This window comes from Hyaena hyaena, unplaced genomic scaffold (assembly GCF_003009895.1).
Source record: "Hyaena hyaena isolate Hyena2069 unplaced genomic scaffold, ASM300989v1 scaffold_60, whole genome shotgun sequence".
Lineage (NCBI taxonomy): Eukaryota > Metazoa > Chordata > Mammalia > Carnivora > Hyaenidae > Hyaena > Hyaena hyaena.
Window position 1 is genome coordinate 3641856 of NW_024080692.1, and position 71701 is coordinate 3713556.

The following is a 71701-nucleotide window of genomic DNA, read 5'->3' on the forward strand; positions in this document are numbered from 1 at the left end:
TTCCTATTATTTTGTGACTTGAAAGGAAGGGAGTAATCTCTTCGGTGGCAGGGTGTGGTCCCTTTAACAGAGCGCTGAAAGCAAGTTCAACGCAAATGCCCAATGCTGGCAGATTGCACAATTCTCCGGTTATTTTTATGATGGGCAGTGTTTTTTGTTTTTTGTTTTTTTTTTTACTCTCCTTTCCTCCCTTTTGAGTTGGCTAATGATTTCCAATGAATAGACTCTACCTGGTGCAATCCAGGTAGCCCAAGCTGTACACAAAGTGTCAATGAAGAGGGCTGTGTGGACGCTCGTTATGCTACTGGTCTGCCAGAAGAGTGAGGGTGGAAGAGGAAAGGTTGGAGTGTTCGCTTGCAATTTGTACTCTTGGCTTGGAAGAAGGTCACCAGCTCGGCAAGGAGAATATAAAAATACACAATAAGGTCACCACAATTTCTGAAGCTTGAAGCATCATCTATTAGGGAATCAAAACATGTGTAGACACATCATGAAGGTGTTTAATGTTCTTCTACGTGACCGGGTACAGCGTTTCCCCATACGGCTTGGACAGGCTGTTGCATGTTGGGCAGGCATACTTCATGTATGTCTAGCGCCCTGCACTCCGTGGGCTGTTCCATTCACCACCAGCGCTGTTTTCTCTGTGATACCGCCAGGCAGAACGTGTCTGAAGTCATTGCTGAATCTCACAGACATGGTGCCCTCTCCACATACTTCATCCATCCCAGTGGCTAACGACGTGAAGACTGTCCTTGAGAATATGGATTGTGCATCCTAGAAGGCAGTCAGATTCCTTCTTCATATTCGGCCCATGGTGGTTCAAAGTTCCCAGTTTCCTCTTGGGAAGCTGAGTGCAGGGGTCACGGGGGACGATTGAGTCCAGTAAATGACTTCCAAGAGAAGCTTTGGCATTTAAACTCTAGGGTTTGGGGCGCCTGGGTGGCTCAGTCGGTTAAGTGTCTGACTCTCGATTTTGGCTCAGGTCATGATCTCATGGTTCATGGCGTTGAGCCCTGAGTCAGGCTCTGTGCCGGCAGTGTGGAGCCTGCTTGGGATTCTCTATCTCCCTCTCTCTCTGCCTCTCCCCTTGCTCATGCAAGCTCTCTCTCTCTCAAAAATCAAATAAACACTGAGGGGCGCCTGAGTGGCTCAGTCGGTTAAGCATCCGACTTCGGCTCCGGCCATGATCTCACAGTTTGTGGGTTTGAGCCCCGCATCGGGCTCTGTGCTGACAGCTCAGAGCCTGGAGCCTGCTTCCGAGTCTGTGTCTCCCTCTCTCTGCTCCTCCCTTGCTCATGTTCTGTCTCTGTCTCAAAAATGAATAAATGTAAAAAAAAAACCCACAACTCTACTTTTCATTTTTAAAAAATATTACATGCTCATGCTAAAACAAAAATAACTAGCATATGATGAAGAGTAAGGCTCCGTCAGCACGCTGACCCCTCCCCCTCCTGCCAGTTCCCTTCTCCAGAGGCAATTAGTATGACCATTTTTTTGTGTGTCCTTCCCAACAGAGTCTATGTACATAAGAGGAGCTTTGATTTTTTTTTTTGAAATGCACTTTTATACGTTCGGCTGAAACGCTTGGTAAGAGAGCTTTTCCAAATAACTCTCCATGGTAACATAACTTTGGAACACACACACTCACACGGACATCCACATGTACACACAGAGTCGTCCTCTTAAGCATAAAATGGAGGGGAGATGATGCAACAGAGTGACTAGAAGGTATATTCCAGTAAACGGCAGCGGTGAGTGGCTTCTCAGAGAGTTCCAGACAGCTTTTTGTACAGAAATAGCCCCGTGAGAACACCCAGCCTACTCAGACGGCAGAACAAATCCTAGGATCTTGCCTTTGTGCAACCTTCCCCTTCAAGCTCAAGTCCAAACACATCAGATCTTGGCAGGGCTGCTTGAGTTCATTGGCCGACAGACAGACTCTAGTACCTCAGGCTCTCCGTGCTTTTCCCTCCGAAGCTGTAGATTCATACGGATTGGATTGCACCCGATCTTCCCCCACCTCCAACACACACACGCTGAAAGCCCCCCAAGTTTCTCTCCATCATGCAGTTGAATCAAAACCCGACTCACTCACACTCCAAAGGAAAGGAAAAAGCACCAGCAAGTATAAAGCGGAGATATATGTGTGCATGTTTGGCGGAAATAGGCAAACTCATTCTCTCTATGAGGCCATTCTGAAACTCAGTCAGGCTCGGTGTTGCTCAAATTGGGAAGGTGTGTTTGGCTTCAGGATAGAGGTGGCTGGATGGGAGGGATACAGAGTAACTTGATTCGTTGTCATTCTGGTGACTTTCCATAACTGACATGGGAACGGGGATGCTGGAGGACTAGATTTTACCTAAGTACTGATACAGAATAAACGAGCTGTCATAATTTTTAGTAAAGTCAGCCGATCTACAGGAGCCTGAGTAAAAATCTCTCATCGAAAGCCAACATTCTAGAATAGGAACATGGAGAGCCTAGGTGGCTCAGCCAGTTAAGAGTCGGACTCTTACCTTCAGCTCAGGTTGTGATCTCATGGTTTGTGAGTTCAAGCCCCGCGTCGGGCTCTGGGCTGACCGAATGGAGCCTGCCTGGGATTCTCTCTCTCCCTCCCTCTCTCTCTCTCTGTTCCTCCCCCACTCTCTCTCTCTCAAAATAAATCAGTAAACCTTAATAAAATAAAATCCACATGGAAGCCAATAGAAAAGGAACACTTCCATCGTATAGCAGATACACTTAGGAGTGTAGTCTCACTCCTGGTGAAGGAAATAGTGACTTTGTAGGTCTGGCTTGGAGGATGCTGGAAAGATCACACGTCAAGAAAGTACTGCTTCACCCGCTGGCTGCTGCCTGAAAATCCTTGCCTGGTTAAGAAAGCCTTAAATTCCTCAATAACAAAGAAAGTGTAATAAGCAAAGCCCCCTGAATAGAACAGCAATTATTATGATGCTCATTTCCTGAACTCTTATTGATGGCATATGCTTACATTCATACCTGAGACTTTTCATGAATGGTCTCTTTTAATCCCTGTGGTAGCTGATCTCCAGGACGACCCCTCAGTGATCTCGCCTCTACACATACACACCCCTGTGTGGCACCCTTCCCGTGAATCTGGGCTGGCTCTGGGCCTCACATGTAATCAGCAGAATTGACAGGGGGGTGGGGAAGCAGGTAAATCAGGAGGAGCCTCACAGCTCCTGCCTTGGTCTCTTGGATATTTTTTTTTTAATGTTTTATTTATTTCTAGGAGAGAGAGAGAGAGAGACAGCGTGAGCAGGGGAGGGTCAGAGAGAGAGGGAGTCACAGACTGAAACAGGCTCCAGGCTCTGAGCTGGCAGTCAGCACAGAGCCCTATGCGGGGCTCGAACCCACGAACCGCGAGATCATGACCTTAGCGACAGTCGGACGCTCAACCGACTAAGCCACCCAGGCGCCCCGATATTGACTGCATATTAACTACAAATCCTACTTTCCTATTTCTAGGATTCTTTACCTCCTTTTTGAATCTAATTTAGTTGCACTGACTTCAGATAGATCAGTTTTTAAACTCCTCGGCTTTTTTAGCTAATTAAAATTGTGTCTCCTTTTTTAAAAAANAGAGAGACAGCGTGAGCAGGGGAGGGTCAGAGAGAGAGGGAGTCACAGACTGAAACAGGCTCCAGGCTCTGAGCTGGCAGTCAGCACAGAGCCCGACGCGGGGCTCGAACCCACGAACCGCGAGATCATGACCTAAGCGAACTTCGGACGCTTAACCGACTAAGCCACCCAGGCGCCCCTGCCTTGGTCTCTTGGAATGGTCCTTCTGGGGAAAGTCAATTGCCATATGAGACACCCCAGTCTCCGGAAACTGCCATGCTGTGAGGAAGCCCAAGCAAGTCACGTGGAGTGGCTGAGTGGAGAAGGAGAGGCGGGCCAGCCCTGAGCGAGTCCCGCCATCTGCATTCCCGACAAGTGAACCAAGAAGCCATTTTCGTGCCAGCTCAACAGAGTCATCAGATGCTCGGACCCCCAGCCGACAACTGCATGAGTGTGCCTAAGTGCAAACTGCCCAGACGAGCCTGCTCAACCCACAGAACTGTCCCACATAATGATAAATTTGTGTTTTATACCGCTACATTTTAGAATGTTTTGTTATTCAGCAATAGATTAGTGAAACATGGACTCTCCGACATTCTGGGTATCACAGCTAATTCTCCAACACCCATTTTCCCCGCTTCCTTACTGTGCGATCTGGGGCACTTGACCCGAGTCTAGGGGTACCCCTGGTCAGACGACACTAGGGGTTTTCAAAGCGTGATCTAGAGGCTTCAGTGGCCCCCAGAACTTGTTAGAAAGGCAGATTCTCAGCCTCTTCTCTGGACCTACAATCAGAAATGCTGACACTCAGGCTCAGTTATCTGTTTTTATAAGTCCTTCTGGCAACCCTGAGGTCTGCTCACATTTGAGCGCTGCTATATACCAACCATGGTAATCCTGTCCGTGCCTTGCTAGTAACTGGTTTACAGAGCCAGGCCCAGGCATTCAGCACACAGCATTTCCTTCGTGTCAGTCATTGGTTCGTGGCCGAGGGGGTGTGTTCCCTCTGTCCTGGGGGTAGCCACTCTGTGAAAGGAGCCAGGTTTAAGATGTAGCTAACAGTGAGGATGGAAGGCAGAGGAGCAGAAAGAACCTGGGTCCCTGATGGCGGGGTTCAGCCAGCCTCTTGCACCTTTGAACTTTCCATTATTGGTGGGGGCTGGGGGCCAATCGATTTCCTTACTGGTTAAACCCATTTGGGTTGGCTTTTTGGTTACTTATAGCTGTAAGCACAGTGAATGGTAGGATCTGTAGTTAATGTGGGACAGGCAGGCCAATTTGCAAGAGCTCAGACCCTTAGGAAGCAGCAAAGCTGGGGATTGAACCCAGGTCTCTGGGCTGTCAAAGCCTATCCTCATAATGAAGCCACAGAAGGGTGAGATTTGCTCTCTTCCTGGGGGGAGAGGTTTCTGTGCTTATATTTGGGGGGCTGGGGCACTGAGAATGCACAAAGGCAGTGAGCATCTCACAGAAGAAAAGATACCAGGGAATGGGGAAAAGGTCCAGGGAGAGGGGAGGGAGGTTGCATCAAAGAGAATTCCTGCCGAATTCTACACAAGTGTGACCTATGCTCGGGTATTTCTTCATGTTCTTCAATTGAATGGTGTCCTTTCCCCTCTCCTCCCGCCGCCCCCCCCCCCCCCAAGAGATCGTCATGTTCTGTTGTTTTGCAAGGAAGACTCCCGGAGAGGGTAAGACAAGCATTCCTTTGGGGAGTAGGCTGATTGGTCCAAGTGGTTCTAAAAACTGCATCCGCCCACATCACGCTACTCCAAAGACAGTTTATAATCACAAAAGGAACAATCTGGAAGATTCCAGTTGTCAACACAGCTCAAACTAGCGGCAGACCTTGCAGAGAAGACACATGCCGCCCCCCAGATTTGGGAATTTTATGACCTCGGGGGACCCCAGGCTCTGTGCCCCCTGGGGGAGGAGGCCAACATTTCAGGGGTGGGGGGAAGCTCTGGCCTCTCTTCCCCTCCACGGCCATCCCCAGTCACAGTCAGCTTCATCCTCTCCCGCCTCACCCCTGCCTCTTCGGGTACCCCCTGCGAGAGCCAGGTGGCTGATCGTAACCTGTAATCTGAAGCCCCGTTCGGGGTCCCGAGGTGCCAGGGTGGCTGCAGCTGGTAAAGGACCCTTCCAGAGAAAACACGAAACAAGACTTGGGAGAAGGAAGACAAACAGCAAGGTGACAATTCTTTCCTCCAACAATCACCCCGAGTTTAAGGTACGGGCAGATCAGCCTTGATAAAAATTCCAGTGAATGTTCTCTTTGTTTGAAACAGATTGTTCTGGGAAACAGAGAGCAAGCATTTATCGAAGACACTGCTGTGTGCATGGCATTATTTCAGCACCGGGAAGGGACATCGGTTAGGGGACAGTCCTTCCAGGAATGCTTAGAAACAACTATAAATCCACATGGTCAATAAGCAGGAAACGCAGACGATAAGATGCACTGACTTACAAGACCGTTTCTAGGTATTGGGTGCTGATGTATAGAAATTTATCTAATCCTCATAATGACCCTGTCACCTACATACTATGATTAAACCTATTTTACCAATAAGGAAACTGAGGCACTGAGAGCTTGGGTCATTTTCCCAAGGTCAAGGGATTCAAACCGAAGCAGCCTGGCTCTGGAGGCTGGGCTTCTAACCTTGACACAGGAGGGAATAGGAAGGAGCACACAGAAGAACGGAGTCCATCCAGATGGCTTCCTGGAGGAGGTAAGTTTTCACAAAGAATGATGGAGATTTATGGCCGCGTTGGTGGTAAATGAGAATGAGCAAGATTTTAAAAATAAATAAATAAAAGGACAATTGGTTCCTTTCTTACTAACCCACGATACTTTCTTTTTTAATGTGTGTTTTGAGAGCGAGAAAGGGGCAGAGAGGATCGGAAGCTGGCTCTGCCTGACAGCAGAGAGCCGCATGCGGATGCGAACTCAATGAACTGCAAGATCATGACCTGAGCCGACGCCGGATGCTCAACCGACTGAGCCACCCAGGCGCCTCTTTTAAGGACTGTCACGGACACCCTTCCGTGGGAGGCCTCTTCCTTACCTTTCATCCTTCCGCAGGTGCCGGTCCTGGGGGCCCTGGGGGCCCAGAGCTCCGGGCTGCGGTCTGGGGAGGAAGACCGAGCCCCTAGCTCGCCCTCCCTATGTCACGGCCAAGGGGAGTGGAGCTGGGGGCTTGGGGCGCCCGCACCTGCGCGCTCGGGTCTCCCGCGAAGCCTGCACGCCTGGCACCCCCCGCCCCCCTTACGGCCGCAGGAGGGCAGGATAGGCCCGCGTGCAAGTCCGAGGAGACGGTCGCAGCTGGGGATGCGGGCTGCCTACCTGGGCCGGATTAGTTCAGGGTGGGGGGCGTGGGGAGAGCACCGTGGAGGTCCCGTTCCGGGAGTTCTCTGCGGAGCGGGGTGGTCTAGGCTCCCTGGACGCTAACCTCCGGGCCTGCCTGCCACTCGCAGCGCCCCCTTCTGGCCCCAGGCTGACTCACCCCCAAACCAAGAGGCCTGTGCTCAGGATGGGGGGTGGGGGAGCCCTGGGCCCGCCTGGGCTGCCCCAGGGGAGTGGGGATGAGAGGCCAGCCGGCCTGACCCCGCCCTGGGGGGGCTTGCTGTGCGGCTGGGGGTGGGGGTGGGGGCCAACACACTCACCACGGACAAGCTCGGCTCCTCCCTGGACCAGGAGGCGGCTCTGCCCCTCGCACAACACTGTAAGGAGAGGGTGCCCTAGGTTAGCTCCTTTAGTTATCACTGGACCTTAACGACGCACGTAATTTAGGATTTAATGTAACCAAAGCATCATTTTGGAAGACGGGTCAGGAGGCGTGCGGCGCGCAGGGAGGGCACTGACTTGGCCCCTGCGGGGTCTCCAGTAACCAGCTGTGTGACCCACGCGGCAGACTGCACAACTTTCTGGCTTTGGTTCTTCATCCGAAAATTGAAGGTGTAGAATGGGCATGTTTAAAAAAAAAGTTTTAATGAATTCACACAATTCACTGATTTAACGTGTGTCCTCTATATTCACAAGTTGTGTGGCCATCATCATAATCCATTTTTGGAACGTTTTCAGCACCCCGAAAAGAAACCTTGGACCCTTTGTGCTCACCACGCCTCAGCCTCAGGCAACTACCACCTGGTCTAGGCCCTGTCTCTATGGATTTGCTTATTCCAGTGAAGTTGAGTGTGTGTGTGCACACATTTTATACTTAATGTTTATTAATTTTTTTTAATGATTATTAACTTTTGAGAGAGACAGACCATGAACAGGGGAGGGTCAGAGAGAGAGGGAGACACAGAATCTGAAGCAGGCTCCAGGCTCTGAGCTGTCAGCACAAAGCCCGACGTGGGGCTTGAACTCATGAACTGTGAGATCATGACATGAGCTGAAGTTGGCACTTAATTGACTGAGCCACCCAGGCGCCCCAAAAATAAAATCTTAAAATGGGGCTCTTGACTAGCTCAGTCAGTTGAGTGTCTGACACTTGATTTCGGCTCACGGTTTAGGAGTTTGAGTCCCGCACTGGGTTCTGCACTGATGGTATAGAACCTGCTTGGGATTCTCTCTTTCCTTCTCTCTCTGCTCGCCCCCTGCCCCCCCATCTCTTTTAAAATAAATAAACCTAAAAAAAATCTTAAAAAAAGAAGAATGCAATGCCCTACTTAATGATCCACCAAAAAAGGGGTATTAAACTAAATAATAAGGGATTATTTAAAACCTAAACTTGGAATGAATCTAAGCCTTAGAGAGTGGCCTCCATGTCAACATCAACCCTTTCACATAAAACCCCCCAAATAAAATCATGACCATCCAGTCACTCTGGGATTTACGTGAAGGGCTGGTATAGTATAATACTTCACAACTTACGTTTATTTCCTCGAGATTCTCTATATTCCTGCTACAATCTCTTGGCTGTTCAAACGATTATTGTTTTTTGCTAAGACCCCACATCTTTCTCAATAAATTCATCTGTTTCAGGTGCCTGGGTGGCTCAGTGGGTTGAGCGTCCGGCTTCGGCTCAGGTCATGATCTCACTGCTCCATGAGTTCGAGCCCCGTGTCGTGCTCTGTGCTGACAGCTCAGAGCTTGGAGGCTGCTTAGGATTCTCTCTCGTCTCTCTGCCCCTCCCCTGCTTGTGCTCTGTCCCTGTCTCTGAAATATAAATTTACAAAAATTAAAAAAAATAAAACATTAAAAAATAACCTTGTCTGTCCTGACCCTCTGGGAGAGACGGTGAGGGAGCTGAGTAAGGGGAAGTCACGTGGCTTGGAGGGTGGAACAGGCAATGTTATACTACTTACTAGTAAGTGACTCCGGCTGTTGTTAGAACACATTTTCATCTTTTTGACCTCATCTGATCCTTTCCGAGTGTTTTCAGTCGGTAGGTCTCTATCCCTTTAAGTCAGAATGCTTGGGTCTGAATCCGGAGTCCCCATGTATTATCTGGGTGCCCGTGGGCATGTCACTTCGACCGTCTCTGCCTTGATTTCCTCATCTGTAAAGAAATCATTTTAGTGCTTACTTCATGGGGATGTGATGAAGATTAATGAGCACGGAGAGACTTGAGAAATGTGCCTGGAATATGGTAAACGCATGCTCCATAATCATTTCCATTCTCATTTCTGCTGCTGCTGTTCTTGTAGAAATGTGGGAACCTTGGCTTGGCAAAGTTAGCTGGTTTTCCCAGGCGCACGGCAAGTGGCAAGCTGGGAAGCGGAACCCAGGGCTCCTGACTCATCGCATTAGTGGTTTTGAAATTATCTGCTTATAAAAACTGCTGTTTAGCAACCAGACCAAGATCCTGTGCCGCTCGAACCAGTAATCATGGTTATATTAATTAGCAGGAAGAAGTTAATGGACTTTTCTCAACCTTCGACTTTTTCTCTTGGAGTTTTCTTAATCTTTGAAGACTTGCTACTCTTCTGTCTACTAGCATTTGCGGTGCTCCTGACCAAGCGAAGGCCTTCACGTAAATGTGAATGGTGAAGACTCAGAACTTACTGACTGGGCTCCATTCGACCGCTGTTTTGTCCTCACGCGCACTGCCCTTGTGATTTAATCGCACTCACGCATCCGAAGCAGCCTTTCTGGAGGTACCCCTGTCCGAGGGCGCGTGAAGGCATTGGATATGCCCGTGGTGCGCAGCGTCCCAGAGGACATCACGTTCAGATGTCTAGGTCCACTACCCCCTTCACAAGCCTGATGGCCACCAAGTGCGGCACAGCCCACCCTGACTCCTGACCAGATGTAGACTGGTTTTTAACTCGTTTCCCTCAAACATGCGAATTCCAGATCAAGTATACATGTTCTTAGTTATTTTTATAGGAGATCACTGGAAAAGAAGGAGCCAGGAAGCTGGGAACTGAGGGTGACGAATGGAGGGGAGGACACGTCTTTGCCAAGTGGACTAAGGCAACTGAGGCAAAAATAAGCCTCAGGACACCGCGTTCCAGTGCCTGCTGGAAGTCTACCCTGATCTGTTGTTTCTAATTTAAATTAATTATTTTTTAATATGCAAAGTCCTTTTCTTTTTTTTTTAAAATTTTTGTTGTTTTTATTTATTTTTGAAACAGAGAGAAAGCAGGAGCTGGGAGGAGCAGAGAGAGAGGCAGGGCCTGAAACAGGCTCCGCGCTGACAGCACAGAGCCCGACGCGAGGCTGGAACGCATGAGCCACAAGGCCATGACCTGAGCCAAGGTCGTCCGACTTGAGCCACCCAGGCGGCCCTCTAATTTTAATTTGAGAGAGAGAGCACAAGTAGGGTAGGGGGTAGACAGAGAGAGAACCTTAAGCAGGCCCCATGCTCAGCACAGAGCCTGATGTGGGGCTTGATCCCATGACCCTGGGGTCATGACCTGAGCCAAAATCGAAAGTCCTATGCTCCACTGACTGAGCCACCCAGGCCCCCCTACCCTGCTCTTTTTAAGGGGAAGGGAGCGGTATCTGGGTAATAACATGTTTTGCGAATATAATACTGTAAAGCTGAGGATATATAACCCTGCAGATTGGGGAAGAGCTTTGAGAAATAAGTCTGCATGTGAATTTGTTCATTAACAAAACTATTGTTCCTCCAATATTCATGTTATTTAGAACAATGGTGGGATCCTGGGAACTAGGTTTAAAATAAAATGTAAGGGTGCCTGGGTGGCTCAGTCGTTATGCATCTGACTTTGGCTCAGGTCATGATCTCATGGTTCGTGAGTTCAAGTCCCACGTGGGGTGAGCTCAAGCCCCGCTCTGGGTGAGCATGACCCTGGCTTCTCTCTCTCTCTGCCCCTCGTTCACCTGCATCCTCTCTCTCTCTCTCAAAAATAAACAAATAAATATATAAAACAAAATATAAAAAAAAGTAATTGAAGATTTGGTTGGGGAACCAGCAAAAATATTCTGTGGTACAGAATAAAATAAACTTACCCACTTCTTGTAAATAAAAGAAAAGGGCATTCGGAAGTGTTTTTAACCACTAGCGCGGGGTAACTTGAAGCGACGGTCTCCTTCTCTTTGAGCATGCAGGCTGTGTCATTCACACAGACACTGTAAGCAGCGCTGCGGAATGCCAACCCAACAATCACTTCCAGAGTCCTTCTTCCTCGCCCACCTCCTACGGGAAGGAAGGACCGCAAAGGCTAAACATTCTTTTGCAGTCTGTCTTGCTAGAGGGGGGCATGTGACCTGATCCTGGCTTACGAGACATAAAGGGTTTCCTGTGGGAGTGGGACAGATCTTTTCTCCTTGACTAAAAGGCGAGACACCTATGAAAAGAGCCCTTTTGGACCTCTCTCTCTCTCTCTCTCTCTCTCTCCTTACTTTGCATCCTACCAGATGCACATGTGAGGCCTGGAGCTGTGGCAGCCATGTTGTGATCAGGCAACCCTGAGGCTGAAGCGGAAACCTAACATACAGAGAAAGGTAAGAAGGCAGAGATGAACAGAGCTGGGTCCTTGAAGCCAACACGGACATGCCAACCCGACCCTGAGGAGCACCTGTATTTCTAGACTCAGTTAAGCAAGAAGAGTCATTTGGTGAAAGCCCCCGTTTGTTTCATGTTACGTGCGGTTGAAAGCATGTGATTGCAATGAAGTCAAGAAAATATTTGCGAGTGCTCTCATGGGCTCGCTGAGTATCTGGATGCCGCAGGCTCCCATCCTTTCTCCGTGAAGTCTCATCACCCTTTTCCACAGATAGCACAGACACTGCCTCTCGGGATGATGTGAGGCTCACACCATAAACTACTATGAAAGAGAAATAATAAAAAATGCTTCCATGTTAGGCAAAGATCCTGACTTTCATGCAGTAAGGGACGCGGTGCCGCTCAACAGCGGTTTCTTCTCTCCTGGGAGAACGCACGTTGTGGCTGAGGACGGATGGAAACACGTTCCAGAGGCAGTTACCTGCTGAGCTGCAATTGGGGTGCAGTAGCCTGGGCTTTAGTATTAAGCTGATGTCAAGTTTCAAAATCATGGACTGACCGAGGTGAGGGGAGGGGGATTAAACTGAGAGAAAAAAAAATTAGGCCCTTGTAAAATACCCACACCTCCACCCCTTCCTCCTGAGAGTGCTGGCCTAGAAATAGTTACGTGCATACTTATAACATGTTACGAGGCGACCCAAAGCTATTTACGCTAAGGATGCAGATGCCCAGATCCTGGGGGTGGCCGTGGCCGCTGCGACCCCACCCAGCACCCTGCAGTCGGTGACCCTCGCAGAAATTAAGGTAGAGACGCCATCGGCCGTACGAAGGGTGGCAGAGCTCTGCCGTGGAAAGGCAGAGTTTTCCGTTCCAGAAAGAGAGCTGTTTCTAGAAGATGCCATTCTTCGAAGCAGTGTGTTTATTTTGAAGGACATCGAAGGCCGGAGGCAAAGACAAGGTTTTCATTTTGTGGCGCTCCATGGATGTGAGAGCAGGACCAGGTGGGTGGATGCCCCCCACCCGCTTGGTAAACACGGAGGCCGAGTCTGCAAATCACTGCGGGCTTTTTAGCAACTTTAAGGCTCACCCTCAAGTCCCATTTATTTGACTCTCTATGCCTTTGGTAGATTTCTGGTTGGAGACCATGAAATGGACCTAACGTTAATTTCAGGGCCATTTCGCTTGCCCACTGTCCCCAGGTGTCTGCTTTTCTCTTGGACAGAGGTGGTTACCCTGAAGGTCGCCGGCACAGAGTGATTCTCGAAGAGCTCCCTCTTCCAAAGCTGGGACACTTGCTCAGCGGGTCTTCAGGGAAGGAGCCAGGACCAGGGAACCACAGCGCCACACCCTGCACCCTGCACCCTTCTGCCGGCTGCCACCTCGGCCCCTGGCTTTGGACACCTTCTTCTAGGCTTTGTCCGAGTGGAATAAGCTTTACAATCACCAAGCCACGGGGCATGTACTGGGAGTTTCCAGTTTTTCACGCGGGAAGCTGGTCTGGGAGAGTTTTGCCCACCTGGAGAGAAAGGGGAGGTAAGAGGTGCAGAGACGAGGTCTGATGGCACTGGAGTCTCCCCCTTCTGGAACTTTGATCGTGTAGAGCCAAAAGGGCAGATTCCTTCTTGCTCGAGCGAGCCTGATTCGGATTTCTAACACTCGGCGACTTCTAAAACTTGTGCTTAAACCTCGTTTCCCCTCAAACAAGTAAAGTATTTTACACAGGCATGCTAATTCTTTTGAATAATAAAATATTTATTTTGTAAATCAAATCAGCACTTTCCAAGTTATCCTCTATACAAACCCAATTTGGGGGGTATTAGGTTTTCTTATAGGACATCAGTGCTATCATATAAAACCAGAGGAAGAAACCATTCAAATTCAGTGCAGACACAGGTGGCTTCAGTGTCCCCTAGTCTTTGAAAAATCTGAACGAAAAGTAGCCACATAGAAACAATCACATATTTTATTTTAGACCATAAAAACCTTATACCCACTCTATAATAAAATGTAATCGAACGTCTGCTTAAATAATGAAAAGGTTAACAAATGATTTGGGTTCTAATCAAAGGAACATGAGTGTAAATCTGCAGCAGGACAGGTATTTTCAAAATAAAAGCTCAACGAAAGGCTGAACATCCTCAAATACAGAGAATACGGAATAGTTTCTGCTTAACATTGTCTTGCTTTGGTGTTGGAAAAGCCACAAATCTGATAAACGTATTTTAAAAGTCGTGGTTTCCTCGGCAGGAGTTCTAGATTTGTTCAGAAAGGACGGCAGCAGTTTGGACAGAGCACAGTGGGGCGGAAGAGAAATGCTGGGCCCGTGCAGACATGGTTAACAGAGGCAGGGATGGGGGAGGCCGGGGCACAGGGGCGCAGCTCCCATCCTGAGCGCGGCGACAAAGGGAAGGGCACGGGCTGAGCCGGGGACAGCCCAGGCAGGGACATGGCCGCTGTGGCTCGGGGTGTTTATTTTTAGTGTTCCGAGACAAATTCCAGCAAGATGTCTGGTTTGAGTCAAGCCTTTCTTCTTGAACTTGACTTCTCCACTGAGGTACTTGGCATACTTCAGGGAAAAAGTGAATACGCCGGGATTTGGTCCTGTTAGAGATGAAGCTGGAAAACCGGCTGAAGGAGCAAGGGCAGCCCCGAAATCAAAATCCTGTTTCCTGGAAAGAACCGTATAGACAGACAGGCTTTGCTTATTAACGGAGCAGGAAAGGAGTGGATCTGGAGTTTCGGCTCTGGCGAGAGAAGCAAGCAGGGCCGCAGAGGCGCCCTTGAGGAAAGAAACGGACCCTCCGTCCGGTGCTCTGCTCTGGGCAGGTGCCTCTGGCGCCCGTACCTGCAGGGCCGTTCGCAGCACCTGGCTCTGGGTCCCAGACATGGGCTCTCCGCAAGCCGTGCCGGGCATCTTCCCCCTTCTGAAATGAGGCGGAGGCCTAAATTCCCAAGTGGTCTGAACCCTCCCAGCCTGGCGAGCACAGGGAGCGGCCACGCTGCTCGCAGAAGCCCGGGCCCGCCGGCAGCGGGAAGGGCACGCTTGTACACATGGCTCATGGGCTTTCCAAACAGAACACCTGTGACCAAAGACAACAGGGCCCGAGCCCTTGTAACCCCCACGGATGGTGTAATCTGAGCCACCAAAAAGGCGAGTCTGTGGCTCCCAAGGTTGCGTCCGTACCCAAGGGATGGGGAGGCTGTTGTGAACCGCAAGGAGTGGCCGGCAACACCCACGCCCCGGCTCAAGGGACGGACACGGCCCACTATGAAACAGTGCGGGAGTCATTCGGAGCACTTTGGCAGACGGCAGAATGTCACCTCACCGAATGTTACCTAAAAAAATATTTTATCAGGAAGTAAGGTCATTTCACTTGTTTAACCTACACAAGTTATTGTCTGCTTTGAAGCAGAATTGCCTACAGTGCTTTGCCTCTTGGGGATTCTCCTAATTTTGGAAGAGTGTCTGCGCTCCGGCCCCTTTCTCCAGGCCAGTCTTAACCAAAGTTACATCTACGTTAAGTAGTTGCAAATGTGGTCTTAATGGGATGCCATTTGCTTAAATCTTTAATAATCATGGCAACTGCTAAAGGAGCAGTATTTTCCGGGGCTCCTTCCCTGAAAGGGGAAGAACATATTGCTACAATATTTTATGGAGCAGCTGAGATCACTCTGGATCAAGCTGAGGACGATTAAATTATATTCACTTTGAATCTGATACCGCTGATGCCCACGTACTTGATTTTCATACTTATCTGGAGTTCAGAATCTCTGTGCTAAACGCGTGTTTTGAAAAAAGACAATGATTTATACTGTTGGAAGTTTAGAAATGACTCCAAAGGACAAAGGTACTTGTCTGCCAATGTGGCTGGTGCAGTGACGACGGGTGATGTCTTCTGCCAGCTTGACCAACACCAGTCTTTCTAGCTTCTCCACTGTACCAGATCGCGTGCACATGTGTTTGCGGAGAAAGATGGAAAACATGCCCTCCATGTCTTCATTTTAAAGAAGCTTATCCTCTCCCATACCAGTCATTCAAGTAACATGAGAATGTGCCTCTCTAAAAGGACCCCATCTGTATCTAGGAAATTGTTTTAAAAAACAGAAGTAACGTAGGTATAAGAATGCCTTTAACAACCAAAGCAATCGGCCCAGGTTTGGATGATGACCTGGCATGATAGCTCTTTAATTTTAAAGCAGATTCATTACAGAACGACGTGTGTAAAAAGTGCATACGCCATCTAGAGATCTAGATACTGCTGCAGAAGAACTGAAGGGAGGGGACCATGTCACTAGACTTCCATGCCGAGAATCAGCACGTTTTCTAGGTAGCCAATGCCCCAAATGGAGTCTCTTACAGTTCTCACCTCATGGAGACTAAGTGAGAGGGCGGGGGAGAAATCCAGCACTCTGTGACGTCAGACAGAATCCGCAGCACAATTACAACACTGCATTAGGCAACAAGATTTTCTAGATGGAAGGCATATAAAGAATACCCACGACGATAACCAAGACAATGGAAATGAAGAGGAAAAGCATCTGCTCTGGGTGGACAGTACAGGTGATCATCAACGCCCCAACTAACGGGGCTGGAGACACAGCAGCCTAACGTGGGGACTGGCTGATGCTGAGGACCGAGTCATCAGGGAAAGAGGACTTGGTGCTCTTGGCTTAGTTTCAGTGATTCTTCAGCACTTAGTGAAGACGCTGTGCGTTTTAAGTGGAGACCCCCAAATCCTCTGACAAAAGATTTAAAATTGTGGAGAGTTGGGCAAATCTTTACTACTGGGATGTCCCACAGGTTAGACCACATTCACTGGTGCAGCTGAGCGGGGTCTCCTGCGCTTTGTCCGCCACCGCTCAGCATTACAGAGCCAACGAGACAAAAAAGACGAAAGGAACAATTATGAAATTCTTGACTTCTTTCCTGGGTCATATGTCCATAATCTGCATAAAATAAATAATATTTGTTAAATCAAAACCAAGGTTAAAATTTGGAAATGGGTCGGGGTGGGGAATGGGGAGGACAGCAATCTGGTTTTCTTAAGGCGAAATGATAAGGATTTCTTTAAATAGACACTTTATTACATCCACAGGCGATAAAATCCCAGAGCTACTGTTAGGCACGTAAATACAGACCCTGTAAGAAAAAAGAAAGAAATCGAGCATAGTATTAATTAAGAGCTACTTAAGGAACAACTTCTCATTAAGAAAACATACGGATGCTCACCCACCTAGCCGCCAAGCAAAACGACAAACCAACCAAGAAACTTGGACTGTCCGTTAATGTGCCACATTCCACGAGCCCGCCCACTAACCCACTCCTCTCCTTGGGGCACCAGGGCGGCAGAGCCACTTGAGCGGCTGACTTTGGCTCAGGTCAGGACCTCACGGTTCGTGACTTGGAGCCCCACGTTGGGCTCACTGCTGTCAGTGTGGACCCTGCTTTGGCTCCTCTGTGCCCGCCCTCTCTGTCCCTCCCCTGCCTGCATGCTCTCAAAAATAAATATAAAACCATTAAAAAGAAAACAAATAAATCCGTCCACTCCCTGAAATCATCATCTTCAAAGTACAAACGTATCCAATATTCAACAGAACTCTGTAATGAAGTTGAGAATCACAGAAATTCTGTGGTCACAAAGCATATGTATGCTACAGGGACACACCCTTGAAAACTTCACGGACAAAATTCCACTTCAAAATGCTATTATAACTTGAAAATACTGATTAAACCAAAATGTTAAATAGGAGTTACAATGATGGATAAGTTATATTTATACGTGAGTCTTCATTTCCTCTCCTGGCTCAAAAATGACAAAACCAAACTATCTCCTCACAAGGAGTGCAACCAACTGAAGCAGAGAGATCACAGCCCAAAAGCCTTTTACCCCACCCATAAACGTTCTGTCTTAAATCTCACTAAAAAAATTTCAAGTAAGTAGCTACTGTTCAATGAGAGTAACTTACAAAATGTAAGGCTCCGCCCACTGTAAAGCACGTCACTGAACTACTCAGGGAAGAAATGCCAATTACAGTGTGATACTGTCAGAAATTGTAAGATGCCTTCTAATGTCAGAGATGTTAAAATGTGAAAAAAAAGGAGTTAGAATCCATGAAGTGGGGCATCTTTGACTTAGTTCCTCAATTTTACTAATTTCTAGCTCGTCTGAAAGACTTCGACACAAGATGGCTTACCTGCTAAATATTTAATGTTGTCAAGCTTGTGCGACTCCAGCATGGTTTTGAGGCCGGCGACCTCAGTGTCTATCTTCCGGTCGGTCTGGGTGACAGCCCGATCTTGCTGGGCATGCTTTAAAAACCGAGAGATGCACAGCATTAAACCAGCCGGGACACCTCTGGCCCCTTGGCTCCCCCCAGGGGCCCTCCCGGGCTGGGTGCAGTTGGAGGGAAAGCTGGGGTAAGACTGAGTAGGCCAGGCTGCCCTTCTGTCCTCACACTGTGTGCGTAATCAGGGCCTTTAATATTTCTGCGCCTGTTGCCTTTTGTTTGAAAATAAAGCAAAAACAAACAAACAAACCAACAAAAACAAAACCAGCGTGTTTGGGCAACTGAATGTGATAACCCACGTGGAAAAACGCTTTTGTAAATTAGACTGTTCTACAAATTAAGGTGAACATTACGAAGCCAGTCTGTCCTCAATGACAATGTGTCTCATCCTTCTAAATTCCTCTTGATGAGAGCAAGGCAAAAAATGCTTTGGAGAGGGAACGCAATCCTAGAGAAAAAGCAATGGTGCTTTGCCTCGACACAATTTCTATTCACATTTTCATGTTTTCTTCTTCTCACTTCAAACACCAACTGTTTTATTAGTATGAGGCTCGGTTATAGCGACGGCCTATTTTTGCTCTTTTCTACATATGATAAAGTTACACTCGATACATAACCCACCCCTAAACGGTGGTGAGTCTGGCTGATGTTATAAAGGAGTTGTAGTATTTCATTAATGCATAAAAGCACTGTAAATAATTCACTAAAAATCTTAGGACAGGTGACTATGATGGACCCTTGAACAACACTTGACTTTTACGTGACTTGTAAAAGTATAATTACCAGTACAGTAGTGTAAACGCATTTTCTTTTGTGACTTTAATAACATTCTTTCTCCAGCTTATTTCATTCCAAGAACAGTGTATATAACACACACAACATATAAAATACGTACTGACTACTGATGTCATCGGGAGGCCTTCAGTCACCAGCAGGCTACCGGCAGTGTGTGTTCGGGGAGTCAAAGTTATATGCAGAGTTCTGACTGCATGAGGGGGTCCCTCACCTCCCTAGTGATCACTGGTGGTTCTTACAGCTAACGATTCAGGAAATGAATAAGGAGAGAAGAGCCCGGATGAGTAGAAAACATTCCGGAGGAATCTTCTACTATTCTCTGATGGAAGCGCCTTACAAGCTGCAGAGGTCCCACGTCATACAGGATGGGAAAAAAGTCATGCCAGCCAGAAGCTCAACAACATAAAGCTCCGCTCTTCATTATTCTTCAGTCACTGAGCTTTAAACTTTCATGGCAATAATCAAATATTCGAGTAAGTGCAAAAAAAAATCCCAGGACACTCCACTTCCGGGTGCGTACCCCAAGAACTGACCGCGGGGGCCCCCACAGCGGTCCGCGCGCAGCCACGTTCAGGGCGGCACTACTCACAGCGGCCAGGAGGTGGCGGCAACGGTCGTGTCCACTGACCGGATCATCTAAATGTGCTCCCTCCGCAAAGGAGGGAAATTCTGACACGTGCTGCGGCACTGATGAACTTAAGGGCATTATGCTGCGTGAAAGAAGCCAGTCACAAAAGGGCCAATGCCGTATGACCCCACTTATACGAGGTCCCCAGGGCAGGCAAGCCCGCAGACAGAGTAGAATGGGGGAGAGGGGAACGGGGGTGTGTCGCGGGCAGCTTCAGTTCTCCAGGGTAAAGAGCTCTGCAGGGACGGCTGCGGAATGATGTGAGTGGGCCACTGCCTCCGGGAAGCGGTGCGGGTGGTGATTTCACGCGTGCTTTAGCACAACGAAAAGGAAACCCCCACGGACGCTAACCCTGCACGCACCGTCCCTGGAAGACGTCACAAACGACAGTAACCACGCGTGGGGGTGAAGCAGAGATGAACAGAACCATCAAGAAAGGTCGGTCTATGTCTTACCAACGCCACCATTTCTGTCCTCATCTCCAGCAGCTTCCTTTCATTCAACGAATACTGAAAACAAACACGTAACCCAGGTCAGATTCTGGTTTATTCCTTTCTCCCTTTCCTCCTCCTCTGGGCTCAGTACTTCAGAACACTAGAGATCACCTCTGGACTCAAGCAGCCTGCTGGCCCCCCTCTCCTTTAGGCGATTTTTCCCAACCTTCTCATTTCCAGCCACGCACCCCTCCGGTATCTGGAATCCTTTCTTCACCCTCCATCTTCTCTCCCTGGCTTCCCTCCTGTACCCTCCACCTCACCCCCCACCATCTCCATCTCCGGCTCTCACTTCGATGTGATGTCTTAGGCCCCTCCCACAAGGGGACCAATTTGCATGGCTGCTGAATCAGATGCTTTTTGGCTTTGAGAGGATCGAAAAACGCTGGGAACGATGCCGTTTGGGAGCTATCCCTTCACAATTACAAAACTGGTCACTACTTGAGGCTTAGACAAAGATAGGAGTTTTATAGAGCTGGGAAAATTAGTTTCGAGGAATATTATTCTGTGACACAGATATTGCCTAAAGATACTATGTAAATACATTGGTATAAGAAGTGCACGAAGCCGTCACATGTTGGTTCTAATTAAACAACCCACTTGGGTGCCGTCACAGTCCAGTGTTAATAAAGGAACTGCCTTAGCACTACCCAGAATCAAAATGGTATCTTGCCTTTGGCTTTTAATGTTTATGCAAAGATGTAGTACGATTTTGTTGACCTTGAGACCAAATTCGTACACAGTTCCTCAGCAATGGGCATTAGGATTTCACTGAGCTACTGAAAACCTATCATTTAAGTGAAAAATTAGCTTTTAATTCTTCACTAAATTAATATTTCTGGGGAGAAAACTGATACTTTAGTATCTAGAAACCTTCTAGCTATAAAAGTTCCCCCTGGAAATAGCAGAGGGATGGAGTATAAAGACAGTAATGCCCAGAAATTTTTTTTAAAAAAAGGGGGGAAAGAAAAAAAAATTTAATGTTTTATTTATTTCTGAGAGAGAGAGAGAGAGAAATAGAGAGAGAGAGAGAGAGAGGGAGAGAGAGAGAGGGAGAGAGAGAGAGACAGCGTGAGCAGGGGAGGGTCAAAGGGAGAGGGAGACACAGAATCCAAAACAAGTCTCCAGGCTCTGAGCTGTTAGCACAGAGCCCAATGCAGGGCTCAAACCCACAAACTGTGAGATCATGACCTGAGCCAAAGTCGGACGCTCAACTGATTGAGCTCCCCAGGCGCCCCAAGAGAAAAAAAAAACTCAACCCCCAAACCAAGGAGTAGCTTAGGACCAAAGAAAGCTCATCTCCTCTTTGTGTGCCAAGGTTTCAGAAGAGGAAAGAGCTATGCATCAAATCACCACAAGAGGGCAGGGTGGACTGGATTTTCCCGCAAACCCTTAAGATTCCAGTCTTCCTTCCCCAAGTCAGTATTGATTCAAGAGAAAAGAACAGCCGAACCTTGACACTGCTGTGGTTTTGAAAATAACTTCTATGTGACTCCATCTCCTTGCACCCCAAAGTAGTTTATAGGCTATACTGCTTTTGAAACTGGCTGTAAGTGAATCAGTATTATAACTTGATTATTTAATTTTATTATTACTTTTTAAGTAGGCTCCATGCCCAATGTGGGGCTTAAACTCATGACCTTGAGATTAAGAGTTGCATGCTCTACTGAGTCAGCCAGGCGCTCCAGAATTGTAACTTTACTAAACGAGGAAGCGGAGGGTCAGATAACATGCCTGTACTTCAAGGTTGCCCAAGTTCAGGATTACGGAGAACTACTTCTCAGCTAGGTTAATAAACCACATAAACTCACTGGCTTCAGCCCATGTTCATCAATCCCACCCCTTCCATCTCCTGGATGAACTTCTTCCCTACCTGGTTAGCTATGGGCTAAATCAAGTGCATTTAGATTTGTTGCTAGGTACACAACCCGTAGGGACAAACATAATTAAAAGAGTTTCTCTTCTTCTAGAAACTGATCAGATGCTAATGATTGTTAAATATTTTAGAGGTGCTAGGTGACTTCATCTTCACGGTTGAGAAAGATGAGAAAGGTGACATGGGCATGATAATTATTTGGCACAACAATGCTCAGCTTAACTCCTGAAATCCAGACACAGTTCCAAAGTAAAGTACCTATTTACATTTCAGTATTGGCTTCATTTATCATTGTAGCACATTTTGGTTACAAATTGTGAAAGATAAAAAGAATGAACACCGGTGCATACTCGGTTTCTCCAAGTGTATCCAGTTCTGTCTGTGAAAAATGCTTTGTACCCCCTATTTCTCACTATCCTAAGAATAAAGAAGGTATCTATCTAACTATTGCTATCAAGTTCAAATAAAGCCTGAAGGAGATGGATGGGTTAAAAATCGCTAGAGGCAACTCAACACGTATCTTTATTGGAACATATGCACTGAACCGTTATTTACAATCACGGAGACATGGAAGATGTAAATGTCCACTGATGGGTGAATGAAGAAAATGTGGTGTATAGGGGGCGTCTGGGTGGCTCACTTGGTTAAGCATCTGACTTAGGCTCAGGTCATGATCTCACAGGTTGTGGGTGCAAGGCCCCTGTCAGGCTCTGTGTTGACAGCTTGAAGCCTGGAGCCTGCTTCAGGTTCTGTCTTCCTCTCTCTTTCTTCGTTCCTCCCCCACTTGTGCAATCTCTCCCTCAAAAATAAATAAACATTAAAAAAAAAAAGGAATGTGACCTATGTACATATATACACACATATGTATGGACACGTATATACATCTATATACATCTATATATGTATATATACAAAATGAAATATTACTCAGCCATGAAAAAGAAGGAAATCTGCTACTGGGGACAACATGGATGGACCTTGGGTGATTAACTAAGAGAAAGGCAAATACTGTATGATCTCTCTTACATGTGGAATCTAAAATCTAAACCACCCCCCCCAAACAGAAAAGAAACACCTCAAGACCTGAGCCCACGGAGACCAGAACGGTGGTTGCCAAAGGTGGGAGCTGGGGGTGGGTGAAACGGAGCCAAAGCCACAGACTTACAGTTGTAACCACTGTGAAGTCCTGGGGTGTGGTTAATGGATGGCACGGCGGCTACAGGTACCTGTGCTATATTGTAGATTTCAAAGATGCTGAGAGAATAGATCGTGAAAGTTCTCATTGCAAGAAAAAACTTTTGTAACGATGTGTGATGACAGATGGTGACCAGATTTACAGTGGGGACAGTTCTGCAGTGCATACAAATATGAAACCATTACGTTGCATGCCTGAAACTAATATAATGTATAGATGTCCGTGATATTACTGTGAAAGCTCTGAGGGGTAAAAGTAACTTATCTGTATCATGTTTGAAAAAAGCAAGGGGAGCAGAACTCTATTTCCAGTTTTCTTGGGTCCCCGTACGGTACCCACAAGGTACTGTACAGGTGTACCAGTCAGCTTACTTACTCTGATATCTTTTTCGTAACAAATGTATACAAATACTCTTCCTAATTAAAAGCTTCAATGTAGCGTAACTTAAAGAAGCATTTAGAATTTGCATTTCAAAACAATGCAATAAAGCCATTAAGATGTCTCTATTAGGGGCGCCTGGTTGGCTCAGTGGGTTGAGCATCCGACTTCGGCTCAGATCATGGTCTCACAGTTCATGGGTTCGAGCCCCGCGTCGGGCTCTGTGCTGGCAGCTCAGAGCCTGGAGCCTGTTTCCGATTCTGTGCCTCCCTCTCTCTCTGATCCTCCCCTGCTCATGCTGTCTCTATCTCTCTCTCAAAAATAAATAAAATATTAAAAAAAGAATGTCTCTATTAAAAAAAAGGCCATATGTTTTGGATTCTGTGTGTGTCTCTCTCTCTGCCCCTCCCCAGCTCATGCTCTCTCTCAAAAGTAAATAACCTTAAAAAAAAAAAAGGCTATATGGAAATATTTTTTAATCCTGAATTTCAGTGTAGAATTTGCTATTAATAATTTAATATTCAAGACAGATCATTGACTTAATTTTTGAAGAATCAGGACCCGTGGAGGTTTAAGTTGGCTCAAACAGAGCAAGACTGAGTTTGGTTTCTCTGCTAATGTCTAAGTGACACATAATTTAGTCTCTCTGAAACAAGATTCAAACTTGACTTGACCAAGATTTTAATTTAAACAAAATTTTTTTTAAGATTTTAAGAAAGATTTTAAGTAATCTCTACACACAACGTGGGGCTCGAACTCATGACCCGGAGATCAAGAGTCACATGCTCCACGGATTGGGCCAGCCAGGCACCCCTTCCAAAATTTTCATTTTAATGCTAGTTTTGAAAGCATCAAATTTAAGCTCTAGGCCAAAATCAGAATTAAAGAGAAAACCATCTAACAAGAGTACGTTTAACAGTACTGGTGAACTGTATACAAACCCAGGCTTGACCAAGTACACCATCCTGCAAGGAAATGAATTTGCACTGTTTTTAATAAAGGGACATACCAATTCCTTCACTCTGCTCTTTTCTAGATTGAACTCTAATTTGGTATCTGTTCGGACTTTGACCACTTCATCCTAGGAGGAGGGCAAACGACAAGAAAGAAAGAAATCCACAGTGAGAAACGGAAACCACAGGATGTGAGGCCTAGGAGAGTGCCGGGCGGCTTCTGCCCGGGGCGGCCAGCTGAGGCCCGGGGCAGAGGGCAGGGGCTCTCGGAGACATGGGGCCATGGGTCGAGAGACTCATCCCGGGTCGAGAGACTCATCCCGGGTCGAGAGACCCATCCCGGGTCGAGAGACTCATCCCGGGTCGAGAGACCCATCCCGGGTCGAGCCACGGCTGGGCCCAGCCCTGTCGTGGGAATTCCCAGTGGTACATACAAAGAATCCCCTTTTGTGCTCAAGTCAGTCCAGAGTGGGTTACTATTGACTTTAACCTCAAGATTCCCAGTGTAATCTCCATAGAATTTATAGCTAAGGCTCCCTGGACAGCTCTGGAAAACAGACCTGGGCTCAAAGAAAGAAAATACTGAATTCTAGTTTAAATAAAGCCTTCTTTCTCACACTCGCCTGAACCTTTTCTTCCTTAACATCCATGTCCTTTCCACTGGGGGGGAAAAAAAATCAAACAGCTGGGACAGGAAGCATTTTAAAACCACAGGTAATTCTCTAAGGCCAGTCTTTTCTCTTTTTTCTTTTTTTTTTTTTTGTTACATATGGAATATTGTTTTTATTTTTTTGTTTTCTTTTCTTAGTTTATTGTCAGGTGGGTTCCATATAACACCTAGTGCTCATCCCCACAAGTGCCCTCCTCCATGCCCATCACCCCCCTTCCCCTCCCCCAACCCCATCTGCCCTCAGTTTGTTCTTGGCATTCAAGAGTCTCTCATGGTTTGCCTCCCTCCCTCTCCCCAACTATTTGCCCCCTTCTTCTCCCCCATGGTCCTCCGTTAAGTTCCTCCTAATCCTCCTATACGTGCAAACATATGGTATCTGTCCTTCTCCGCTTGACTTATTTTGCTCAGCATAACACCTTCAAGTTCAACACCCTAAGGCCAGTCTTTTCTAAGAGAATCTAAAGGTTCCATGTGGCTACTTAAAATTTTTTTTATTTGAAAATGACTTAATTCATCCTAGAACACAATTTTCTTAATGAATTTGGTTACAGACATCACTCGTTTCTTCAGTGATTATGTCCTTAGCTAAACCTTCCAGTGTGTACTTCTGAGACCTATTCCACAAATTATTAACACCGAACTAAAGCGCTTCTGACGTTATATTTATCACTACGCTTATGTAACTGCAAACAAACCACAGGCATCATGATCTTACCATTATTTGTTGTTTTAACCGATGTAGCTCGAGGTTTATTTTCTAAAAACATATTAAAAAAAAAAAGTCAAGGCTATGTTTAGAAGGTTAGGAAAAAAATACAGAAAACTTGATAATAAAAACACACGAGAACACGTATTTGTGCACGAGTTTTCCTAATTCTTTCCCCAGTGTACGTGAACCTGGCTGTATCCAGAATGAAACATGAACTGAACAGCCTCCCCCCCAGAAATCTATCATGCTGGACGGTAAGACCACGCATGTGCCTCCTTTGAGATCAGTTTTAATTCATTTTGAAAGTTACGTAAAATCAGTAATACAACGGTTTTTAACATACATGTTTGCCTCCAGAGACCCTGCTTTAACACCTCCTTCCATTTTTAACAAATTCTGCCTTCAAGTAGCTGATTTCAAGGTCAAATGTGAGAGTTTCAAACTCTACCAGTTTCTAGCAAAAGAAGGAATCTTTTACTAGAAGGCTTCTTACAAGGGTAGGATCAACCAGTAATAAGTGGATGTCCTCGGTGGAACTCTAACTGGGACTGAAAACAAAAGGCAGGATGCAAACATAGCACTTACTGAAATGTTGACCCTACACGCTGCACTTTAGAAACCACGGGATACTTTACAAACCACTTGTTCACAAGAACCCCAAACTGGAAACAATTCTAATGTGCACTTGACCCTCGAACAATGCAGAGGTTAGGGGCACTGGTCCCCCACACCGTTAAAAATCTGCGTATAACTTTTGACTCCCCCCAACTTACCTACTAATAGGCTACTGTTGACTGGAAGCCTTCCCTATAGCACGACACATACTTTGCACGTACTATGTGTAATATATTATCTTCTTACAGTAAAGTAAGCCAGAGAAAAGGAAATTTTATTCACAGAGAGAGTGTGAGCAGGAGAGGGGCAGAGAGAGAGGGAGACACAGAATCTGAAGCAGGCTCCAGGCTCCAGGCTGTCAGCACAGAGCCTGATGCGGGGCCTGAATTCACAAGCTGTGACATCCTGACCTGAGCTGAAGTCAGACGCTTAGCCACCTGAGTCCCCCAGGCACCCTGGGATAGGAATCCATGTTAGGAACACACATTTACTGCACTGCGTTAAGTGGACCTGTTCAGCTCAAACCCACGCTGTTCAGGGGTCCACTGTCCGTCCCAAGAGAATAATGGGGCACATGTGCAAGATCCTACAGACAGTGGACAAGAACAATCTACTGCTCCAAGAAACACTGAACGCTTCTACCGGATGAAGTTCTGGAAAAGGCAAAACTGGTCAGTGGTGTCACAGGTTAGGACAGTGGTTTCCTAGCAGGGTGGGGGTCAGCAGATTTCTGGGGTCCCAACAATAATCTACTTCCTGACCTCACTGGGAGTGCACACCCCCTGAGAGCACGACTCTGGTACACTTTTATCTCTGCACGTTAGTTCTCTGTAAGTACGAGGGGTGCTTTAGTTTTACCTCATTTTCGGCTCTGAGGGCTGAAAATTCACTCTTCTCCAAGATAATCATATCTTTTTTCACATTGGCAATCTGAGACATTAGTTGCTGAACAGTGATCTCCTAGGAAGAGAGAAACAAAACATATAAACAACCTGGGCCGGCCCAGGACACCCGCCTCCTACCTGGTATCACCTTTGAGAGAAACCAGAAGAATGCGGACATGAGAAAGGAAGTTCGGCAAGGTCATGCTCTACTGATGAGAAAAGGAAGCTGATAAAGACTCAAGTCCAGTATCATCAAGTGAGCCACAATTAGAAGGGTGGCAGTCTGAGGGCCAGCCGCTCGGGAACACACGGCTATGAGGTCTCCGTGTAAGGCTGGTGGACGGGAACAGCCCGTGTTCACGCACAGGGAGTTTTCCAGCATGATTCTAGAACAGCTGACAAAACAGCTTCAAGTATGTATTTTGTATACCACTGGAATCACGTGCCTCTCAACTGTGGTTCAAAGTACTATGTGCTTGTCAATAGAATTTTATCCAAAAACATGTATCACAAATAACATCCCAGGTTTAGACTTCACGTTTGCTGCGGGGCCCAAAGCTAACCTGCTGCATCTTCGTGACCATATCCTTATAGACGATATCCATGTTGGTGTCCGTGATCTTGACCAATGCAGAGACGGTGATTTCGGCTTGCTGCGTGGTAAACCCTAAGCGAACACACACAGTCACGCTCTGGAGTCTCCATTTGTCAGAAAAAAAAAAACAAAAAACAGGGAAAAAAACACTTCACAGAAAGGGAGAAAGTGAATTCAGAAAGCTTAGCGTGTCCAGGGTGTGGTGTGTCTGTCACTCTGGACAAGCTGGACACTTCGGAGTCTGTTTCTCCATGTAAGATCAAGGGTCGGGCTGGTGTCCCCTAACATCCCATCCTGCTGCCAAAATCACGCTTCCAGAGACTGTCTCACGACAGAGAGGAAGCCTGCCGTGTGGGGTCAAGGGAAGGAACGCAAGACTCAAAATTAGATACCGTTCACTGCTTTTGTAATTTAACAAAGATCCTAGGTAATTATTATTTTCTTCCGTGTGGTCTACATTTTCTAGGTTGACATGACTTCATGAATTTTAAAATGTACGTGTAAGTAAAGAATCATTTACATAAGTAGGAAAGCTCAATTATTTTACAGCCTGCATAAATCCGTCAACTCATCAACCACATAAGGATAACTAGTAATTTAGCTGTTAATTTATTTGATGTTAAGATAAAATCATTCTTTTATTTTTCCTCTACAGGTGTCTTGGGTCACTTGTGGAGACGGGGCCAGGCTGGAAAAAAAATATTCTTTGCTACTCAGTAAATGATACTGAACTGAATTATATTAACATCCAACTCAGCAGTGTTAGTTTCTAATAACTTTAGATGGTAATTCGCATTTCACACTGGAAATCCTAATAAAAATGCTTAAAATCAAGTCCCTGGAGAGTAATTGTTTTCTATTAAATACTTCCATCCATAAGGACTACAGAAGAATCTACTGATTTGTGTAATTAAAAGCATGTTTGAATAAAGTTGTAACTGATACAATTTGGATCTGACGAAGCACAGGACTAAAAGTTTTAAAAACCAAAGGCAAAGATTTGAAAGAGACAAAAAGGGCCTCCAAAGACCTACTCCCTTCACTTTATTAGAAATCCTTTAGTTTTCAACATGTGGGTCATGCACATTTAGAAAAATCATCCAAAAGGTTTCCCACTGAAATGTTAATGCTCTTTAGCTCTGGGGTACTGGGATTCAGAACAGTTTTGGTTGTTTGTTTCTTTTCTGCCTTCCCCACTTTTTGAAAACAAAAATGCACCTTGCAATTTTTGAAACTTCATGAGGCGTTCCTAGTTAAATATAGTTTGGCAGTGATGAATGAAAAAGAAAGAGAAACCGGAAGAGAACTTATACTGATAAGAAACTCCACAAACTTAAATTATAACCACCCGAGGGAGGAAAGAGGAATAAGAAAAAGCAGGAGTCAGTCAGGCCTAAAACGCTACTGGGTTACCAGGTACAAGTGAATGTTTTGTCAGAAGGAGAGAACAATTCACGATCAGGGCTGCTGCAGCTGCAGACAAATGGGAAGTTCTCTCCGGCAGGAGACACGTGCGGAGAAGAGAAGGGCAGAGGGTGGGAGGTTCCCGGCCCGGTCCTCTGGGCCCCACCCTACAGCACCTCGGACCTGGATCGTTCCCCGGAGAGGCCTCATTTCCCCCCCCCCCCGGGCAGCAAGGTCCTACCAACACCAGCCCTGAGACATGCGAACGCTCAGGGTCAAGGTCTGAAATCAAGAAAAGCAGGAAGCACATCTATCGAAACATCACATTTTAAAACTTTAAACATGAACAATTTTTATTTATCAAAAATAAATAAGCAAGTCGACCTGTGGGGGGGGGGGAATAAACCGCACCTGTTAGCAGGAGGTAGCTCCGCGGCCATCTCACGGCCACTGCAGCTACACTTAGCGAAATGCAGGCCGCTTCCCCGCCATCACCAACCACCTGCACGCGGCGAAACCTCTCCACTATCTTGCACGTGTCCTTTTACATTATGTTACTTTCAGTGCAAGAACACAAGGCCCGCAGAAAGGAGGGGAAAGTAGGAAGACTTCTGCTCATCGAGATGATTCTTACGCCCCTCCTCTCACTGATACTTTTCTTTCTTTAAGTTCTAAGCTGAAAGACCTTCTGGTGAAAGAAAGGCCTACTGTTTCAACTTTGAGAAGGAACGTGGTGAAAGTTATGACCCAGCGCTTGACCGTATTTCCTTTACTTCTCAAAAGGGTCTTTGGAATTCTTACTGTGCCGACGCTACCGATGAGATGAGGAGCTGGCACCTGGGAAGGATGACAGAGCTGCCTGGCTTTGCAGCGGGGCCCCGGGCAGAGCTTGAACCCAGGACTTCCCACGCCCCCACACGAGCACAGAACTCATGCCGTCGCGTGTCCTGGGCAACGGAAGCATGGCTACCGAGGGCGGCCCGGAGGGATGGCCACACAGTGCGGCAGAGTCACAGTACAGGAATGAGAACTGGTGTGAAAAGAGAATGTCAGGTGGCCAAGTGTCAGACTTTGGCCCAGGTCATGACCCCATGTTTTGTGGGTTTGAGCCCCGCATCAGGCTTGCAGCTGTCAGCACAGAGCCTGGAGTCTGCTTTGGATCCCCCCCACTCCTCTGCCCCTCCTCCACTACACTCTCCTCCCAAAAATAAACATTTAAAAAATAATAAGAGAATGTTACCATAAAAAATGCCACAAGTTAGAATTATTAGCAATTGCTGCTCAGCAAAACTTTAACTGCATAAAAATTCTCAAAGCACACAACATGCGCAGTAAGAAAACTACCACTTCTGTGCCTCAGACAGCTGTCAGAGGGACCATGTCTGAGCTTTGTTAACTGTGTCTAAATTTTTATCTAGAACGCTGTACTTCTAGAATGATGTTATAAAAAATATACTTCTTAGGGCGCCTGGGTGGCTCAGTTGGTTAAGCATCCAACTTCGGCTCAGGTCATGATCTCGTGGTTCGTGGGTCCGAGCCCTGGGTCGGGCTCTGTGCTGACCGCTCAGAGCCTGGAGCCTGCTTCGGATTCTGTGTCTCCCTCTCTCTCTGCCCTCGCCCTGTTCAAGCTGTCTCTCTCTCAAAAATAAACAAACATTAAAAAAGATTTTTTTAAATACAATTCTTCTGGACAGAGAGAAAATGGGTGGGGAAAGTCTCAATGGTACCGATAAAGTGAAAATGCCCATAAGCAAAAAATAAGAACTTAAAAAATGGAGATTGACCAATAGATTACCTTGTAGACTTAGAAATCAAAGAATAATATAAGAAATTAGATAAGATCATGAGAAGTCATATTTTATAGCGTGGCATTGAACTTGGTGCAAAGGATTACCATTTTCTTCGAGTAAGCACACTAAGGCATGGGTGTCGAAGTAGAGCTTCCTGTTCCCGCAAGAGGCGAAGTCCCCCCTTTTCTGCTCCACATCTCTCCGGCGCTCCAGCTGCAGGCTCCCAGCAGAGAGGCTTAGCTCTAGAATGGAAAGGCCAGTAAAGCTCAAAACAGGTCCCGGTGGTAACAGAAGCCGTGAAAGAATGTGGCATACCTCCAAAGCCACCTGTTGGGGTTTTTTTAAGTTTATTTTTTTTAAAGTCATCTCTATACCTAAGGTGGGGCTCAAACTCACAACCCCAAGATCAAGAGTTGAATACTCTTCTGAATGAGCCAGCCAGGCACCTCTCTTTTTTTTTTAACAGCTTTATTGAGATGTAATTCACATACCATAACAATTTGCCCATTCCAACTGTTCGATTCAATTTGTACTATAATTACAGAGTTGTGCAACCTTCTCCACAGTCAGCTCTAGAACATTTCCATCTATCTAAAAAGAAATCCTGGACCCTTTAGCTATCACGCCCCAATCTCCGTTCTCCCCGACCCCCACACTACCCCTAATCTACTTTCTGTCTCTATGCATTAGCCTCCTCTGGGTATTTCACAGGAATAGATCATAAAGGATGTGTTTGTGACTGGTTTCTTTCACTTTGGGGAGGTTTTCAAGGTTCACCTACCTTGTAATTAAGTGCACTTTGTATACCTTTTTATTGCCGAATCACATTCTGTTTCAGGAATATACTTATTTTTGTCTTATCTATTCCTTGGTTGAAGGACATCTGAGTTGTTTCCACTTCCTGGCTATTAGGAATGCTGCTGCTGTGAACATTATTGTGAGATTTTGTGTGACCAAGTTCTCAATTCTCTTGGATAGTCAGGATTCAAACTGTTGCATCATATAGTGACTGTGTTTAACCCTATGAGGTTATGACAGGCTGTTTTCCAAAGTGGCTATGCCATTTTTCATTCCCAACAGCAGTGTCCGAGGGATACAATTTCTCTACATTCTCAACACTTGTAATTGCTTTTTTTTTATTATAATCATCCTAATGGGTATAAAGTTTTATTTTACTATTATTATATTTAGATGTCTCTTCAACTATGGGATTTACTTATTTATTCTCTATAATTAAGAGTCTGTTTCTTGGCTTATCTCTCACATTTCCTCCCTTTGTTTCTTAAATTCCACATTTGAGTGAAATCATATGGTATTTGTCTTTCTCTGACTTATTTCGTTTAGCAGTGCACTCTCTAGCCCCATCCATGTCATTGCAAATGGCAAGATTTTATTCTCTTTATGACTGAATAATATTCCATGGTATATCTACACCACATCTTCTGTACCCATTCATCAGTCGATGGACACTTGGGCTGCTTCCATAATTCGGCTGTTGTAAATAATGCTGCGATAAACAGGAGTAGCTCACTGTTGTTTTCATTTGCGCTTCTCTGATGCCTAATGATCTTGAGCATCTTTTAATGGACTTATTGGCCATTTGTGTATCTTCCTTGGAGAAATATCCATTCGGATCCTTTGCCCACTTAAAAAAACTGGGTTATCTTTTCATTATTGAGTTGGTTGTTAAGAGTTCTTTATACATTTTGGACACAAATTCCTTATCATTTATATAACTTGGAAATATTCTCTCCCATTCTGTGGGCTGGCTCTCACTTTCTTGATGGTGCCTTCTGAAGCATGATAGGTTTTTATTTTAATGAAGTTCTATTTATTTTTTTCTTTTGTTCCTTGTGCTTTTGGGGTCGTACCTAAGAAACCACTGGCTAATTCCAGGAAATTTACACCTATTTTTTTCTTCTAAAAGTTTTACAGTTTCAGCTCTTATATTTAGGTCTTTGGTCCATTTAACTTTTATGTGGTGTGAGATGAGGGTTCAACTTCTTTTGCGTGTGGATGTCCAGTTGTTTTGGCATTACTTTGGAATTTGTCAAAAATCAATTGACTGAAAATGTAAGGGTTTATCTCTGGGCTCTCCACTATATACCACTGATTTCTATCTGTTCTTAACAGCAGTGCCACATTTTCTTGATTACTTGTAGCTCCATAGTATAAGTTTTTATATCAGGAAAGGAGTCTTCTAGTTTTGTTCTTTTTCAAGATTGCCTTGGCTATTCTGAATCCCTTGCATTTCCAAATGAATTTTAGGATCAGTTTACCAATTTCTGCAAAGAAGACACTTGGAACTTTGAGAGATTGTTTTAAATCTGTATATCAGTTTGGGGGAGTACAAATACGATCCATGAACATAGGATGTCTTTCCATTTGTTTAGGTCTTAAATTTCTTCTTCTTTTTTTGACACTTATTTATTTTTGAGAGACCGAGACAGAGCACGAGTGGGAGGGGGGCAGAGAGAGAGAGAGAGGAAGACATAGAATCCAATGCAGGGCTCGGACCCGTGAACTGTGAGATCATGACGCAAACCAAAGACAGATGCTTAACCAGCTGAGCCATCCAGGTGCCCCTAGGTCTTTAATTTTTTTAATAATGTTATGTAGGTTTCAAAGTAGAGCTGACACTTGAACACAGGTTTTAACCACATGGGTACACTTATACACAGATTTTTACAGTATAGTACTGTAAATGCATTTCCCCATCTTTATGATTTCCTTGGTAACATTTTCTTTTCTCTAGCTTACACCATGTGTAAGAATAAAACACATGTAATATATAAAATATTACATTTTATATAACTGTCTATTAGGTAAAACTTCTGGCCAACAGTAAGCTATTACCAGTTAAGTTTTTGGGAAGTTATACACAGATTTTCAACTGTGTGGGAGTTGGCACTCATAACCCCTGTATTGTTCAAGTGTCATATAAGTCCTATGGGTTTTTATGTTAAATGTATCCCTAAGTATTTTATTCTTTTTGATGCTACTATAAAGGGAATTGTTTTTGAGATTTTTCAGATTGTTCATTCTAGTGTAGAGTAATGCAACTGATTTTTTGGGTTTGTTTTTTTTTTTTTGCATTTTTAATTTTGATCTTGTATCCTGCAATGTTGCTGAACTTGTTAATTAGCTCTAATAGTTTTTTAGTGAATTCCTTCGAGTCTTCTATGTACACGATTAAGTCATCTGTAAACAGTGATGGTTTTACTTCTTGTGTGGATGTCTTTTGTCTTGCCCTGGTTAGAACTTCTAGTACAATGCTGCATAGATGGCGATGGCCGAAGTCCTTGCTCCTGATCTGTGGTGGGAAACTGTTCGTCTTTCACTATTAAGAATGATGTTTAGCCGTGGGTTTTTCACAGATGCCTTTTACCAGTGAGGCAGTTCCCTTCTATTCCTAATCTGTCAAGTGCTTTTTCTCATGAAAGGGTGCTGAGTGTTGTCAAATTCTTTGTCTCCTGAGATGATCACATGGTTTCTCTTCTTTATTTTTTTCAATAATAAAATAACTCAGTACGTGAATTGACTTTCAGTTGTTAAAACGAGCCTGCAGCTCCTGGGACAGAATCTCCTTTGGTCACGATGCACATACTCCTTCCTTCTGTATTGCTGGATTTGACTGGCTGAGTGTTTTGCTGAGGACTTTTGTGTCTTTATTCCTAAGAGGTATTGGTGTGTAGTTTTCATTCTTTGTGATGTCTCTGCAAAAGCCTATCTTGAGAGAGAGGTGTCCTAACAATTTGTATACCACCTTTTCTATGAATTTCCCTGCATTTAGTCACAGATCCCACTCATTTTGTAAACTTGTTTCGAGGTTTTCTGGCTTTTTGTATTTCATGAACCATAAAAATAGTTTTAAAAAATATGTAACAATAGTAATGCCAATTATTAATTCTGTCAAGAAAGGACATTTAAACATTAACAGCTCCTGGGGCACCTGGGTGGCTCAGTCGGTTGGGCGTCCGACTTTGGCTCAGGTCATGATCTCAAGGTTTGTAGGTTCGAGCTCTGCATCGGGCTCTGGGCTGACAGCTCAGAGCCTGGAGCCTGCTTCAGATTCTGTATCTCCCTCCCTCTCTGCTCCTCCCTTGCTCATGCTGTGTCTCTCTCTCTCAAAAATAAATATTAAAAATTAAAAAAAAATAAACATAACAACTCCTAACTATTACAACCATGATATAAAAGACATTTTCAAAGCAAAAGAAAAAAAAAAGAGATGAACAATATAAAAAAAAACCCTTTCATCTAAGTGTAATAAACATAGCTGTATGAAAACACTGCCTCATATTTGCCCATACTTTTCTACGATGCCAGGTTTGGAGGAGAGTGGTAGAAGAAAGAACAGTCACTACTAACTCAGAGAGAGTTCAAAGGTTTTCTCGGGAAGACCCCTAAGTAACCAGAAAGATAGTTCTGCTAATGAGCTCCTAAAGTCAATCCTTCACCTCTAAACATTTTAAAGGCAATTGCATGTACGCAAAAACGTGGCGTGGACGGGACCCTCCAGATCTGATGCCTGTCTGTAAGCCCACAGCGGTGGTTCCTGCCTTGCAAAGAGGGTCGGTCAGTATCCAGAGAAGCACAAGAGATCCAACAATCATTTTGTGCCACACGCTGTGTGCAGATGAAATATAAAATGCAACAACTATTATATGTAGGTGTGAGCTTAATGGTTAAACAAACAAACAAACAAATGCCTTTACTTCCAGAGAACCACTAGCCTACAGAACAAGGTCCTTGGCAAGGGGCGCGTGAGGGGCCCAGTTGGTTAAGTATCTGACTTTGGCCCAAGTCATGATCTCAAGGTTCGTGAGTTCGAGCCCGCTTTCTCCCCTCACTCTCTGCCCCTCCCACACTCATATTTTTTTCTTTCTCTCAAAATAAATAAACTTAAAAAAAAAAAAAAGTTGGGGGGAGGGGCCTGGGCAAGGCATACCAATACAAAGCCTGTCCTGATTTAGCCCACGCTTGCCCTTTCAGCTTTCTTCCCAGCCTCCTAAGCTGCACTGCACTTCTATAACCTCGGTACTCCATCCTTAAGTCCGCTTTGCCCCCCTTTTTCAACTGGTAAATTTGAAGAAATCGTTCTATGCTTCTTCATTTAATTTTACAGTCTGCCAAGCACAGATTATGTTCCGGGCGGGGCGTGACGCTACACTGTAGGGTTCTGTCTGCGAGCTCCGCCCAGGTCTGGAGGCAGCCTGATGGCTTCTTCTCTGTGTCCTCAGCCCAGTTCAGAGAGCTCTATCACAGCACTTCCTGTATCATTTCCACCTCGGTGTCATCTATTAGTGCAAATGTCCCAGGAGCAGCCAGTCTGAGTCGTGTGCGCACTGGTAGCATCTAGCAGAAGGCCTGGCATACTGCAGGACGGAAGTATTATTTTTTTCTTTTAGTGTTTGTTTATTTGAGAGGGACAGAGAGTGTGAGCAGGGGAGGGGCAGAGAGAGAATCCCAAGCAGGCTCCGCACTGTCAGCACAAGCCCAACGTGGGGCTCGATCTCCCAAACCATGAGATCATGACCTGAGCCGAAATTACGAGTTGGACGCTTTAACTGAGTGAGCCACCCAGGTGCCCCCAGGAAAAAAAATGTTTAAGAGAACTTTATGATCTGGATCAGGGGACTGTCTAGTAAGAAAATTTGAAATCAACTCCTTTCCCTTCTTCACCAATGATCTTTCTTTTTCACAGAAGTTAGCTCAGTTAAATCTGGTCTTGTTTCACCCTTTATGACCAGCCCTGAGATAAAAGCGGCCTCTGAGAGAAGGGGCCACGAATGCCTGCCTGACTCAGAACAGACCTAGCTCAAGGAACGACAGTGGGGAACAAATGAATGAACGAATCTCTCACGGGGCTGTCTAGAGGTTTATCCTCCCATTTTTCAGCTGTGCCGAAGTATCCCATGTGTCACGGAGCTTGAAAACACTGGAATCTAGAGGTGGCTTGTGAAGAGTGATGGACTTTTCTAGTATCGAATGTCGTTTCCACCAACAAAATAATCATTTGTGTGATTTAAAACATCTCTCTCTCTCAGACACACACACCCCCTAAATACACTATCCCAATTACTTTTGAAGCAAGAGCTAATTCCAAACTTAGACACTGCAGATTTTTTTCTCATCCTAAAACAACTGGAATTTATTCCAACTGTAACGAAATATGGACTGCCATTTGAAAAGTGGGGAAAAGCCTCTGGAAAACAGTGTGGAGGTTCCTAAGGAAACTAACAACAGAACTCCCCTATGACCCAGCAATAGCCCTGCTAGGAATTTACCCAAGGGATACAGAAATGCTGAGGCATAGGAGCACATGTACCCCAATGTTCATAGCAGCACTCTCCACAATAGCTAAAACATGGAAAGAGCCTAAGTGTCCATCAACGGACGAATGGATCATGAAGATGTGGTTTATCTATACCATGGAATACTACATGGCAATGAGAAAGAATGAAATCTGGCCATTTGTGGCAACGTGGATGGAACTGGAAGGTATTATGCTGAGCGAAATAAGTCAGGCAGAGAAGGACAAATATCATATGTTTGCACGTATAGGAGGATTAGGAGGAACTTGATGGAGGAACAAGGGGGAGAAGAAGGGGGGAAATGGTGGGGGAAAGGGAGAGAGGCAAACCACGAGAGACTCTTGAATGGTGACAAAAACTGAGGACTGATGGATGTGGGGGGGAGGGGGGGATGGGCATGGAGGAGGGCACTGTGGGGATGAGCACTGGGTGTTATGTGGAAACTAATTTGACAATAAACTATTTGTAAAAAAAAAAAAAAAAAAAAAGTGGGGAAAAGAGCAGGCCACTTGTCACTTGGCAGGCCAAGCCCTGCTGAAGGAAGCTCAGTGCCATCCTGCCTTCTGTCCAAGGGCATAGCCCAGGGAGGAGCAATATTCTGGCGTTCGGAACACCTCTGACTCATTTTTCTTCCTTTATTGTGACAACAAAGGGAGGCCCAAGAACTCTGAATTCCCACTAATAACCAGGAAGCAAGTAATGGGAGCTACGCTAAAGTGGAATGTGTAATTCTCCTTTGCAGGGACCATCAGGCTATCCAAAGGATAATAAAAATACGCACAAAAGAAGCCCAAAGTTGACCTTGAACAGAAACCAAGCACAAACTTCCTATTCGGAACATCCTTAAGTCTCAGTAGCCCTGGCATGGAACACATCATGAGGCTGGAGGTAAAGGAACAAAAACTCATTTGCACACACACTCCTTAAGCGTGTCTGGGCTGTTTCCCCATATTTCGGCATCCATCCTCACGCCGTGAAGAACGAGATCCTTTGAGACTAATCCAGCAGTCAAGAGACTAATCTTCTTGACACACGGTCAGAAAACAGATGAGAAGGAAGACTCTTCCCTTTTGCCCCATCATCTCTAATTATGAAATGAAAATAAATCATAAGTTACCAGCCTGTCAAAAAAAAGGAAAAAAAGAGAGCAAAAGGCAAAAGTACTGAAATAAAGACCAAAGTCACTACTAAGTCAAAATTAATGCAGGACACTGACACCGTTTACATGTAAAGCTTCCTTCTTTCACTTTCTTCCTCTCCCAGTCAATTTCTCCCCCAGCCATAGGCATTCTTACATTTCAGACGCAGTCAACATTTACTGGGCATGACTACTGAGGAACACGGGATTAATAAATAAATAAATAGCCACCAGTGTAGCTACTGATGGCTACTGACTGCTACGTACGTATAGCCCAAAGTGATATTTTTGCCTTTTGCTAATGAATAAAGGTTACCGCAAATGATGGATATATGAATGAACAATCTGCCGCCTGGTAAACTTGAGCCTGTTTTAGGCTTCCCTAATCTTGAAGCAGGGCAGTGACTGCCCTCACCTTCCAGTATGTCATCAAATGCGACCTTCTCAGTGAAACCTATTCGGATAACATAGCTAGAGGCCCACCTCCCGTCCTCACCCTTACCCCCTCTGCTTTCTTCCCCCCTACAGAATGTATCCCTTGCATACCGAGATTACATACCTATATGTAAATTACATGTGTTATGTGTAAGTTACAGCTGTCAAGCCCTAGCATCTCCTCTGCTACAGTGAAGATCCGAGATTTTGTCAGCTGATATACACGGCAAGGACCCAGACAAGTGCCAAACGCAGAACAGGCAACTAGTGCTTAAGGAGTTAGTAAATCCATTAGAGTGGGGGGGGGGGGGCGCCTGGGTGGCTCAGGTCAGATCTCACCGTTTGTGAATTCCTTGGGAGCCTGGATGGAGCCTGCTTCCGATTCTAGGGCTCCCTCTCTAGGGCTCTCTAGGGCTAGCTCTCTAGGGAGCCCCTCCCCCGCTCACTCTACGTCTCTCTTAAAAATAAACCAACTTAAAAAAAAAACATCCACGAGAGTCGGAAATTCAACGGCGCTAAGCTCGCAGGCCCCCGGAGGCGCGACGGGAAGGACGCGGCGGCGGCGGCGCCCACGGGCGGCTCCCCACCCTGCGCGCGGCCCGAGCCAACCGCGCGGCACACACCTGGGGCCCGGGCCTCCGCGGGTCACCAGGGCAGGGCCGCACGGACCTTCGTCCCCACGCCCCAGAGGCGCCCGGCGACCTCGGCTGGCCCGGCCCGTGGGTCGCCGAGCCCTCCCCCCACCCGCCCCCCGCCCAGCTCGGGAGCTCCAAGCCAGAGCCGCCCCCGGCCCGCCCGCCCCCTCACCGGCATCCCGCGGCCCTCACCTCTCCGGGAGGAAGCGAGGGCGGCCACTCGGCTGTGGCACAGGCGGAGGGCGCCCGCGGCCGAAGCGACGCCCGGGGCGAGGCCCCGCAGGCACCTCCCGGCGCCGCCGCGGCCGGCCGGGGGGACGCAGGGCCCCGCGCGCGAGCGCTCCGGGTCCGCGAGGGGCCGGCGCGGGGAGGCGGCGGCGGCCAGGCGCGGGGAGGGCACGAGCAGGAGGAGGAGCAGCGGGGAGGCACGTGACGCGCCGCCGCCGGCCGCGGGGGCGCGGGGCCGTAGCGCCCCTGAAGTCCCGGGCAGCGCGGACAGGCAGTGGCGCGCCGGGACGCCGCGGCTGCCGGGGCTCCCGCAGCGGCCGGGAGGCAGGAAGAGCAGAAGCCGGCGGCGGCCCGCCACGAAGCCGCAGTCCATCGCCGCGGGGGTCACCGGCCCGGCCGCGCGCTCATGCCGCCCCTCGCGCGGCGCCGGCCTGCGTCGGACGCCGGGGCGGCTGCGGGCGGCGGCCTCGGCCCGCCCTTTCCTGCTCCGCCGCCGGGCTCCGGGCGCGCGCCGGGGCGGGGCGGGGCGGGGCGGGGCAAGGGGCGGGGTCGGCCCCGGACTCCGCGAGAGGGGCGAGCCCCGGGCCGGCTCTGCGGGGTGGAGGCGGCGCGCGCTCCCGGATCCGGATTGCCTGCGGGGCCACGATTTGCATATGCAGTGCTGCGGTGTCCTTACAAAGAAATTAATTACTCTGGCGCCCTTCAGAGTCCGGTGAAAAGTCCCCGCACCACCAGGCTGCCCTGGTGAGTTTTCTGTGCGAAGTCCTCCAAAGTGTGGCCCTTGGGTGCACGTTAAGGAATAGACAGGGCCGAGGGAGTGGCGCTGACTTAGCCAATACATTTTAAAGGCTAAACTTCAGAGCTTTTGTTTCCGGATTAGTACACAATCTGGGGAATTTAAAACGTGGGGCATGTATGTTAACTGAGACCTGATGGCGGAGGATATCTGACACTAAGTGGTGTTCAGTTCAGTGAACTTTCTGGACGCCTCGCGCACCTGTCTCGGTTACAGGTCGGTCTGTTGTGAGACCTCGGTAGGCGTTTCCTGAGCGATGGAATAAAACGCGCAAGGCTCAAGGCTTGGAGATAGAAAAATGAGCTGTTTTTCTCCTCCGGGAGTTTTCTTACACACTTACATTATGTCCACATACATGATGGAAGGAGAACACGTGATGAGCCATAAGAGCTACAAAGTGCTGGTAAGAGAGAAGAGAGTGCATATGGCTTTGGAAGAGGTGGAAGAAAGGTTTCAGTAGTTATCAAAATATAAATAATTAAAAATATTAAGGTGCAAGTAGACACTTGCGTAAGTGGTACGAGTTACACATTTGCAGAACTGGTAGGGAAAGCAATTTAGCAAAGTGCATCAACAGCCCTTATCTTACTAAATTGATGACATGTTTGTTTCCAGTTTGGGGCTATTATGAATAAGGCTGTTATAAACATTCTTATGTAAATCTTTCTGTGGATATATGCATTTATCCCTCGTTAAGGAAAAAGTTATTCAATGACACTTGTTAATGCACAGTAAGGAAAACTTTATCCAAGGGTGGGGAATTAGCTGGATCGGTCTAGGGAGAACTGCTGTGGAATTTTGCAGTGGGGGAGAGAGATTGGGGTCAACTTCAAACACAGCAGGGTACAGGTGGGAGTTCATAGCCGCAGAGCAGCGCGGGGATAGGAAATTACTGTGAGGAAACATCAGGATTAGGATGGATTCTGGCTAAACCAACCTGATAGGATTCTTGCCCATCAGGGTGATCAGGGTGATACGGAGGTGGAAGATCCTGGTGAAATTGATTTATAGGGAGTTTTGCTAAAATTGGCCCATACAGAGAGAAATAGGGAAGTCTGAAAGTCCAGTCTGAAAGCAGTTCTGTGGAACCTGAGTAGTGTTTAGTTAATGACAAAGTCTTTGTCATCTTCTTGGGAAAGGACCTAGGAGCCAAATTGATGATTCATATGTTAAGTGTAATTTAACTTTCCAGAAAATGCCAAAATGCTTTCCAAAGTGATCATACCCCTTTTACACTCTCACCTGCAATAGATGAATTTCGGTTGCTCCATATCCTTGTCAACTTTTCATATTTTCAATCCTTATGGAATGGTAGCTCGCTGTGATTTTAATGTACATTTCCCTGATGAATAATGATATTCAGAGTACCTTTTTAAAAAAAATTATTTGAGAGAGAAAGAGAATGCAAGTGAGTAGGGGAGAGAAGCAGAGGGAGAGGGAGGGAGAGACTCTCAAGCAGGCTCCAAACTCAGTGCAGAGCCTGACACAGGGCTCCGTCTCATGACTATGACATCATGACCTGAGCTGAAAACAAGAGTCAGATGCTTAACCCACTGAGCCACCCAGGTGCTCACGATGGTACCTTTCCATGTTGTTTTAAAAATTGTTACTGTCAGTATTAAATGCAGCGGTATACACAAAGTGCTTAGCACAGTGCCTGGTATATAGTTGAAGCATAGCAAATGTCAGTACCAATTACAGGTTGGATAAGACTTTTCCTTAGATAAAGCAGGGACACATGTTACTTGCTTTTCTTGTTTTGGGTTTCAGCACCCCAGTTTTCCGTGGGGAGCCGCTAGTCCCTGCCCAGTCCATGTGGTTTGGGTAGGCCAACACTTCTCTAGGCCACAGGCATCTGCATGTCACCCATCAAGAGTCAATGAGCTTTGATACTAGAATTTTTTCTAAGAGTTAGTGAGAAGGAGATGGGCTTTTTCTGTTGATATCTATGTGTAGGGCATTTTAAACCTTGAGTTCTTGGGATTACAACCAAGAGTAAACTGTTGGTGGTAATGGAAACTGTTATGGAAGAAACAGACCTGAAAGATGAAGAGCAATGTCTTGGTTCTAGCTTAACCTGAAATGGACATTTTTGTTTATATAAACCGACAGACCGCTCTTGTTTAAACCAGCTACAGTAGGGTTTGTGTCTCTAATTCTGACTAATAACAGGAGTCTAGTGAATGGCAGGTCAACGAGAAAACAAAGATGCCAGAGCATGTAAGTGTGACCTTTAACATAACGATCTCATTTACCAGTAAACATTGATCAGGGGAGATCAGCGTCCCCTACTCAAATTAGCTCTTCTCCCTAATGGAAGAATAATAAAGGGTGAGGAGAGGATGGTGGGTCTCGGTGGTATGAAGTAATAAGCACACTCCACCCTATCTCTTCAACTCAATGCAGCTATAAAGTCTGGACAGAAAGCACAGAGCAGGTGTTTGAGGACCCTGAAAAACTCATAGTAGCAAACAGATCAGCGAAGGCAAAACTTCAGAGTACCACCAAGTTGATGTCAAGGTCACAGATATTTTTTCCAGCATCCTTCCAGCCTATCTTGTCAACCCAGAATTCTATATCCAGCAAACCTTCCATCAGGAATAAAGTTGAAATAAACCTGTTCTTAGATGAAATAAAATAAAGACAATTGTTTTAGCCAGCAGATTTGTTCTAAAAGAATTGCTAGAGGAAATTCATTAGGTAGAAGGGGAATTATACCAAAAGGAAGCTTGTAACATCGGGAATGAAGGGGGAGCAATAGAAATAGTAAATACTTAGGTAAATATAATAGACTATTCTCTTTATTCTTTAAAATATGTTTAATGGTTGAAAGCAAAAGTTATGAGGCGCCTGGGTGGCTTAGTCGGTTAAGCGTCCGACTTTCGCTTGGGTCATGATCTCGCGGTTCGTGGGTTCAGGCCCCGCGTCGGGCTCTGTGCTGACTGCCAGCTCAGAGCCTGGAGCCTGTTTCAGTCTGTGACTCCCTCTCTCTCTCTGACCCTCCCCTGCTCACGCTGTCTCTCTCTCTCCTAGAAATAAATAAAACATTAAAAAAAAAAAAAAAAAAGCAAAAGTTATAAGAGTGGTGGAGTTTTCAGTATATATGGCTATAATAGATATGCATATCCATTATATATCATATATGTACATTATCGTACATATAAAATATATGTAATATATAATGTATTTCTAGGATGGTAAAGTTTCTATATTGCAGTTCAAGCGCTAAATACTAATTCTAAACAGATTCTAAACAGACTTAGAAAAGTTAACATGTTTATTATAATGCCTAGTGCAACCCATAAATATACTATCCAAAGAGAGTTAAAATACACAATTGATAAAATGGCATAATAAAAAATGTTAAAATAACAACAAAAAATTTTTTCTACAATAGCAAAAAATTGTTTTAATGTTTATTTTTGAGAGAGAGAGAGACAGACAGACAGACAGAGCATGAGCAGGGGAGGGGTAAAGAGAGAAAGGGAGAGGCAGAATTCAAAGCAGGCTCCAGGCCTCCTAGCTGTCAGTACAGAGCCCCATCTGGGGCTCGAACCCACAAACCATGAGATTATGACCTGAGCTGAAGTCGGACACTTAACCAACTGAGCAAGCCGGGTGCCCCCCAGATAGTAAATATTTTTGACTTTATGGGTCACATACAATCTCTGTAGCATATTCTTCTTCAACAACAGGTGCTGGGCTGCACTTGACCCAGGGGCCATTGTTTGCCAGCTTCTGGCAGAAGCACACAAATTAGAAGACAGAAATTGTTGGATGGATTAAAAAGTAAAAGCAAAAAATGATGACCTAACTTTTTTTAAAAAATGTTTATTTATTTTGAGAGAGAGAGAGAGATGGAGAGACAGAATCTCAAGCAGGATCCTCACTGTCAGCACTGAGCCCCATGTGGGTCTTGATCTCATGAACTGTGAGATCACGACCTGAGCCGAGATCAAGACTTGGACGCTTGACTGAATGAGCCACCCAGGTGCCCCAAAACAACGACCCAACTTTACACAATTACCATTTCAGTTAGAAGGGTGTGAGTAGGTTGGAGGGGTGGGGAAAGAGGGGGATGCTTCTCAGTGCTTCCCTAAGAGGTAAAAATCTCAGGGAAAGAACCTTCTAATGTGTGCTGAGATAGGAACTTGACAGAAACAGAGAGGTTCTCCTTGCTATTTCCTTCCTATTCCCTTCTAGGGAAGCCAGATTTCTGGCAGTTTCAGAGTTTAAGCACATCGCCCTGAAACTGAAAGTGGAAGATGGCTCTGAGTATCATCAATTAACCCCATCAAACCTGAGCTCTTTATGCCACACAGAGGCCTTTGAACACTCATTCTGTGCCCATTGGCTCTTGTTTTACATATCATATCAAATACATTAGCTCCTCTCACAGTATGATCAGGTAGGAAACAGTAAGTTAAGAGGAAGGAGAAGTAAGAAACTAATGTGTAAGGCAGAGTAAGAAAGGTATATAATGGTGGGGGGGTGGCTAGGTGGCTCAGAGGGTAGACCATACAACTCTCCATCTTGGGTAGTAGGTTTGAGGCTCACATTGGGTGTAGAGATTACTAGTAAAATAAAACCTTAAAAAAGAAAGGAAGAAAGGTATATGACACTACAATTGCCCTTGAACAATATGATGATAACTTATAGGACTGAAGGAAAGGTTAAGATATAAGCACTTCCTCTTTTCTTTTCCCTATATTTTTGATAATTTTTCTATCCCTTGGCTGAGTTTCTTTTTTTTTTTTTAATTTTTAATGTTTTATTTATTTTTGAGAGAGAGAGAGAGAGACACTGTGAGCAGGGGAGGGTCGGAGAGAGAGGGAGACACAGAATCTGAAGCAGGCTCCAGGCTCTGAGGGGGCAGTCAGCACAGAGCCCAATGCAGGGCTCGAACCCACAAACCATGAGATCATGACCTGGGCTGAAGTCGGATGCCCAACCGACTGAGCCACCCAAACGCCCCCATTGGCTGAGTTTCTATGTCAGGAACAACTATCCATATATTGAATCACTTTTATTTTCCATACCTATTTTATTCTTTTGAATGGCTGTTACTTTTTTAATTCTCTTGCATTTACTTATATCACCTCGAGCCTTCTTCTTTGGGAATCATTTAAGTTATTGCTGTTCCAATTCTATTCCTTACTCATATAAGCAGTCTGCCTCTGACATGTGTAGGGATCAGAGCAAGAGAACATTGGGTCTTCATTAAGACCCATTACCCATATATCCAGGTTTTTAGAAGTTGCAAATCAAGACAAGAGACTGTTAAATAAAATATGTTCCAACCTCCATTTTTTTGTGAGGCATAGTAGACATACTACCCCAGAATATTCAGGGATTGTTCAGAACTGAAGGCAATTGAGAGGAAGTTGATACAGGCAGGAAAAGTTCACTGCTTTTCCCCTATTTGCCTACACACAGGACATACATCCATAAAGGTGTCACCTCTCCTTTCTCTACCAGAAAGAGGTCAATCACCGGAGGGAACTCTAGGTCAGTAACAGGATCAGAGCAATCTACATAACAAACCTTGTCTACCCGTATCTACCAATATTTCCCCTTAGATTTGCCTTCTCACAATTTGCCACCCCTCGAAGCTCAAAGTCCTTTTCCCGCGGCTTGTCACTTCTCTACAGAATCATTGTTCTTTGCTAAGATGCTGTACAAGCCCGAGTTCTACGACTCCTAGGCGTTCCTCATCTCTGACCACTCCTGTGTGTGCCCTCTGTACTTGTTAATGAACTTGTCTGTTTCCGCTTGTAGATCTGTCTCTTATCAGTCTAATTTATGGACTCCTACCAAAGAACTTAAGATGGGGGTGCCTAGATGGCTCAGTCAGTTAAGGGTCCAACTTCCGGCTCAGGTCATGATCTCGGTTCGTGAGTTTGAGCCCCACGTGGAAGGAAGTCTGTGCTGACAGCTCAGAGTCTGGAACCTGCTTTGGATTCTGTGTCTCCCTCTCTCTCTCTTTGTCCCTCTTCCACTCGCATGCTGTCTCTCTCACTCTCAAAAATAAACAAACGTTAAAATAAATAACATAAAATAGAAAAAATTTTAAAGTATTAATTTAAGGGTGCCTGGGTGGCTCAGTCCGTTAAGCATCCCCCTTGGGCTTAGGTCACGATCTCTGGTTTGAGTTCAAGCCCCACATCAGGCTCTGTGCTGATGGTGCAGAGCCTGCTTGGGATTCTCTGTCCCCACTGTCTCTTCCCCTTCCCTGTGTGTGTGTGTGTGTGTGTGTGTGCGTGCGTGTGTGTGCGCCCGCGCGCGCGCTCGCATGCGCTCACACACATTCTCTCTATCTCTCTCTCTCAAAATAAATAAATAGACTTAAAAAAAAGAAGATGGGTGAAGGAAAAACAGTTCTTCCTCCCTTACACTTGACAAATATACTTTTACTGACAAAATATAAAACTTATGTATAAGCAATGGTTTTTCATGGTTTTATGTAGTTTTTATGTGACTGAAATTTGGCAAATCAATAAAGATGATGAAGGTAATTATCACTGGGCACATGTTGCTGTTCTGTTCATGGACCAGTAACGTTTGGATGAAGACTAAAATAAAGACATTCCTAGTTGATACATTTTTATCTACTCTATAAAATTAATTTCTTTCCTTCATTTCAGCAAAATCGGTAGGTGTGTTGGTATAATGATTTTCACATAGTTTGCTTTCTTAGGACAGAAAAGATCTAAAGGATTAAAAAGTCAAATGTGCTCAATTGAAGACAATTTGAATAATTTACATAGAAAGCATAAAGTAACTTTTTTAAAGTTTCTAAATAAATTGTTTTAATGGTTTTTGGAGTTTTCTCCAAAACACTGAGATTTCTCTATTGAAAGACAAAATAATTACAGTTAATAAAAATAAATTTTACAGGGACGCCTGGGTGGCTCAGTCGGTTAAGCCTCCGACTTTGGCTCAGGTTCTCATTTCATGATCGTGGGTTTGAGCCCCACATCGGGCTCTGTGCTGACAGCTAGCTCAGAGCCTAGAGCCTGTTTCAGATTCTGTGTCTCCTTCACTCTCTGACCCTCCCCTGCTCACGCTGTCTCTCTCTCTCTCTCTCAGAAATAAATAAAACATTAAAAAATTTAAAAAAAATAAAAATAAATTTTACAATATTATTATTCTTTTTTAAGGTTATTTATTTATCTATTTTTGAGAGAGAGAGAGAGAGAGAGCAGGGGAGGGGCAGAGAGAGGGAGACATAGAATCTGAAGCAGGCTTTAGGTTCTGAGCTGTCAACACAGAGCCTGATATGAGGCTTGAACTCACGGACCATGAGATCATGACCTGAAGTTGAACTGAAGTCAGATGCTCAAACGACTGAGCCATCCAGGTGCCCTAACAAATATAAAAATTTTAAATAAAAATTAAAGTTGACATTTTTACTTAATATTCATACATTGTAACATGAAGTAAGTATTTGTATGTTGAGAACCTTTTCTCAGCTTTGGTGTTTAATATCCACATAGTTACCAATGTTAAGAATTAAAACCATGCTAGGGGCACCTGGGCGGCTCAGTTGGTCAAGCATCCAACTCTTGATTTCAGCTCAGTCATGATCTCGCAGTTCATGAAACTGAGCTCAGTGTCAGGCTCCGCACTGACAGTGTAGAGCCTCCTTGGGATTCTCTCTCTCTGTCTCTGCTCCTTCCCTGCCTGCTCTCTCTCTCAAAATAAATAAAACTTTAAAAAATAAATAAAGAATTAAAACCATGCTTCACATATGTTGTGTTTTGAATGTACATATGTACCTATTTAAGAATAAGATATAGGGGCACCTGAGTGGTTCAGATGGTTAAGCGTCCAAATTCAGCTCAGGTCGTGATCTCAGAATTCGTGAGTTCCAGCCCCACATTGGTCTCTGCTGTCAGTGCAGAGCCTGCTTCAGATCTTCTGTCTCCCTCTCTCTCTGACCCTCCCCTGCTCTCTCTCTCAAAAATAAAAATAAAACATTAAAAAAAAAGAATAAAATAGAATATGGGTTAACACTGCAAAGTGTTCCTCAGATATCATATGCCACAACTGTGAACACTGCTCTCATTTTTTAGTATTTCTGAAACCAATGAATTGGATGCAAAGAGAAAGACTAAAGGATGCCTGGCCTACGGCAAACAATGCCGCTTTAGGCAAGAATTGAATGGAGTCAGTATCTGAGACTAAGTATCTGACAAGTTAATTAACTGGACTTTTGTTTTTCCTAAAGACTTCAGTTAAAATCCTTCTACTCCTGAGCAGTGTCCATCTCTGATGTGGGTAAAGGCGCAAAAGCCTTCCTGGCATTTGGTCTTCAGAGCAGTTGAAGAAAAATTTCCCTGGGGCCTGAGAAGTGTTATTTACGAGGGCGGAGTTAAGGGTTATGCTTTCGCCTAGCCAGAGCAGGGCGCTCGAGGTGACCGTGTGTCCTTTAGTGAGACCGTTTTCTTGGATATTTGAGATAATCATCCATCCTCTAAAATCAAGGGCCAGGGTCTCTTCCGCTTCTATGTAAGGGTATATGTAAGAAACCCAATTTATCCATTTGCAACTATGTGGATGGAACTAAAAGCGAAATGAGTCAGAGAAAGACAAATATCATATGATTTCACTCATTTGAGAACTGTAAGATACAAAACAGATGAACATAAGGGAAAGGAAGCAAAAATAATGTAAAAACAGGGAGGGGGACAAAACATAAGAGACTCTTGAATAAGGAGAACAAACAGAGTTGCTGGAGGGGGTGCGGGAGGGGGATGGGCTACATGGGCAAGAGGCATTAGGAATCTACTCCTGAAATCATTGTTGCACAATATGCTAACTAACTTGGACATAAATTAAAAAGTAAATAAATTATAAAAAAAAGAAACTAAATGCATTAGTTATGGTATTCTTTCTGTCTTAATTCACTTAGTTGAAATGGAAAGTCTCTTTTTTCATGTTATTGCCTTTATTTCATCTTGTCTTTCAGTTCTTATTTTATAAAACTCATATTTTTGTTGAGTTGCGTTATAGAGAAACCGTTACAGAAAATTATCCTCTCTCCTGTGAGTTATATTTTCATTGACACTGGGTTTCATATCATTATTTCTAATCTTGTTTGTTTCTTTCCTCTTCTTTAAACAATATTTTCATAAAACATGCAGTATGCTTTCATGTTTTTAATAATTAATGTAGGTGGCTTCTCCAGACCTGTAATTTGCATGGATGTGGGTGATCTCTCCTCAAGTGGTCTTCTCACTTTTACTTATTACTTTTTAAAATATTCTTTTAATGTGTATTTATTTCTCAGAGAGACAGAGCATGAGTGGGGGAAGAACAAAGAGAGAGGGAGACACAGAATCCGAAGCAGGCTCCAGGCTCTGAGCTATCAGCACAGAGCTGGATGCAGGGCTTGAACCCACAAACCATGAGATCATGACTTGAGTCAAAGGTGGATGCTTAACTGCCTGAGCCATGTAGGCGCCCCATCACTTTAATGTGAGACCTGTTTGTCTTACCCTCTGAGCTACACCTTGAAAGTAAGATTCTGGTGTTTTACTTTTCTGTAGCTTGAGGCTATGGCACTGATAACGGAGAGCTTAGCTGGCATTGTCTGTAGCCTTTCTTAGAGAGACTAGGCTAATATCTTTTTGAGGTTTTATTGATTGGCAGATCAATCAATAGACGTTGCTTCACCATGATGAATTGGATGGGGAGAAGGAGGTGATGGAGGGATAATTGTATTTCCATTGGAAGGAAAAATTTCCCTGGAGTGTGTTTCTGTTAGAGAGTCAAAGCTGGCTTACAATCCCTTGCTTTACCTGCCTTCCCCCAATAGATGGAAAAGAGAATTTTTGGAAGATTAGTTTTGGGTCAATACTCAAGATGGATTGACATGGAAGAGACTGGACTCAGGGAGGCCAGAGAGGCAGTGGTGATGGAGGTGAGAAATGAATGAGGTTGAAAACATTGAATGGGAAGGAAAAAGAGTAAAAGACATTTGGAGGGGTAGAAATCCCACAGACCTGTGGTGACAGAAGAGACACGCGTAACACGGGATTGGGAATAGACAACATTTATTTAATGATGGGGACTGAAAAATTGATAATGCTGTCTGCTGCCTGATGAAAACTGTATTGACTTTCTGAATGTGCAGAAAAAGATGAACTTACTTGGGGCATACATTGCCTTCAAAAGTGAAAAAGAAAGCAAATAATACAGTATGTATCATACAATCCCAATTTGTTATATGTATATTACTAATATATATAGTATGAATATGCATTATATATAATACTAATATATATTATATATAATACTGCAACATAATATAAGGCAGTATGTATAATTACTATATTATTAATATAATAGCATTTATTATCATTAAAGTATTCCCCCATTTTTCAAAAGCTCGTGTTACACCACTTCACTTTTACAGAAAGCCTACATTGGTATCTGTGTTCACTAACTGAAAGAAATCCAAGGAGGATTTTTGCTTTTAGAGAAAAAGGCAAAAAGCCAGCAGCATTCAGCGTGTTTTTGCAGTGAGCTGTTGGAGAGGCAGTGCGCACTCCAAGCAGCGAGTGGCCCCACTGAGCTCCTTACCCGGAACTTTGAGCTATGAACTTGGAAATTTGACACCCAGCATCTCAGCAGGCCAGAACTTTCAATGGTGTTGCGAGCATCTGGGCTCTATCTTGATTTCTTTTGTGCATCTATTAGCAAGATGTATCCTAAGGTATCAGAAAAGCCTAAGAGATGTTTGAGGGGGGAGGGATCTGGAAATGTTCGAAACCTTTTCCATGTAAAGTAGTGGTAATTACTTCACTACTGTATGCGATTTTGCTTATAAAAGTTTTCCTAGGAGTGCTGTGTTTCGGATGTCAGGAGAAACTGTGTATGGTATGCTATATATAATTACATATTGAGAGAGTAATATGTATTATGGGGCGCCTGGGTGGCTCAGTCGGTTAAATGTCTGACTTCGGCCCAGGTCATGATCTCATAGTCTGTGGGTTTGAACCCCGCATAGGGCTCTGTGCTGGCAGCTCAGAGCCTGGAGCCTGCTTTAGATTCGGTGTCTCCCTCTCTCTCTGCCCCTCCCCTGCTTGCTCTCTGTCTCTCTCTCTCAAAATAAAGATATAAAAAATAAAAATAAAAAAACCCACGTATTAAAATATTTAACAGTGGTTGTTTCTGAAGGGGGATTTATGGGTGGATTCATTTTTTTCTTTTACTGCATCAAGTATTCTACAAACGAACATATAGGACTTTTATGAGACATCAAAGTATATAATACTATATTTTATGCAAATTGCCACAAAAATTGTTCAACAGTTTTTTAAAGCTCATAGAGGTAAGTTTCATGGCTTTTAATGACTGCAAATGTGGCTAGTCTAAACTGAGATGAGCTGTAAGAATAAAATACAAAATTGGGGCACCTGAGTGGCTCAGTCAGTTAAGTGTCTGACTCTTGGTTTTGGCTCAGGTCATGACCTCACAGTTTCATGAGTTCAAGCCCCACACTGAGCTCTGCACTGGCAGCATGGAGTCTGCTTGGAATTCTCTCTCTCTCTCTCTCTCTGTCTCTCTGTTCCCTCCCCCCCCACTCATACAGTCTCTGTCTCTCTCAAAATAAATAAATAAACTTAAAGAAAAAAGAATAAAACACAAAATGGATTTCGAAAACTTAGCATAAAGAAAAGAATATGAAGTATCTCAAGGACTTTTTAAAATTAGTCATTAGTTACATGCTGAAATGGTAAAATTTTAGACATATTAGGTTAAATAAAACATATACTTAAAATTAATTTCATGTACTTCTTTTTACTTTTTAAAATGTGCCTAATGGGAAGTTTAAAATCACATAAGTGGTTTGCAATTGTGGCTGTGTTCCTGTTGGGCTGTACTGGTCTGGAGTATCATTCACTTTTTTTTTTTTTTAATGTTTTATCTATTTCTAGGAGAGAGAGAGAGAGAGAGAGACAGCGTGAGCAGGGGAGGGTCAGAAAGAGAGGGAGTCACAGACTGAAACAGGCTCCAGGCTCTGAGCTGGCAGTCAGCACAGAGCCCGACGCGGGGCTCGAACCCACAAACCGCGAGATCATGACCTGAGTGAAAGTCGGACGTTTAACCGACTAAGCCACCCGGGTGCCCCATATCATTCACTTTTTAATAAACCAGAAGAAAACAAGTGACTTCAAGAATTCGACTTCTCCGGTGCCATCGTTTTCTGTACCTTCATCCTCTCTGAAGCCTTTGCACTCACGATCCTTCTGATACCAAATGCGTCGGGGTATTTTTTCCACACCAGCAGCTGGTTCTCTGGTTCCAGACACCATCTGGGTTTCCTAAAATTTAAATCAATTCCATTCCGACACCAACTCCCCACATTTAAGGGCCCAGTCCCACAAGACTGCCCTTACTTCAAATGCCCATCATTAAGTCCCAGAGTATCACCTGTAATCCAGACCAACTGGCCATCCACTGGGGGTTCAGTAATTTGCTAGAATGACTGATGGAACTCAGGAAGGTACTTATTGTCACTGGGTGATTACAGAAGGACACAACGCAGAAGAGGCCAAATGGAAGCGACGGAAGAAGGCAAGGTATGGGAAGGGCGTCAGAGCCGTCATACTCTCTCTGGTGAACCAGTGTCCCAGGGCCATGACTGTTGTTCTCCAACATGGAAGTTCTCTAGTCCTACTAAGTAAGGGCTCTATGGAGGTTCATTACTTGGGCACAATTGACCGTTGATGATCGAACTCAGTCTCCAGCCCCTGTGCCCTTCCTGAGTCGTCTTCTGCTCTTTTTCAAGGGCCTACTGGGTTTGATATACTTGGGAAAAATACAGAATCAATCCACAGTGCAGGTGGGTTCACTGCTGGAAGCGGTCATCTCACTATTCTCAGGAGTGGTGTTCATTTTGTTCTTGGTCGCCATGTGTCAATTTCTGAAACTACTTCCCCTTCTCAGTCTTTGAAACAATGCTGATGCAAGGTGGTTGGACTAGCAGCTGCTTGTGGAGCTTTGGAGGGTAAGTACGGCATAAGTAGGAAAAATCTTCTGACTGTGTGCCACTCACTGCTCTCCTTCTGAGTTTTCCTGCCATGCTCCATTAGAGGGAATTTGTCTTTCCAGCAGGCCCTGGCCCCGCTGCGGTCCCTTCCTCTCTGCCTCCATTCTTCCAGAATCTACTTCCCTCATCAGCACCAGCTGAGAACTCCAGAATTTCTAGAGACTTCATCATGTAGAATATTTTGTTGAAACATTTTCTATATAGACTGCCAAGGCTTACTTGCATTTAAAAGCGACAGAAGCCTCTTTTGTTGTTTTGGGGGATTAGAGCCCATATAAGAAGAGAAAGAGACACCCAAACTCTCACCCTATCATCATATGGAGACAAGAGAGAGGGCAGCCCTCTACAAACCAGGAAGAAGGGTCTTCCCAGGAGCTGAATCAGCCGCTATTTTGATGTTGAACTTCTGGCTCCAGAGCTGTAAAGAAATAAATTTCTGTTGTGTAAGCCACTCCATCGATGGCATTTTTGTTAAGGCGTCCTGAGAAGACTCATACACTCGTTACATTGGTTTATTAGGATATACGTTCAGCGTCTAAAACAGAAACCCACAAACAAGATTGAGTGGTATGGGGTTGACATGGTGGCCCTGTGGTGTTGGCAGACTGGTTGACTCATCCTAGAGCGTTGCTTTCATCTGCCAAGATAAGCCGCCAACATCCTGGCATTCTAAGTAGGCAGAAAAAGAAGGAGACGGTGTGCCTCTTCCCTTTAGGGATGTGATCTGGAAGTTGGACACATTACCTCCACTTACATTCCAATGGCCGGACCATAGTGAAAGGGCCAAACCTAGCTGAAAGAGAGTCTGGGAAATAAAGTCTTTTTTTGAGTGGCCTTAACCTCGATAGAACCTGGGTTTTTTTTTTTTGCTTTTTTTTTTTAATGTTTTTTATTTATTTCTAGGCGAGAGAGAGAGAGACAGCGTGAGCAGGGGAGGATCAGAGAGAGAGGGAGTCACAGACTGAAACAGGCTCCAAGCTCTGAGCTGGCTGTGAGCACAGAGCCCGACGCGGGGCTCGAACCCACGAACCGTGAGATCATGACCTAAGCGAAAGTCGGACGCCTAACCGACTAAGCCACCCAGGCGCCCCAAACCTGGGGGTTTTAGCACTATCAGAAAGAAAGTGAGAATGAATGCTGGAAGGAAATTAATAGTTCTGCTACAAGCGTAAGTGACATTTCTTTATGTTGCCAGATGAAGAAAATGCACACACACACACACACACACATTTGATTCCTTAGTGAATAGTACTACAATCTATTTCTTTTCATTCTGATAACTGACGGAAACCACATTTGGAAATCTCGTTGCTGCCTCCACGTGCATATCAATTTCATTTCAATGCCCCTGCCTATTGATTCGCTTCCAGATTCCACCGGTAACCAGGGGGCCTACCCAGATCCCGATGTCCCTTGGCTCACCACTTATGGGGTTTAAATTCTGGAAAAAATGAGCAGCCAGCAATACATCATATAAACGTTAAAGTGAGTGCAACAAGCACAAAGTACATGTTAGCGAAGCGGTCAGAAGACATCAGGATGGGCTATATTTCGTGAGCATGGCTTTCCCAGTGCCCTGATTTCTCATCAGAGATGCACGGGGCTGATGGTCATGCAATCCTGCCTAACCAGGGCCAGGTCCTTTAAATCATAGGGATTCATCGGTTCCCCTACAGCCCCAACCAAGTCATCCGGAAACTCAGGCAAAGTAATATTCGAGGATGGCAAACCACCTTTGGATTTAATATTTAGGTCCCAGGCACCATTTCTCATGATGTCACTGGTGCCATTTTGCTATATTGTTTCAAAAATGATATATCAGGAGAGCGATTAATCATCACGCTACCACCACTACATGTCACCTAGCTCACGATTACCTGTCTGAGGCAAGTGTACTAAATCCACAAAGTCCCAGGAGAGACCCAGGACAGTAGGCTTGCCAGAGCCCACCCTACCCCACTCCCAGTTACCTTTCTACTCAATTCATTCGCTCCTCTAACTTGGGCTGGACTCAGAACAAGGAGTCACTTCCTCTCTATTTCTACTCCATGTTGTCCCTTTTTTATTGCTGTTCTTTCCAGGTAAGAATAAGGAATCTGTCAGGGATAACGATGACTGCATAGTGGGATAGATGTGACTCCAGGACAATGACTTCTAAGATCCCATTGACCATGGCATCCTGATCTTTTGGGGAGCTTGGCTGACCCTGGATAAAACCCACTGTGTCTCAGGGTGTGCAGAAAAGAGAAAGGACCTGGAAAGTCCTGCTTACTAGGGTGGCACTTGGGTGGTGTCTGGGAACTTAGAACTCAGGAGGGATCCCACTGCTAAGTGACAAGAGTAGCTCACTGTGCCTAAGCTGTTTGTACGAACAATATGCTTTATGCCAAACACCTGCTTTCTTTCTAAGAGTCTGGAATTTTGGTACATGCCCAAGCAGAGGCTGTCTACATGATGAGTCCCTAAAAAGACCTTGGTGAGGCACCTGGGTGGCTCAGTCGGTTGAGCAACTCACTCTTGATCTCAACTCAGGCCATGATCTCACGGTTCATGGAATCCAGCCCCATGTTGGGCTCTGCACTGATGGCTCAGAGTCTGTTTGGGATTCTCTCTTCCTCTCTCAGCCCGTGCCTTGTTCACACACATACTCTCTCTCCCAAATAAATAAATAAGCATTAGAAAAAAAAAAAGACCCTGGGCACAGAGTCCCTAATGAGCTTCCCCAGTTGACAACACTTCACATGTGTGTCACAGCTCGTCGTTAGGGGAATGAAGCGTATTTTGTGTGATTCCAATAGAATTCCTTGGAAGCTTGTACCCGTTTTCCTCTGTACTTGACCCCATGTGCCTTTTTCCTTTGCCAATTGTACTTGGTACTCATTTCGATGTAATAAATCAGCCATGAATATGACTGTGTGCTGAGTTCTCTGAGTCTTCCTAGTGAAGGTGGTTTTGGGGAATTTCCTGTATGCAAAGTGATAATAATTTATCAACAGTTTTGTTACCTCTACCGTATAGGTAACAATTTAACGTCCATCCTTGCATCAGAATGCAAGGTCCATGAGTTCAGGGGCCATGTCCTGTTATCACTCTATCTTTGGTGCTTGGGTATAGTGCCTAACACATAATGATTAATTACTTTTTCTGAAAATTAGGCTAAACAGGGTGGTCCTTAGTAGGTGAATCGTGGAAAAGTGGATGCTATGGATTCGAGCCCAAATTTGATTTCATTTTAGATCATACAGATAAGCGACCCAGATTATGGGAAAATACTTTAGGATAAATATCACACCTTATATTGCACTCCAGGCATAGACCTCGCCCGTATCATTATGTTATGGAATGTGATTCTAGGTATTTTCACTCATCTGTATTTCTCCTTGATATCGGGTTGAATGGTATCTCCCCAAAATTCATGTCTTCCCAGCACCTCGGAATGTGACCTTATTTGGAAAGAGGGTCATCACAGATATATTTGGCTAAGATGAGACCATACTAGATTAGGGTGGGTCCTTATCCAATCACTAGGGTCTTTATAAAAAACAATACACAGAGACACAGAGAGATAGACACAGAGAAGGTGATGTTATATAAAGACACAGGGAGGGAAGTCAGAGATTGAAATGATACACCCGTAAGTCAAGGAACACTTAGGATTGTGAGTAACCGCCAGAAGCCAGGAGAGAGGCATGGAACAGGTCCTTACTCAAGGCCTTCTGAGGCACCCAACTTTGCCAACGCTAGATTTTGAGCTTCTAGCCTCTGGAGCTGTGAGAGAATTAATTTTCGCGGCTTTAACAGTACTTGTGTTAACAGCCCCAGAAAAGTAATACAGCCTTTACATTATATGTAATGAAGATGCTTGCATTTTTTTTTTCTTTTTCACTTCTAGGGAACTGGCAAGATCTCTTAATCGCAGCAGTACAACTTTTATATTTTGTCTAACTTTACATAATTACACATAAATATACATATTTAAATCTGTAAACATAGGCCTTTATTCCAGCATACAAGCCTTATTTCTACATGAACACATCTAGATGGCTCTCTTCAGCTAGATTTGGAGCTAAAAGAAAACAGTTACCAAAAACAATAGTCTGGCATGAATCTATGTGTATGGCTCTTTTGAACTTAAATATTCCTTATTTGAATATTTCTCCTGTGGATGAAGTGGCATGATACAAATTTGATAAATATATTTTCACAGAAGCATAGTCTAAATATTTTCTTTTCTGAGACAGCAATGAGGTCACGTAGAGAGGGTAGAAGAAGAATCCCACAAATATAACAATAAGGAGATCAAAATGGATTTCAATCTGTTAACAATACTTGGGGAGGGGGAAGTGGAAAATAAAAGCATATTTACTTTTATCTATTAATGAAGAAAAGTTTACTTAAGTTATGTGGTTAATGAACAAAATTGGTTAATCAGCCGTATTTCCTGGCCGCTTACTCTGTACTTAAGATAATTATCATCATTATCATTATCCTGAGAAAACTGCTGATATGGGCTTTTTTCCCACCCAGTTTGCTTCATCCAAGTCAGGCTACAGGACATTCTGAATTCAGTCCCTTAGGGAAGAGTTGTTACAGTAGCAATATAAAGAAAAAATAACAGTAAATCTTAGCTTTTGAGTTTCAAAATAGGCTTTTGGTTTAAAATGGAGTTTTGGGACGCCTGGGTGGCTCCGTTCGTTGAGCGTCTGACTTTCACCTAGGTCATGATCTTGCCTTTACGAGTTCGAGCCCCGTGTCAGGCTCTGTGCTGACAGCTCAGAGCCTGGAGTGTGTTTCAGATTCTGTGTCTCCCTCTCTCTCTGCCCCTTCTCCACTCATGCTGTCTCTCTCTCTCTCAAAAATAAATAAACATTAAAAAGAAATAAATAAACGGAGGTTTTATTATTATTCAAGTATGGTGAGCTCATCCTGATGAGGAGACGCCCGCCGTTGAAAAGATAATTTGTTATATTCACAGATTTCCAAGAGAAGAGGGTATGCCATTCAGGCCTACTTGGGGAAGCAGGGAGTGCGGAGAAGATGTAGGCAAGAGCCTTTACTGTGGTTTCTATGCGGGAGGAACAGGAAGGCAGGGTAAGCAGGCCTCGGGTTGGCTGGCTGGCATCACTTCAGTGGACTGTGGGGATGGGGTTGTTCTGAGTCGTCCAGGACCTGGCCCTGGAGGGATGACCACAGGGGAATACTGGTCCAGAGAGTGAGTCTGATAATGAAGGTAGTGGGCTGCGTGAGCTCTGGATTGCTGCTTTGGACTTAAAAATCCCTCTCCCAGGCAAGCCATGTACTATCTCTAGCTATTGGTTGATCCTGGGAGGGGCAGTCCCTCTGGGTTAGCAAGGCCCCAAGAGGTCAAAGCATAAATATGCTTTTTTTTTTTTAATGTTTTATTTATTTCTAGGAGAGAGACAGAGAGACAGCGCGAGCAGGGGAGGGTCAGAGAGAGAGGGAGTCACAGACTGAAACAGGCTCCAGGCTCTGAGCTGGCAGTCAGCACAGAGCCCGACACGGGGCTCGAACCCACGAACCGCGAGAACATGACCTAAGCGAAAGTCGGACGCTTAACCGACTAAGCCACCCAGGCGCCCCCAAGGCATAAATATGCTTTGACAGAAAATACAAAGGCATGATCAATATAAAATTTTATTTTCATGTTTGTTTATTTTTGAGAGAGAGACACAGAGTGTAAGCAGGGGAGGGGCAGGGAGAGAGGGAGACACAGAATCTGAAGCAGGCTCCAGGCTCTGAGCTGTCAGCACAGAGCCCTACGCGGCGCTTGAACTCACGAACCGTGAGATCATGACCTGAGCCAAAGTCAGACGCTTAACCGACTGAGCCACCCAGGTGCCCCAAGGCATGATTAATATGACTTCAGATGTTTTTATTACCAAAATGTTCAAATGGATCCAAAAATGGGTAAAATAATCCCCCCAAACAGTATAATGATCCCCATCTTTCAGCTTCAGTAATTATCAACAAATCTTGTACCATCTAAGCCCCTACATACTCTCCATCTTCCTCACCATTGGACTGTTCTGAAGCCAATTCCAGAGGTCCTATTTCACCCATAAATACTTCACTATTTTCTGAAAGAAAAGAATCCTTTTTTAGAAACCCGAACGTAACACTCTTACCATATGTGATAAAAATAGCATGAATTCCTTGCTATCATTAATTATCCAGTTAGTATTTATATGTCCTCAGTTGCCTGACAACATTTTTCAAAGTTTGTTGGCTCATGTTAGGATATAGTGAAGGTTCAAACATTGTGCTTAATTGTTATATCACTTAAGACTCTGTTAATTCCAAATTGTCTTCCTTGGGGGTGTTACAGTAGCGATATAAAGACAAGAGTCAAGTTTCAGCTTTTTGAGTTTCACAATAGCTTTTAAGTATTGCCTCAGAGATGGTGGTTGAAAGTGTCTTGGGCTTTTGAATATCCTATCTTTGAAGCATTCAGAATGTAGTATTCATACTAAAAACAGCAGATGTGGAGGAAAGTTTGCTGCACCATTTGTTTTTTTTTCCCTGCCTCCGAGGAACTGAAAATATCTGGAAGCTAGAACAAGGGTCAAAGTTGGACGAGTGAGCTCCCAGCCTGTTTTCAGTTCGCTCTCTCACGCCTGCCAGTGGAGGCTGTGTGGAAATACAACTGAATGTGTTCAGGGATCAGAGGTATGGAAAAGAAAGACCAACCTCATGAGACAATTAAAGGTGATTTATTCAGAGCTTGCTATAGCGAGTCACCCTTGCTGACTTGCCTTTTGGCAGAGACTCAAAGGCAGGGAGAGGCGTGGGAAAGCTTGAGAGTGGCCAAAAGATATGCTTCAGGTGTGCTCTCACTGGAAGTTGTTGGCACGGGGAGTTTGGAGGCAGGGTCACTACAAGCGGGGCTTCCTGTGTGATTGGAAAGGGATACATATTTGGTTTTCTCTGATTGGTCTTGAGTTGGAAACAGAGACAAACATTAGAGAGGCTGTCAGTTATCAGACAAGTCCTGGCCATTTGGGGATGACTGTTAGGCCTCCCGGATTGGTGCTCAAGGTTGCAGCCTGACTTCCTGAAGGTCTGCTTTCAAGCAGGCTGACTTCCGGGGGGGCTGGTCACTGTAGATAGGGGGTTGGTTTCCTGGGCAGGTGCTATGGGTTGTTGGTCAGAGTCCGAATTTCCTAAATGGTCTGCTCATTGTCTGTTTGTCTATTCAGTCTCTTAAAGGGCAGAAAGGACACCTCTGTGCCCTCCCCACGTCGGCCTTGCCGGCTTCCGGGCCAATCAGCTGTGACAGGGATGGGTGGATGCAGCAGAGGACCAGGGAAGACTTTCTCAGCTTTCTTGGCTCTCTGAGAGGGACTTGGGACATGGAGAAATGGACAAGTCCCTCTCAGAGAGCCAAGAAAGCTGAGAAGGGCTACAGGGAGGCCACATCTTCTGAGCATAAGAGCAACCTGTGTGGTTCAAGGATCAGAGACCAGATAGAAACACAGGACTCCTCTGCACTCAGGCTTTGGTCTCTAGCTGTCTTAAAGAAAATATACTCTTCTTTGCCATTACAAAGATTGTATCATTTCCATCTCATGGTAGCCCTTTGTATTGACTATGTATTGTTTTTGTTTTTGTTTTTTTGTATTCTTGATGCTCTGGCATGTGGGGCCTCCAACCTGGAGAGACTGCTCTACTCAGGGCTAGCTAATTCCTAGAGATAGCAAAGGAGTCTCCTACAAGTGTGCTTTGGATATACAAACCACAGTGCAACACTCTAACCGTCTCCTTTTTCAAATTCTCAAACACCAAGCTAATATTTCCCTGCCCTAAATCACCCCAGGGCTAGATATGGGACAAGTAGGGACCTCTCCTAAAGCCCAGAGCCCGCTGAAGTTATTCAAACTATCCAGCTCCAAACTTACTCAGCATCTGTACCCTGCCTTGCCACTCCTTCCTGTGAAAACCCCAACAGAGGCCCCAAGCTATGCGCTCCCTTCTCACCCCTCTTCTGCCACCTGACTGTCCCTAGTGCTTCCTCACATGTCCCTGTATGGCGGACCTCTCGCTCCTCGGGCTCTGTGAGTACAAACCTTCTTCATTACAATAATCTATGTGTCTCCATGTCTTAACATAGCTGATGAAAACAAATGAGAGTACATTTTAACACACCCTGTCCAAGGGATTCACTATCCACATTGAAAGATGAGTAAGCCTGGGCGGCTCAGTCAGTTGAGTGCCAGACTCTTGATTTGGGCTCAAGTCATGATCCCAGGGTCCTGAGATGGGGCTTTGCATTGGGCATGGAGCCTGCTTGGGATTCCCTCTCCCTCTGCACCTCCCCCCCCCTCAAGAAAATAAAAAATAAAAAAATAAAGATGAGTAAATAGAGACTTGGAGCTGTTTAGTGTCCATTAAACTGGTGAATTGTGGAATCCAAATCCAGACCTTTCTCTCAATTTACCCACGTGCGTCACACAGAGGACAGCCTTCACCAAGATTCCCACAGAGGTGAGCTCTCGAGCTCTCTCTCTTTCTCTTTCTCTCACTCTCTCTTCTATATCTCAAAGCTCTGATGAAGGCTATATCCTCTGGTTCCACTGAGGGCCACCGGCAGGGACAGGTGAGCATAAACCCATCACACATTCCTATCTCCCTGAGTTCTTGGGTTCCTTCCTCAACATTATATCGAGGAGTTTCTGGCATCTGAACTTCATTGGGTCAAGTATGCCCCTGAGTTCTGGTTTTGGTCAGGCCAGTGGGCAGGCGGTGAGAGTCCCTCATAGCCGTAGGGAATGTAGGCACCATGCATAGAAATCGCAGGTAAGGACTGTGACCATATAGATGCCGTCAGCCCTGTCTAACAATGCTCTTCCCTTCTGAGATAAGTCTTTTCAGAATCCGTGTCCCACTCATTCCCCAAGGGTTCAGAACCTCCCCAAACCAGGCTTTCCTTTTGATGTGAAACTTTCTCCTGGAACTGTCTCTTTTCTTTTTTTAATTTATTTCTAGGAGAGAGAGAGAGACAGCGTGAGCAGGAGAGGGTCAGAGAAAGAGGGAGTCACAGACTGAAACAGGCTCCAGGCTCTGAGCTGGCAGTCAGCACAGAGCCTGACGCGGGGATCGAACCCACGAACTGCGAGATCATGACCTAGGCGAAAGTCGGACGCTTAACCGACTAAGCCACCCAGGTGCCCTTGGAACCGTCTCTTTAATTGGCTCCCTAGGGGGCATGGTGGTCTCCAGCTCCATGTAGGTGTGGGAGAGTGACAGCAGAGTGGGGCAGGAGAGCATTTTCCAGAAAAGCAGGCAGGGTAGAGTCAACCTCATTACGCAGAGGAGGAGGGCTGTTTCTCCTGGAGAGGGAGACTCAGAAATTTGGGAGGTTCAAGTACTCAGCACCAGCCACATTTTCAGCATCCATATTTTAAGTCCTTTTTGTTGTTGTTTTGGTAATTCTGATTGGGGGGGGTCATTTTTTGGTCCTATCCAGTTAGAAGATTATTATTTTTATCTTGAATTATGACCAATAAAAAACATGTGTGAAGAAAGGAACAGCTCTGTCATTTTCTTGTTATACACCTGGTTTAATGTCTTTTTTTTTTTTAATGTTTTTTATTTATTTTTGAGAGTCAGAGAGAGAGCGTGAGCAGGGGAGGGTCAGTGAGAGAGGGAGACACAGAATTCGAAGACAGGCTCCAGGCACTGAGCTAACTGTCAGCACACAGCCCGATGAGGAGTTCGAACCCATGAACCATGAGATTATGACCTGAGCCGAAGTCAGACGCTTAACTGACTGAGCCACCCAGGCGCCCCTTGCCTGGTTTAATGTCTTAAATAGCATCTTTCTTTTTTTTTAATTTCTAAAGTTTATTTACTTATTTTGAGAGAAAGAGATAGTGCACATGTGCGTTCATGCATGCATGGGCAAGTAGAGGAACGGCAGAGAGAAAGGGAGAGAGACAATCCCAAGCAGGCTCCATGCTGTCAGTGCAAAGCCTGACTCAGGCCTCAAACTCACGAACCGTGAGATCATGACCTGAGCTGAAATCAAGAGTCCAACCCTTTACCTGACTGAGTCACCCAGGAGCCCCAAGAATAGAATCTTTCATCTGAAGTTTACTTACGGATGGGTGTTTTGATTTGCTAAAGTTTCTGTAACAAAATACCACAGACTGAGTGGCCTAAATAACAGAAATTGGTTGTCACAGTCTGAAGGCTGGAGCTGAAACCAAGATGTCGGTAGGGTTGGGTTCTTCTGAAGGCTGTGAGGGGGAATCTGTTCTATGCCTTTCTCCTTGGCTGGTAGATGACTGTTTCTCCCTTCCCCTTCACATGGTCTTCCCTCTGAGTTTATCTGTGTCCAAAGTTCTTCTAATACAGATGCCAGTCATGTTGGATTACAGCTTCTACCAATAGCCTCACTTCAACTTGGCTACCTCTTAAAGACCCCATCTCCGGGGCGCCTGGGTGGCTTAGTCGGTTAAGAGTCCGACTTTCGCTTAGGTCATGATCTCGCGGTTCGTGGGTTCGAGCCCCGCGTCGGGCTCTGTGCTGGCTGCCAGCTCAGAGCCTGGAGCCTGTTTCGGAGTCTGTGTCTCCCTCTCTCTCTGACCCTCCCCTGCTCACGCTGTCTCTCTCTCTCTCTCTCTCCTAGAAATAAAGAAAACATTTAAAAAAAAAAAAAGACCCCATCTCCAAGTAAGGTCACATTCTGAGACGTGGGGGATTAGGACTTCCACACATGGATTTTGGGAATGACAAATTCTATCCATAACAAAGGGTATCTTCTTAAGTAAAGACTAGTTTACTTAGTATAATTTTTTTCAAGTTTATTTATTTTGGGAGAACAAGAGCGAGGGCGAAGCGGGGGAGACCAGAGAGAAAGGGAGAGAGGTGGGGGGAGAGAGAGAGAGAATCCTAAGTAGGCTCCACACTGTCAGTGCAGAACCCAATGCAGGTCTTGAACACATGAACTGTGAGATCATGACCCAAACTGAAACTGAGTCAGAGGCTTAACTGATTGAGCCACCCAGGAGCCTCACATAAGGTAATTCTTAAATTGACTTACCTAGTGCTGGCAAACTGTTAATTCACTGCAGTTCTCTGAAAGTGAATGGGAGGGTGGGGTGCCATTAAAAATCCTTGTTGTGGTAGAATTCCTACTTTTCCTTCATGATCCCTCACCTACTGCATATGACATGTGATCTTGTTGCCTGTGGACCAAGTTGGGGCAGAGCAAAACCACATACTAAAAACATAAGTAAGGTTTTAGTTCTTATTCTTTACAATTATTCAAGTTCTAGTATTTTCAACTTTGGAGACACTACTTTATTGGTGTCTTTCTGATCCAAATCAAGGGGTCTCTAGGGGCAAGTGGGTGGCTCGGTAGCCTGGGTGGCTTGGTAGGTTAAGAGTCTGATTTTGGCTCAAGTCATGATCTCATGGTTTGTGAGTTCAAGCCCTGCGTCGGGCTCTGTGCTGACAGCTTGGAGCCTGGAGCCTGCTTCAGATTCTGTGTCTTCCTCTCTCTCTGCCCCTCCCCTGATCAAGCTCACTCTCTCTCTCTCTCTCTCAAAAATAAATAAACATTAAAAAAAACTTTAAAAAAACATATCAGGGGATCTCTAATTTGAAAAAATTGAGGGTAAATTTTGGAGAGAATGAAAGAATCCTGGCTCTAAGAGGTCATTAGTTAGCTGTTACAATTAGTCATAAAAGAGGGATCCCTCCACTTGGGGTATAAGAGTTGTGACCATTGGTTTGAAGGAGATGGACCAATGAAGAGTTTGGCCAGTGGCATGATTAGCAAAATGGGTCCCCATTCAAAGTAATTCCCAATTCCAAAGTAACATTCTCCCACAACCCCTTGCACAGCTGACCAAGTATATTTGCACATCAGTTTCCTAATAAACAAATAGCATTATTTGATGGAATAAAGCATTTACATGATCAAACTCTGAAACTTCAAATCCGAAAACAACAAAAGAAAGACAATGTTCTGTTAATGCAACAATGGCTTTTGGTATTGCTTGGCATTAGGAAAACACCAGCAATTTATTCTTTTTTTTTTTTCTTCAACCATTGGGTTTCTGTGCTGAGAAGCGCTGTTTTTGACTATTGTCCTATGGGATAGTTTTTTAAAAATTATTTTGGATTGTTTTTATTTAGCCCAGTGGTTCCCCAATTGTAGCATGCATCCGAATCACTGGAGAGCTTGTTAAAAAGCCAGAATGCCAGACCCTACTCCTTTCTGATTCAGCAGGTCAAGGGATGGGGTGGGTAAGAACTTGCATTTTTAACAAGTTCCCGGGTGAGAACCCCTGTTCTAATGGATTCTGTTTTCTTTACTTATAGATAGTTTTTGATAACTTTTTATCTAAAACTGAAGCAATTGGGAGTGCCTAGATACACACTGTTTTATATTCTTTAAAAACTATTTAAGTAATTGCTATACCCAACGTGGGGCTTGAACTCATGACTCCAATATCAAGAATCACATGCTTTTCAGGGCACCTGGGTGGCTCAGTCGGTTAAGCATCCGACTTCAGCTCAGGTCATGATCTCAGTTTGTGGGTTCATGCCCCGCATCAGGCTTTGTGCTGATGGCTCAGCCTGTTTCAGATTCTGTGTCTCCCTCTCTCTCTGGCCCTTCCCCATTCATTCTCTGTCTCTCAAAACTGAATAAATGCTAAAAAAATTAAAAAAAAAAGAATCACATGCTCTTATATTTATTTATTGAGAGAGACAGAGCATGAGTGGGGGAGGGGCAGAGAGAGAGAGAGAGACACAGAATCTGAAGCAGGCTCCAGGCTCCGAGCTGTCAGCACAGAGCCTGATGTGGGGCTTGAACTCACAAACTGTGAGATCATGACCTGGGCCTAAGTTGGATGCTTAACTGACTGAGCCACCCAGGTGCCCCAAGAGTTACATGCTCTTTGGAGTGAGCGAGCCAGCACGCCTAAAAATATTGCTTTTATTAATTTTATGTGAAGGTGTAATTTTATTGGTAATAATTAAGTTACAAGATTTTTCTTTTGTCTTGACCTAAATTCCTCACATTGGACTTTCTACCCAGTTTCTTGGAGTAGAGATATGTATATGTTATTAGCACTATCTTGAGCATAGTTTACGGAATTATGCATAATGTTAACATTAATATACACTTCTGCACTGCTAGCTTGTCAAAGGAGGATTTAGAATTGTTCCTTGTTTATTTAAAACCTGACATTTTGGGGGACCTGGGTGGCTCAGTCAGTTAAGCGTCTGACTTCGGTTCAGGTCATGATTTCACGGTTTTTGAGTTTGAGCCCCGCGTTGTGAGAACAGCAAGTGCAAAGGCCCCGAGGTAGGCCTGTGCTTTGCTTGCATGAGGAACAGTCAGGAGGCCAGTGTGAATGGAACAGAGTAAGGGGGAGAGTTAGCAGAAGAGGAGATTTAGAAAGGCCTTTGTGGACCCTGACGAAGCCATTAGGCTTGTATCTGGGAGAGAGGGGACGTCCCTGGAGGGTTTGGGTGGAATGACAGGATCTGACTCACCTTTAAAAGTAGTCCCCACCCCCCCCATCTGCTGTGTGGTGTACAGATTGTAGTGGGGGGGCAGGAAAACCACTTTGCGGGGAGGATGTACAGTAACCACGGGAGAGATGGTGGTGTCTAAGAGCCCGCCCGCCAACCATTGGTGCAGTGAGAGGTGGTCAGATTTTGGATGCATTTTGACACTGGGAACAAGATTTGCTGGTGGCTTTGTTTGGGTGAGCACCGTGAGAGAAAGAAAAGAAGTCCAGGCTGCCTCTAAGGTTAGACCAACCGTTCCTTTCTTAGTAACGGGCTGGCTGTGACCGAGCAGGTTTGGAAAGGTTGGGGTCGCAGCTTGCTCCTGGATATGCCGGGTTCATGATGCATTCAGTGCAGATGCTGTGTTAGCAGCTGGATGTGATTCTAGTGTTCAGGGGAAAGGCCTGGACCATCAGCCTATGTCTATTCCAGCCGCGAGCCAAGGGAGTGAATACTGATGGGGAAGAGGTTCAAGGTCTGAGCACTGACACACGCCAGTGAGCAAAGGACCCTGAACACACAGAGAACCAGAGGGAGTGGGGTGCACGGTGTCGAGAGGGAGAGATCGGCTGGGTCCAATGACTGTGATCGCTCAGGGAAGAAGACTGAGAATCTACTAGTGTCCACAGCACGAAAGTCATTCATGAGACTGAGGAGAACTCCTTCCTGCGGAATGGCAGACGGAAGCCAGACTGGAGCGAGTTTTGGCAGAATGAGAGAAGAGAAACTGGAGGCAGCAATTATAGTCACACGTCCCCAGTCTTTCTCTAAAGAGCACAGAGAAATGCGATGCACACTGGAGGGGTAAGTGAGATCAAGAGAGCCTTTTCCATTTTTTAGGTGTAAGTGACTACAACAGGTTTGAATGTTCTAACCTGTTGCAGCTGCAGGTGTGAGAGGGGCCGGGACGCTGGACCGATGCTCCTGAGTAAGGGCAAGGGTCTCCCCTTCCAGATGTGACTAGGTTGTGTCCTGATACAATGCCATTGCGGGGAACTTGGTTCTCAAAGGAGACCTCTGTGAAACAGCCGCCGAGGGCATCCGAGAGTTAAGTCTGTATTAAATGACGCGTCTCTCTGAGCGAACTGGAAGACATTTGGAGTCTGTGGGAAGATGAAGAAAGAGCACCAGCCCGTTCCCCAGATGGAGGGTGCGACTTTGGGCAGAACTGCCGCGCCGGCGGTAAGAGAAGATGCAACGTGTCCCGGCAGCTCAGCTCTGGCCTGTCCCCAAGCAAGCGGTATCAGTGCCCCAGTCCCTCAGGAAGCTACAAAAGATAATTATACTTTAAAACTTCTTTCTGTCTCTCAAAGGCAGTGACTTTGATTCTGTATGAAAAAATAGACATTTGAAAAACTGAAAGGGGTGAAGAAAGATGTGATGACTTTTCACTTGAGCATAAGAGTACAAAGTCTAAATGTTGGAGGCTGGCCACCTGTGTTGGCTCCATTGCTGACCAGTCTTAAAATTTTTTTTTAATGTTTTATTTATTTCTGAGAGAGAGAGAGAGAGAGAGAGAGAGAGACAGCATGAACAGGGGAGGGTCAGAGAGGGAGGGAGATACAGAATCTGAAACAGGCTCCAGGCTCAGAGCTGTCAGCACAGAGCCCAACGCGGGGCTCAAACCCACCAACTGTGAGATCATGACCTGAGCCGAAGTTGGACGCTTAACTGACTGAGCCACCCAGGCACCCTCATCACTGACCAGTCTTGAGACTCTGGCTGGGTTGCCCTAATCCGTCTGCAAAGTGGGAAAGGCTGCACAAACTAAATGAAATTGTGGAGGTAAAGCATGGAAAACACACAGTAATCCCAGGGTTGTGAGATTGAGCCCTGCATTGGGCTCCATGCTGAATGTGAAGCCTGCTTAAGATTCTTAGTCTTTCTCCCTCTGCCCCATCCCCCACTCATGCATTTGTGTTTGGACTCTCTCTCTCTCTCAAAGAAAGAAAGAAAGAAAGAAAGAAAGAAAGAAAGAAAGAAAGAAAGAAAGAAAAGAAAAAGAAAGAAAGAAAGAAAGAAAGGAAAGAAAGAAAGAAAGAAAGAAAGAAAGAAAGAAAGAAAGAAAGAGAAAAGAAAACGCATAAAGGCACAACAATTTGGGTGCCGTTATTTTGATGTGAGGGTAGGGAATGAGAAAGGTTCAGAGATGGGGTAAGGCTCGGAGTTGGGGGTAAATGACAGGGATGTTTGTTTAAAATAGTAGTAAGCAATAAAAATCATCTTTCTTCATTCTAAGGCAATGTTTTGACCCACTGACAAATGGCTGGTCAAACATCTTCCCCTCACTCTCCATGTTACAATGGCCTGTTCTGACCTGCTTACACACACTTACCATCTAGTGGGATGTCAAAGAATTGGAAGGTGAATGTAAACTGGTGCAGCCCCTCTGGAAAACAGTGTGGAGGCTCCTCAAAAAATTAACACTAGAACTCCCCTACGACCCAGCAATAGCACTGCTAGGAATTTACCCAAGGGATACAGGAGTGCTGAGGCATAGGGGCACATGGACCCCAATGTTCATAGCAGCACTCTCCACAATAGCTAAAACATGGAAAGAGCCTAAGTCCATCAACGGACGAATGGATCAAGAAGATGTGGTTTATCTATACCATGGAATACTCCATGGCAATGAGAAAGAATGAAATCTGGCCATGTGTAGCAATGTGGATGGACCTTGAGGGTGTTAGGCTGAGCAAAATAAGTCAGGCAGAGAAGGACAGATAGCATATGTTTGCACATATAGGTGGATTAGGAGAACTTAACAGAGGACCATGGGGGAGGAGAAGGGGAAAAATAGTAGGGGAGAGGGAAGGAGGCAAACCATGAGAGACTCTTGAATGCTGAGAACAAACTGAGGGCAGATGGGGGTGGGGGAGAGGGGAAGAGGAGGGATGAGCATGGAGGAGGGCACTTGTGGGGATGAGCACTGGGTGTTATATGGAAACCAACTTGACAATAAACTATTTAAAAAAAAGAATTGGAAGGTGAGTGGGTTTGGATAACGTAAGATTTATGCTACTGTGTGTGCTTAAAAAGTCAAAGATAAAGGAGAGGCAAACTTGGGTGATGAATAGTTCTTGGAACTATGAAAGGCGCGATTGATATTTTGATACAACCATTTTGACACTGATAATTTACTGCATGCTAAGAAAGCCCTTTGACTTTAATCTCTATCATCAAATAACAAAGCTGACAGACACTGCTCTCTCCTGGCCCCGTCCCATTCTTGACTTCATTCCTTCTCTTTTAAAAAATATTCCATTTATAATTATATCTTCACTTATTGATTTTTCTCAGTGAAAACATTATGATAAAAATACACATAGTATAAAATTTGCCACCTTGACCATTTTTCAGTATATGATTCAGTGACATTACGTCCATTGACATTACCATGGCCATCATGACCATCTGTCTCCAGCCCTCTTTTCCATCTCGCAAACTTGACACTCTGTGCCCAGTGAACAATAACTCCCCATTTTCTCCTCTCTCCTCTCAACCCCAGGCAGCCACCATTCTACTTTCTGTCTCCACAAATTTGACTACTCCAGGCATCACAGTATAGAGGTGAAATCACAGTATTTGGCCTTTAGTAATTGGCTCGTGTCACTCCGCGTGACATCCTTGAGATTCATCCACGTAGTAGCATGTATCAGAGTTTCCTTCCATTTTAGGGCTAATATTCCATTACATGCATTCAGCACATTTTGCTGATCAGTTCCATTGCTGAGCACTTGGGTTGCATTCGTTTTGGCCATTGTGAATAATGCGGCTATGAATGTGGATGCACAATGATCTCTTTGTGATCCTGCTTTCAATTCTTTTGGGTATATACCCGGAAGCAAATCGCTGGATCCTATTGTAATTCCATTTTTGATCTTTTGAGGAACCGCCATATTGTTTTCCATGCTGCGCCATTTTGCATCCCCACCAAGAATGTACAAGAGTTACAATTCCTCCACATCCTCGCCAACACCTGTTCTTTTCCAAGTTTTTCTGGTAGTAGCCATCCTAACAGATGTGAGGCATCCCATCCCTTTTAACTGGCACACGGGTGTGCGGATTCCAATTATTTGGGATCCGTCACTGGGGACAGCCTTTGCGCAAGAGAAGCCAGCAGCTCTTGGCAGTGGCTAAAGAGACAGCACAAGCTAGATTGAACTAGAAAATGCATCGCCATGCAGAAGTGAATTGGCATCGCCACCATTTGTTGTGCTTTCCGAGACTCAACTCGGAGAAAGGGAGAAGAAAACTTACTCAGCTACGGCGTTGTGATGGATGTGGTAGGCAAACTTTTGTTTTGCTCCAGAAGTTCAGCAAGAAGCAAAAAGTAGTGAAGAAGTTTTCAGGAGGAATGGCTCTGGAAACAAGACTGCTATGCATCTGACTTTGGAGAAATGCTTCCAGGAACAAATTCGCCTCTAACTCTCATTAATGCTAATCAGGCAGACTTGGGCAGTGAAAGAAAAACGTGCCTGAGCTGCAGCCGCCCAAGGGGAGGTCTTGGGGCTCAGCCAGCTCCCGCACCCTGGCTTCTGCTTTCATTTTCCCCTTTACTTCTGGTGGGGGTGACTCCAGGGACTTTTTAGGCTCCTGTCTGTACTCGTGAGCCGAGTTCCTGCTGTTTTAAGAGAAGGTTTGTCTTCTGTTCCTTCCGTTGTAAGAGGAGTGTGTCCCCCAACTCTCACATTGTGTTTACCAGTTTACTCGTTTTGTTTACTCATCCACTGGAAACCGGTGTATGCAACCCATTTGAAGCAGTTAAGGAG

The 71701-nt window shown here is 45.1% G+C and overlaps 1 protein-coding gene across 3 annotated transcripts; it reads right to left on the minus strand.

Annotated features, from left to right (window-relative positions):
- Positions 1-13447: 13447 nt before the first annotated feature.
- On the minus strand, positions 13448-40012 carry MCUR1 (mitochondrial calcium uniporter regulator 1). 3 transcript variants are annotated; one of them, XM_039231840.1, is made up of 9 exons: positions 39490-40012; positions 30877-31014; positions 27547-27650; positions 26958-27059; positions 25491-25532; positions 24162-24233; positions 19665-19718; positions 17694-17808; positions 13448-14167 (listed from the first exon to the last, which is right to left on the minus strand). In XM_039231840.1, the coding sequence occupies exons 1-9, from the start codon at positions 39896-39898 to the stop codon at positions 14103-14105; spliced, it is 1101 nt and encodes a 366-aa protein (XP_039087771.1). In that variant the 5' UTR covers positions 39899-40012; the 3' UTR covers positions 13448-14102. The 3 variants fall into 3 exon arrangements, with proteins under 3 accessions (XP_039087771.1, XP_039087770.1, XP_039087772.1); XM_039231839.1 differs by lacking the exon at positions 13448-14167 and adding an exon at positions 16261-16445; XM_039231841.1 differs by lacking the exon at positions 13448-14167 and adding an exon at positions 16469-16638.
- Between the last annotated feature and the right edge of the window lie 31689 nt (positions 40013-71701).

Coding starts and splice junctions, on each gene's coding strand:
- MCUR1 (XM_039231839.1), bottom strand. CDS start 39,898: ATGGACTGCGGCTTCGTGGCGGGCCGCCGCCGGCTTCTGCTCTTCCTG. Junction 31,015..39,489: donor CCTCGCTTCCTCCCGGAGAG/GTGAGGGCCGCG, acceptor TTTCCATTCTAG/AGCTAAGCCTCTCTGCTGGG. Junction 24,234..25,490: donor GGTTAAAACAACAAATAATG/GTAAGATCATGA, acceptor CCCTCCTCCTAG/GATGAAGTGGTCAAAGTCCG.